General features: G+C 35.8%; 3 protein-coding genes and 1 pseudogene across 3 annotated transcripts in view; 2 read left to right on the top strand and 2 right to left on the bottom strand.

Annotated features, from left to right (window-relative positions):
* The window catches only part of LOC149189272 ((R)-mandelonitrile beta-glucosyltransferase-like), a 4,385-nt gene extending 236 nt beyond the window's left edge, over positions 1-4,149 (bottom strand). The window contains exons 1-2 of the mRNA XM_089411781.1: positions 3,410-4,149; positions 1-913 (exon numbers count right to left, since the gene is read on the bottom strand). The exon at positions 1-913 is cut by the window's left edge and continues 236 nt beyond it. Of these exons, the coding sequence (XP_089267907.1) occupies positions 1-913; positions 3,410-3,971 (1,475 nt within the window). The 5' untranslated portion in view covers positions 3,972-4,149. The remainder of the gene's footprint in view (positions 914-3,409) is intronic.
* A 12,982-nt stretch (positions 4,150-17,131) lies between these two features.
* On the top strand, positions 17,132-19,265 carry LOC149189271 (uncharacterized). The gene is made up of 3 exons (XM_089410172.1): positions 17,132-18,116; positions 18,229-18,367; positions 18,542-19,265. Exons 1-3 carry the CDS (start codon positions 17,132-17,134, stop codon positions 19,263-19,265), a joined length of 1,848 nt encoding a protein of 615 aa, XP_089266298.1.
* Positions 19,266-25,074: 5,809 nt separating this feature from the next.
* Positions 25,075-33,906, top strand: LOC149189270 ((R)-mandelonitrile beta-glucosyltransferase-like; annotated as a pseudogene).
* Positions 33,907-41,638: 7,732 nt separating this feature from the next.
* LOC149189269 ((R)-mandelonitrile beta-glucosyltransferase-like) lies at positions 41,639-45,905 on the bottom strand. Its single transcript, XM_089410171.1, has 4 exons — positions 45,822-45,905; positions 43,576-44,059; positions 42,032-42,244; positions 41,639-41,934 (listed from the first exon to the last, which is right to left on the bottom strand). Exons 1-4 carry the CDS (start codon positions 45,903-45,905, stop codon positions 41,639-41,641), a joined length of 1,077 nt encoding a protein of 358 aa, XP_089266297.1.
* Between the last annotated feature and the right edge of the window lie 26,184 nt (positions 45,906-72,089).

Raw genomic sequence — 72,089 nt, 5'->3', positions numbered from 1 at the left:
ACGAAAGTGTTTAAATTCAGGAAAGAAGACCCTCCCGGGAGGACAGCCTTTGTTGCGCAGTCCTTGAGTCTGAGAACGCTGTCTCTCATCTTTTCTCCTTCCGCTGTTTTCATCATTCTCCTGACAACATCCTCAATCTCGTCTTTCATGACAACCTTTTGGTGATCCATATCTACATCTTCAAAATCCAGGCCGATCTTCCACACACCATTCGCGAATCTGCAGTTGAGAAACTGATCGCCAAAATATGGGAATCCCACCACAGGAACTCCCATGCCCATACTCTCCAACATAGAGTTCCATCCACAGTGTGTAAGGAATAATCCCACCGAAGCATGGGCAAGGACTTTCACCTGCGGAGCCCACCTCACAATCATTGCCCGTTCCTTTGTTCGTTCTTCAAAACCCTCAGGTAAAATCGCAGCCTGGCCTTCAGCGATATCCAACCTGAGAACCCACAAAAAAGGTTGCCCGCTGCCCTCTAGCCCTAGCGCCAGCTGCTCCAGCTGTTGTTCTGATTTTACAGCGATGCTCCCAAATGAAACATATATAACTGATCCCGGCTGTTGCATATCCAGCCATATCAGGCAGCTGTCCTCCTCCTCCTCCCACAAACTGCTGCACGAATCCCTTCCCTCCAAAAAATTGGGAAGGAAAAGAGGTCCCACGGCAAGAGCAGGACACCCATTCAAAGAGAGAGCTGTCACTGCATCCTTCCCTTCGAGCTCCTCGAAAGTATTCACCAATACGTAGTCGCCTTTACTTTGCTTCTGCGATTCATACAGAAGCGCATTGAAAGTAATATCCCGACGATCCTGAGCGCGATAGAAGGATAGCAGGTCGGTTGGCTTCAATGGTGGGATGTTTCCAGGAAGGCAAGTGACGAGCTTTCTCGGATTTTTCGCTTCGGTTACTGAAAAGTTACAAACAAAAGTTTAGTTGGAATACACATTTGCAGAACAAATGAAAACAATGGACTGATATAATTCTGGATATATAGGAAGAATCTAAAAAATATCTATATGAATGCGCTTTTAACTTTCATTTTCAAAGTCTAACAAACTCTAATACTTCGTTGCATCTAGAGTAATAACTCTAATACTTCGTTGCATCTAGAGTAATCGAGAGCTTTTACTGTGTAGGTATTATGAGATATATCCGACTGTAACTTCAAAGAATTCCACCTATGGTAATCAAGAATATTTACCGGTTAAACCTAATATTAATTAATAATATAATAAATAATCTTTGCATTTCTCTTTCATTCCTCTTAAAATTTAATAAACTCAAAGGTAAAATACTATTCATTCTTAATCATAGAAGATACTAATGTTTAATTCGTGTGCCCTAACACAGCAAATTTCGACCTTCTAAGGTTTAATTTGTTCAGTGTGTACGTTCCATAGACATTGTGAGTTTCTAAGGCTTCTTGTTTAGCAGCCTCTCTCAAGCATCAGGTCATGGAGAGTATTGCTTAAAAAAGTTTTCATAGTCTCGTTGCATTAAGAAATAAGGAATAAAGTAACGTAAGTGTAAGTTTTGGTTTTTATTTTTGTTTTTTTGGAAAATGTAAAATTGTATAATTTATATAGAGTTTGAGTAGGTTTAATGATTAAAAGCTTGTATTTTTGCTAAAACAGAACTCTTAAAAATTAGAGTAAATTAGATAATAATTAATAGAATTATATTTTTAAAAATAATTTATATATATTAATTATATTTTTATTTTTATAAAATTTATATATTAATATTTTTAATAATATAACTATGTAAATTAAAATATTATATATTTATATATATGTAAGTCAACATAGTAAACCAATTATTTATTTGTTTAAAGAAAGATAATTTGTATTTTTAACAGAGAAAACCAGAAACATGTAGATTTTATTTTTATTTTTATAAAATTTATATATTAATATTTTTAATAATATAATTATATAAATTAAAATTATATACATATATATATATAGTAAACCAATTATTTATTTCTATAAAGCACGTTAATTTATCCTTTTTACATAGAAAACGAGAAACATGTGGATGCCTTTATTGGAAAGAAAACAAAAACATGAACACATTTTTGGGATTAAGAATGTGGATGTTCTTTCAAAGATATGAAAAGTAAAATGGTTGATCTTTTAATCATCAAGACAAACATAAATCCCAATCCCAATGCCACCTCTTCATTATCAGAAGTAAACAATCAATACGATAACTTATAAAAGTCTTCATTATCAATCTCAATGCCACCTCTTCATTATCAGAAGTAAACAATCAATACGATAACTTATAAAAGTCTTCATTATCAGAAGTAAACAATCAATACGATAGGTTATAAAAGTTTTACACAAAGATAAAACCCAACATCCACCTATTGATTATCACATTTAAACCATCCATATGATAACTTAAAATAAAAATTGAAAAATATTAAAATAAAATATTCATCTAATATGGAAAGAAAACTGGTATTTTTATTTAAAATTTTCCAATTGATATAAAATGATATAATATATACTTAATTTTTTATATTAATATTAAAAATATTATATAAAAGATCAATATTAGTAATATTAAATTTTTTTAGTATAGAGTTAAAAATTTATTAAATTAAAATATTTATGTCATATAAAATGACTATTAATTTTTATTTTAATTTTTTGGAATTTTCAATAAATATATTATTAAAAATGTTTGATATAAAATGTTAATAATGTTATTGATAGAAATTTTAAAGGTAAAATTAAATATAAAGTTTATTTAGAGATTAATTAATGATTATATATTTTGTTAGTGAAGATTTATTCAAAGATATATAAAATTCTAAATTATTTTCATAAATATTTTACATTTTTCAAACAATTTCAAAACATTAAAAAAACTATATCAAAATAAAAATTATATTTATATTAAAAATGTTTAAATATTTATATTAATATCAAAATAATAATATATATAAAATCAGTAATGTAGTGTAGAAATTAAATGAGAGAATCTTTACATGGTCATGTTCTATCTTTTCATCTGGGCGACACTTGTTGGTTCAAAATATTTCTTGTATGATTTCTAACTAAACTTTTTTCTTAATTTATTGTAGATCAAATCAGTCTGAATTTAGAAATTAATAATATTATTAATATACAAATTTTAAAAATTAAAATAAAATATAAAATTTATTTAGAAATTAATTAGTAATTATATATTGTGTTAGTGAAAATTTATTGAAGAACATATAAAATTCTAATTATATCTCTTAATGAATTTCGAAACATTAAAAAATAATATTAAAATAAAAATATTTTTATATCTATTTAATTTGAGGATGAATCTATCTCTGGGGCAAAAGTAAGTTCGCATAGCATTGAGAGAATCTATATGCATACAGATAGCAAATAGAGAAACATACCATTTACTGGAATATGTCCCTCGGAAAGAAGTAAGTTGACGTAGCATTGAGAAACGGAGCAAGCAGCACATATAGGCCAGAAGATAACCCTCGGCACTTTCATATTGCTTGCGACCTGTTCCGTGCAAGACATGAAGGCGTCTGTGACGATGAATGTGATTGGTGGATATGATGGTGATTTCTCTTCAGCGCCTCTAAGGATGTCCTCCAACGCGGGGCCTAACTTTTGCAGTGCAACAAATAATTCGCCCAAGTTGGAAGTGCGGCCATGGTCAGGCGGTAAGCCATCAGGAATAGACAGAAATTGAAGTCTCCGTCCTCGCTGCTCCAATTCAGGGTGGTCTCTGGAAACAAGAGAATTAGCATCTTTTGAAGCTTCCATCATGCGTTTGTGTATCCACTCAGTATTGACGAAAGTAACGAACACTCCCCTAATAACAAGAAGCTGGGCCAAATTCATGGAAACATTTATATGACCTTGTGCAGGAAATGGCACAATTACTGCGTGCAGATCATGCTTCCCCTTTTGGTCGAACGTATCCATGTCAATATTGGCAGACATTATCAGTTTGTCTTCCCTTAATCCACTACCAGAGTTTACGACTGTGGATTTGAACTGTTATTCATGCACCTTCTATAGTGGATTATACAATTAGAGCAATACGCTCACTTCTTGTATGGGCAATGGAGAAAGCATTGTAAAGAAAATTGCAAACCAGGTTTTAAATGATTGATTGGTAAGGTTTCGTTATCGTCATCTACTTCAACTTGTTGTTTGTCATCCACTGAATGGTTGGTGGCGAGGAGATGTGATTCTTGTCGACCTCTGGAGTCATTGTCAATTTATCAAGTAAGCCAAGAAAGTTCTCCTTAATGCTGCCAAGAAAGTTCTCCTTTACTGATAAGGTTGTAGAGAAAATTGCCAAAAATAGGTATGGTTGTAGAGCGCCCTTATCTCGATTGCAGATTCACTTAACATTCTTACGTGGTTATTTGGACCCACTTTTGCGCGTCCGTTTATAGAGACAGATGTTGATCTTCATTATTGGAATTATTTATCTCTGAAAATTTTTGCAACCAGAAGCTTGAGCTACATCTGACATCCGTCGTTGTCTCAACGCCGTTCTGCCGACAGCACGAGGAATGGAATTAAATTCAACGTACACAGCTACAGCACTGGGCAGATGCCAGCATGTGCAATGGATTAAATGCACAGCAAAATGGTTAACGCATTGAAATTACTTTAAAAAAATATATTTATCACACACGATTAAGTTGTTCGCTCATTCACGGTAGTCAGCGGTTGAATCAACTAATTTGTTTTTAATTATTAAAATTTAGATATTGATTTATGGAAAAGTGGTAATTAAAAATAAAATTATAAATATTAGTATCATTTACTAATGGGTGGTTATTAAGATTTAATTGTTATTAATATTATATTTATTTTAGAAATTTTATTTAGATAGTTTTATATTTTTAAAATTTATTAAAAATTATCAATTTAAAAAAATAATATTATTTTTTGCTTTTTTTTCAATTTTCTCTAATTACTGTTGCAAAAAATTTTATATTTAAGAAAATGTGTAATTTTTTTTCTTTTTAAAATAAAAATAAAATATTTTCTAAATAAAAAACAGTAGCAACTATAGTTAAAAACAAAAATAAAGATATTTATTTGGTTTATTGTTGAAGGCTTCTTATTTCAATTTAAGGAGGATGACGATTTGTTGATTTTTTTAATTGAGAGCCTAGATTGATTCTCAAGGGAATATGCTCAGCATAGGCTTAGACTTAATGTTTATAACTGGTTATAGTGTATTAAAAAGTTCCTTAGGTTGCATTCACTTTTAAAAAATTTAAAAGATTATATTCTTGCCACATGTCTCCCCGTCCACCAATTTCCTAGGGATTTGAGATTATTCCAATTCTAATAAGTTATTCCATAATAAGTTTCTCATTATTATTTATAACAATCATTTATATAGCAAATTTTATTTAGCAAAATAGTCCGTTACTTTTAATAAATTTAAAAAATTATATTCGTGCCAAGTGGTTCCCAACCCACCAATTTCCTAGGGATTTGAAATTATTCCAATTCTTATCATTTCCACCATGTAAGTTCCTCATTAATATTTATAACATTCATTTATAATTCCTTTTTTCTTAAGTTAAAGTTGACCCATAACCTTTTCATACATGCTTAATCAAGTAAATGTGTGCATTAGTTTTTTTTGTTATGTTTATGAAGCGTTCTTTTCGTTATATTTATGAAGCATTCTACTATATCAACAATCTCACTCTCATTGTACTTGCTTAGTTTGTGTCAATATTATAACTCAGAAAGTGTGGTAAGAATATTTCACCATAAATAAAATATTTGGATGTTCCTGTGAATAACATAATTTTTTGTCAACTTAAAAAAAAATGATAGAAATAATTAAAAGTGAAAAAAAAAAATAAAACAAAAATGAAAATGAACTATTTTCTAAATAAAAAAATAATGTGAACTATAATTAAAAACAAAAATGAATTAAATTACATTACAGCTTAGAATATTTAAGAGTATTTTAGACTCACACATAACTACAAGTAAAATATTTAGATGTTAATGTGAAATAACAAAATTTTATATCAATGTAAAACATATATATATATATATATATATATAGAGAGAGAGAGAGAGAGAGAGAGAGAGAATGTTTCCAGTTTTAAGTGTAGAAGGTGTATAATTTTTATACTTATTAAAAATGTTTCAATACAAGATTTAGATAAACTATTTAAATATCTATACTATTATATATATGAAAGAAAATAATTATATATATTGAAAGTGAAAAAAAATAATTTCTTAACAAGAATTCCTAATTAAGAAAATAAAAGGGAGGTGTACGATTCTTTCAATTCTTAATATAAAACTAATATGTGGCATTTAAAAAATGTTAATGATAAAACAATAAAATGGATTATGAATAAAATATTTCAATCATTTTGGTTCTACTATAAAATAAATGTGAATATGGGAAAACCTCTTTTAGATTTGAACATTGGAGAAGTGTGCAATTCTTTCGATTCTCACTATAAAATTAATATGTGGCATTTAAAAAATATTAATAATCAATAAATAAATAGTTGGATTATAAATAAAATATTTCAATCAATTTGGCTCTACTATAAAATAAATGTGAATATGGGAAACCCCTTTTAGATTTGAATATTTGACTACCCTAAAAAAACAGATGTCCTTAACCATCAGCTACAGTTTAATTATTTCAGAAAATGTAATATACCTTAGATATGTTATTAAATTTATGATTATAATGTAATAAATAAGTATTATGTAACAAAAGTCATATGATAGTTAATAGGTAATATAATCATTAATATGTAATATTGATTAGTTATAGAACAATTGTTACATGATATTTATTCACTGCATTATGATAATATTTCTTATAATATACCTTAGGTATACTACATAAACCCTCTTCAAATTTAAGAAGATTACTTAAATTTGATGAGAGTTTTTGAAATCACAACGGAAAATTAGTCCTTTTGTATATTTTTCAATTAAAAAGTGTTTATTATAAAAAATATTCCTTCTATCATTAAATTTGAATGGGTTCCTAGATTTTAAAATGTTTATCCACATAAAATCTAAGGAACCTTAAATTTGATTTGACCATTGGCTTGCCATTTATCACTATATGTCTGGAAATTCAAGGCATCACCTAATAGACTAGGTCTTTCTTAAAATATTATGAATTTCTCTATATTGTAGCTAATTAATTATGAATCTAAAATAAGAAAAACAAATTGCAAGAGTCATCCTTCCCATTGGATAATAGATGCTCTTTTGTGAAATTCCTCGGGTGCAACCTAAGCAACATATATGTATCCTCCTAAAATAACAACAATAGCAAAAAGTAGAAACAAAGACATGAAGATTATCCATAACAATAAAGTTATTGATACAATGAAATAATCAACTCCGCATCCAATGTCTAGACAAAAAGGAAATAATATTGTAGTGAACATGTACTAGAAAGTAACATCAAGAGAAAGCACCAATAATAAAAAATGTTAAGGTCCAAAAAGTAGGAGGCCTAGCTAAAAAATGGAATAGGAGAAGAGTTAGTAGGTGATTTTTCCCAAGCAAAAAAGAGAGTCTGAGATGAATTACTAGAAGTGGATTGAGCCCAATGAGGTAGAACATTTGATTTTGGACACAATTTCAACTTCCTTATTGTGCTCATGATAGATTTGAGAGAAGGAAATCTGAATGAATGATTGAGATATAATTTTGATCTGTTGTTGCCAGGAGAGAAGATTCAAATTCTGAAGTTTACATCGGTTGTTGGCCTACTTGATAATAAATTTACAGTCCCCAAACATGGAAATTCTTGTCAATCTAATCCAAGAAGCATAATAGAGAGTGCCCCATATGGCCAAAAGCTCAACCCTATTATTTCAACCATATCCACCAAACTAAAGGAATCTGAAGAGGTGATGAGGTTCCAAATAAATGATCATTCTACAACCACATGACCCAAAGGAACTGGCTCCATCAAAGAAGCCATCTAGAAAGGAAGACCAAATATCAAAGGAGGGGCGAGATGGGTGAGGAGAAGGGAAGGGCTTAGGAGAAAATTCTTTAAAGAGGGCCATGATTGAAGAGTTAGTTATGTAGACAGGGGACTGAGAGGAATCAAAGATCAGTGCATTAGGTGCTCTCCAGACTCCCCATAAGTGAAAAAATGGAAGGGTCCCGAGAGATTTATGCACAACAAACTAATGATAGAGGCAATTAGGGATGTGATCCCAGATTGGGACAACTAGGGATTCCAAGAGATTAAGGAATTAAAATATATAGTTGTAAAACATAAATATGCTACTGACTTAAATCAAATTGTTCTGTGTTCCCTTTAACATACAGAAAATTGTCCAGAGTTGAGAATACATCCCACTAGAGTGTGTTAAAGGGAAAAGGAACCATATATTGTTTTTCCATTTTTTAATAGTTAATCCTATTCCAATTTTATTATAGTTGGTTGTATTTGTATAAAAGGGAAAACCTTATCTCGATTGAGGGTTCTCTTAACTTGCATACATTGATTCTCAGGCCAACCATTTCTATCACTCTTTGAATAGATGAACATTGGAGTTATTAAGAGAATTGTTGATTGTCGGAAAACTTTTACAACATAACTTATTCTATACCCGATAGATTGTGACATTTAATATTTCTCCTTTGTCCTGGCTCCATTTAATGTGGAGTTCAAGACATGGAATTTGGACTATCTGTGGGTCCTATAATAACACATAAATCGAGGATGGAGTAAGTTAGGTTTGAGAAAGTTATTTCTGGATCTCAGTGCATATGATATTTTCCAGTTAGAAAAATTACCATATATATATATATATATATATATATATATATATATATATATAATCTTAACTGTATGAAGGAAAGTCATCTAAATTAAAAAAAAATAATATATATATATATATATACAAACACACACACACACACAAAGTGGATTAAAGAAGTTATAAGTTGGGGAGTATGAAAATATTGACTTCCAATATGTGATTAAGATGTTGTAAAATTCATGACAATGACATTAAATATTTTCATTATAACTATTGTCTTATTTTAAAAAAATTAAAAATCGTATAAAAAATTATATATATTATGTAATTATTTCTCGTTCATAATTAAATTATATGTTTTTAATTTCTTGAAAGTTTAGGATTTAAAAATTAGTTAAATTTGTTATAATTTAATGATAACTATTATTAAAATAATAATCTAGAGATAAATTAAAAGTAATATAAAAATTTTAAAAATAAAAGATTAATTATACAGTGCTCGAATTATTGTATATAAAAATAGAAATAAAAATTTATGGTATTATTATAATAATATTCAGAGGAGTGAAATGATAATTTGGATGTATAGTGATGATGAGTATGATGATTAATGCCCACTAAGGCTTATATAGTCTATGAGACCTTAAGAAGGTAATAGATTAAATAGGGTTCTTTAACATCTTATTTATATGGGCAAAAAGAACTGGGAGAAGGTTTCCAAATCACCATATCTTTTATGACTTAAAATGTTAATAAGGTTGCTAAAGGACAATAGCTCTAGTGGTAGCTAGCAGGTTTAATTCCCCCTCCACATGAGTTCTAGTATTTGAAGACATGTTAGACTGTGTTGAAAATTTTGATCAAGTTGAATGCCTGACTAGTAATTCCTATAAGCTTGAATGGGATTAAACATGAGTATAAGGTGGAAAATCTAAGAGAAAGTGCTTTAATGTGATTATAAGATGGACAATCTAGGAGAAGGTGAATTTTACTATAAGATAGACAATCTAAGAGAAAGTTTTTTAATGTGAGTACAAGATTCAACCCTCCTAGGCTTAGTGGCAAACTCTTTCATGTGAATATAAGATGGACAATCTAAGAGAAAATGTTTTTTTATCTTCAACCCTCCTATTATTGGTGACAAAATCTTTCATCCCAAGGTGTTTTGAGAATTCACCAATGCCTACATAAGTGACAAACCCTTTCATCCCACGGTGTTTTGAGAATTCACCAATGCTTAATTTCTTTATGAAACTCATTGGAATTGGTTCTAATATTGGAAATGTTCATTTTCAGCTTAACACTAGTCAAGACAGAGAGATAATTTTGGTTTTCCAGATTGGGGTGAACACCTCCTTATAATATTGCACTTTCCTTTTTCCCCTCCAACTCTTTATTTTCCAACAATTTCTCTTTAAATTTGGAAGAAATATTATTTTTGATATTACCTTAATTATGTAAGATGATCTCCTCTTTATTCCCCAATGGTCTAGCCAAGACTGGGCATCCTTATGCCATCCTCACTTCAATCGATGGTGGAGGTTTTGGATAAAGGTATAAGCAATTTTTGGAAACCCATTTGCATCCATATTGTATAACTTCTTCTTATATGTAAGATACGTAGTGATTAAATAAAATATTGAAACAAAATTAAAAGAGGAAAATAAATTATTTAGAAGGTGAACCTATACCTTTTTATTGATCTCTTGTGATACATTTTCACTTGGTAATGTTATTTTAATCTTTTCTAATGATAATGATTTATATGTTTTCATGATACATTTGGTAAAGTATAATTGGTAATGTTTTTGTGTTTTAATTTTATTTTCATTTAACTAATAATATTTTTAAATGAGATTTATTTTATTTCTATTTTTATTTAATTAGTAATGTCTTTCTATGATATTTATTAAGATATAATTTAGTGTAATTGTTTTAACAACATTTTAAAGTTAGAGAATTGCATATTTCACAATTCAGAAGAATGAAATATTCTATAACAAGTTCAAAAAAGTAAGACATGCAACAAGTTAATATGTAAGAAGTTAATGTTTTCATATGAAATTTTTGGGAAACACTTTTACATTAATGTTTATTGTGATTTATATTTTTGTATATATATTAATTTTATTGTTGTGGACTAAGTTATGATGGGGATAATTTGGTTAATATTGATAAATATGTACAACCATTCAAAAAATAAAAGTAAATTTAAATTATATGACTTCATGAATATGAGTAACTTTATGTGAATATAAAGGTTTATTGTTACATTTTAGACACAATGAGGTTTATATAGTTAATTAAGGGAGGATAAAGGAAATTGGAACCTTTTTAGTGCTATAGGGGCAATGAAATATAGATACGACCAATAAATAGTTGTAATGTGTGGGAAATAAATTTTGGTAATTATTTTAGTATTATTTGTCTTTTATACGTGTCCTCATAATATAATCTTCTGATACGATTAATGAGAGTAACAATTTGGCATTTATGGCCAATATTAACAACTATATTCTAACAATTATTCCTTATATTAAAATATTATTTATTTAGTCATATCTAACTGTTATATTACAACGACTAAAATTTTTCTCTCCATCTATTTAACTTGATGTGAATATCAGGTTCTTCATCTTGTTCTAGCAATGAACCACACTGGATGGTTCGAAACGCATCAACAAAACTCTAATGATGTGATTTTTACAGAAACTTTTCTAACTTTTCATGATCATGGCAGAGTTTGAAAATGCAATTCCAGTTGATATGAATGATGGGTTTAAATATAAAATGGATTCAAGATGATTATTGAGCATAACTACTAATTAATGGTTATTGGATTTTTTTTTCTTTGAGGATATTGCATTTTGAAGATGGGAAGAATGGAGATAAAAGTCTAACCATGGACATTAAGAAAACAACATCAAAAATGAAGTAACATATAATCACATAATATGTTAAACTGATCGACGTAACATGTGGTAGTAAAGAAGAAACTATTCATTTAGGAAAGATGTGGAGATGACCAGTGAATTATCATGGATATTCCATTGGAACAATCCATCATAATGGATCTAATAAATATTGAATTTTTCACTATGAATATTAATTATTTTAGAACTCAGATTCTTTATTTATTGCTTGTATGCTTAAATATAAATTAGCTGAAATGCAAACAATATAAAGTGAAAATAAATACACACACTAATCAAAGTAAGCACAATTTTTCCCTTGGAAAACCCTTATGGGAGAAACCTAGCTAGAAGGTGAGGTTGCTTTGATCTCTATTCTCTAGTATGGAAAAAGCGTAGATACAAAGAAAGAGGTACTCTCTATAGATTTACCTAAGACCTATGGCTTATAAAGTTGCTACAAAATCTTAAGCCCTTATTTTTCCCTCTAACATCCCACTCCCAATTTCTTTGCTCAAATATGGAAGAGAATGTAATAATATGAAATGTAACCCCTACTCCTCCTAGCATCCTAGTATTTAACATAACAAAATAACTAACTATATGAAAAGTTTGACTCCCTCAACCATCAACTAGAGTTACGATTTTGGACATTCTCGAGTCTTTTTTAAATTACAAACATGGCTAGCCACATATGCATGAGTAGCGGAGATTAATGTGACATCGACTTGTAGCATGGTGGTTAGTATGGTAGATAAACTTGCGAGATGCATAAATTTTGTATACAAAGTTCGAGTACCAGATGATCTCGCACAAAGAAGAATTTTTGTACCCCAGAAAAAAATGTTTAATGCCTTAAAATGGCTTTGGAAGAATTCATAACCAAATTAGGACTCATTCATAAAAAAGACTGTACAAGTTGATTCATTTAATTCTTCCACTATGAAAACATTGAGATAGATGAAGAACACTATAATAATTCAATCTGAAATGAGATAAATTATAAATGATAAATAGTATCACAATTTCGTAAATTACATATGAATGAAGTCAAAATGGAAAAAACTCACCTCTCAAACAATACAAACCTATGAGAAGATAGAAAAATAAGTATAAAGAAATGGGGGTTTTAAGAAATGAATGATGATAACCTATTGCATTGCTCATAACCATGACCAATCTATAATGATGAGATAAACATAAAAGAGTAATATATAGATACATAAAGTTAAATATGTGGAAGTTTCTCAAACAAGTGTAAGAAATCAACTAGAACATGATGGAGGCTTTTTTTAATTAGGGATAGTCATGATGAAATAACTTAGCACTCTATTGTTATACTGTAAATAAGCATGTGGCAAGTGGTTGTGGAATCACATATGTCTGGAAATGATTTCATATGTGGTAAAAGAAGGAAACTACGTAGACTAATAAGAAAACACCTAGCATGAAGTGTATGAATGAATTTTGTGAGAACTTCTATAATGAAAACTTTGAGAAGGATTATGCATAATTGAAAAAACCAGTGAGAATCAACTAAGGGCACTTGTGGAAGAATGATGACCCCAAAAGTGGAAATGAGGCTATCATGAGGAACACATGCCCACAAGAATGTGTGCTTCTTCTTAGGAATTCACATGTATTCTTAGTTGTTTAGGCTCCGTAATGCCCAAGTTACCAACTAGGACCCCATCGAGGCTACCTGCTTAGCATGGCTCAAAAGTGTGTGTGCATTATTAGGAAATATAATTATGCAATTTGAAAACCTTAGTTTTATGCACTATGAAAACCCTTGCTTCATGGAATTTGAAAACCATAGCAATGTGGAATGTGGAAACTCCAACATAGTGAGTTCAAATTTAAGTGCATAATTAGAAAACGTGAGTAAACACACCAGACTATGCATCACAAATTGGTGACGTATGTATATGTATATTGAAGTGAAATTCAAGACCTTAGTTTTTTGAAATTTGAAAACACTGCTTTTGTGGAATTTGAAAACCCTCGTATTGTGGAATTTGAAGGAATTGAATCGTATGGATGCAATTGTTGTTTATACCATTATGAATAATTTATTCCCAACACTCTATTTCTTTATTTCCATTTACACATTTTCTACTCTCTCTCTCTCTCTCCATCTCTCTCTATTTATATGTGATACTTGACTATCTAAGTTTAGTTATAGGATTAGTTAAAGGTAGATCAAATTCTCATTATAATAATTTTGATATCAACATTTAGTAACTAATGTTGGAAAAAAAACTCCAAGGTTTACCTTAAATGTTGGAAGAAAATGCTAATTCTACGATAACCAATAATTTGCTTCACAGTTCTCATTACCAAGGTAACATAGTTGTTTTATTGTTCTTCACTTTAATTTACCTATATTTAAATTAACCAACAAAAAAATAGCTATCATATAGCACTTGTTTATAATATGATATATTTATTTATTTATTTTTAATTATATACAATTTTTTATATCAATTAATTCAAATAACAAAAATAATAAATTAATATTTTTTTAATTTATTTTTATTGCAATTTCATTTTATAAACTTAAATATATTAATTATAAATCTTAAAGTAAATAATTTATCTTTATTGCAATTTCTTTTAATCAACTTAAATATATTAATTATAAGTTTTAAAATAATTTAATGCGTTTGTTTTAAAATAATTTAATGCGATTCGCTTCTTGTTAATTATTTTCTTCCCTTTTCCAATTTCCTTCCCATATTTATGTAAAAAAACGTTTCATTCGATTTGTTATATTAATTAGACTAATTTATTACTTAAATTTTACCTCATTTTCAAGTTATTCGATTCTTGGTCAGACATCATTACATAATTATAATAATAATGAATGCTTTATAAAATATCTATATATTATTATTAATTAGTCAAATAGAATTTATTTAAAAATGGTTTGTAAAAATGTAATGATGAAGGAAATATCTTCATTTAAATTATTTAAAAGTTTAAATTAAATTTATATATAGTATATCAATTTTTATATAGAGAACGGTTTTTTTTTTTTTAAATTATGTCGTATTGCTTCAAAAAATGTCTATAAAATATTAAAAGATAGTATTGTTTATGTTATATGGTCATAATTTAATTCAAGGGAAATCAAATCTCTTGATCATGGAAAAGATTTCACATAATATGAATTAATAGCAATTAGCACTAAGAAATTTATGACAACTAATATAGATTGAACTACAAAAAGTAAAAGACAACTACCAAGTGGTGAATCATAATATGAAGAGTCAAATGAAGTGCTTGTTCTAGCTTGTGTAGGGAGTTTCAATTCACATCGTATATGGATTTCAAGGTGAGCAAACCAAGCATATAACCTAGCAAAGAGATGAGCACTAGTAACATTGCACATGCTTGATTTCGTTCAGAGAAGAGATTGTATCATTACGATATTCATGTTTCTCCTTCATCTACCTAGGTGTGTCTTCATCAACTAATGAAGGGTGATGGAGTTTAGGTATTGGCTCCATCTTCCCCTGGCATTTCTTGGGTTATGAACCTAATTGGTTACCTCTACATGAATTTTTGAGTTAGAGTAGGCTTGCTCGTGACTAGTGATCTGAGCTTCAAGTTGGTAGATTTCCTCTTGAATCTCTAGAAGAGTGGCAGACTAGAAAATGGTTGTGATGCCTTGGGCTTGGTCTTGAGCTCGAGGTCAACATTGAGGACCCTTTCCCCTAGACCCATGGCGACAATGCATTCAATCTCGGTGCATACTGCACTAGATAAATGATGGCCACGATAGAATTTTCTCCCAAAACACCCAGAAACCCGAGGGATTAAAAATGAGAATGCTAAATAAATGTAAAATCCAAGGAGGTTCGTATTGCGAGAGAGGTATGATAGTTTCTAATTGAATACCATTCATGAGGGAGGGTAGATAAAATACTTTTGGAGGGTCCAACAACCACCAGGAGTGAACATCATTCGATCCACAACTCACCCCTGCTTAGCTTAGAGAATTGCAAGCCAATATCCACCAAATAAAAGAAAAAACAATGAAGGAATTGAACATATATAGAATTACACAATGTTTACTGACCCACTAGACCTGCAACTTCATAGTCATGAGAGCTACATTATGGTTGATGCCTCCCACTCCTACAACATTTGTTGGTGTGGTTGCCGTCAGCTACCCGGGAGATGTGTCCAATGCTTTCCCTAGGATTTTCCCCTTACCGTTGCTCAACGTCTAGTGCATGAGCTGAAGAACGCCAATCTCTGAAGCCAGGTCTCCCATATTTCCTATGTGTGCCAATCCATGGCATAGCAAAAGTCCATTGCCTCAACTACAAAATCCACAAAAGGGTGAGTTGTGGATTTTATTTATATATAATGGGTGTTATACAAAATCCACAACTCACCCCTTGCTTAGCTTAGAGAATCATAGGCCAACACCCACCAAATAAAAGAAAAAATAGTGAAGGTATTGAAAAAACCAAAGGAATTAGACATGTAGAGAATTATGCAATGCTAACTGACCCACGAGACTTGCAATTGCATATTCATGAGAGCTATTTGATGGTTGATGCCTCTCGCTCCTACAACACGTATTGTCGTGGTTACTGTGAGTGGTCCACGAGACGCGTCGAATGTTATCCCTAGGATTTCCCCCCCCGCCATTAGTCAACGTTCAGTGCATGAGATGAAGAACCCCAATCTCTGAAGCTAGGTCTCCTATAATTTTTGTGCATGCCAATCCATGGCATGAAAAAAAGCCATTTCCCAAACCAGAAAGGAAGCCCACAATTTATGCCACATGCTTGTATCTTTGCCACCTAATTCAATCCCCTCACTCACTAATGACTAAAGGAATTTCCCCACATGTGGCAGAGGTAAATCCCATGCATAGTAGAAAAGCCAAAAAGCAAAGTCTCTCATCTTAGAGTGCTTGAGTATAGAGTAATTTTCCATAAAGATGAAAGCTAACAATAGTTCAAAGGGGTCTTGCTGAAGGCGACGGGAGCTCTGGAGATTACGGCTAGGGTTCTGCATTGTGCTCAGACGGCACAGACTACTCGGTGCAGACAACCAACAAGGACTTGACTACCTGCGCAGGTTTTTCAAAACAAAGGAGGAAAAGGGCGCAGGACACATGGGCGACCCCCAGGGGGGGGCTTCTGCAACCTCCCCCAACGTACACGAAGTACAGCACCACAATGAGAGATCAATCCGTTTTGGATCAATCCATGAGAACGACATCAATCCAGAAATCTTGCGCTAGAATGAGCGCAAAGGAAAAGAGCATCTGAAAGATAAGGTAAATGGAGAGAATGTGAAGCCAACCCCAACAGAGGGTACTCAGAGGGTCTCTTCAACCACATGCAAACCAATAGCTACAGATCGACCCAGAATCGAACTGCCGGGGGAAATAATAGAAGCACGAATCCAATACATGACGGACCATGCACTCATTGGGAAGTTCATAGGGTTTTGGCCGACGGAGAAAGCCCTCTACAGTTGGATTGCAGCGAAGTGGAAACCTAAGGGAGATGTGACTCTGCAGTTAGGCCCAAAAGGATTCTTCACAGCAATCTTTTTCTGCCTGGAAGACAAATACAGAATCCTGGTTGAGGGTCCTTATTTCTTCAACTCATCGGGCCTATACCTGCGGGATTGGGGTCCCAGATTCAACCCAGATCAGGAGGATCTTACATGGGCACCAGTCTGGATAAGACTTTACAGATTACCAGATGAATACTGGGATGAGAACATTCTGAAAAACATAGGAAATGGCTTAGGGGAATATATAAGGACTGCTGAAGAAACGAAACTCCGAAGATTTACATCCTACACCCGCTTATGCGTCTTCATGCACCTAGACAAAGCCCTGCCGGAATCGGTAAGTCTCTCTCACCGTGATTATGAGTGGATCCAGCCTTTAGACTATGAACATGTTCCGTTTCGCTGCCGTAAATGCCATGCCATAGGGCATCTATTTAGAGATTTCCCCCTGAATGTTCAAGATAAAGCCCCCTCACCCTCTGATTCACAGCCCAATGATGGCTTCTCCAAAGCCCCAACTCGCAAGAGAGCGCATAAAAAACCACCCACAGGGAAGAAACCCAAATCGAATACAGCCCCTGACCATGCAGTCAGGAACAGCTTTGGAATCCTGGCTAATATCTCGGACGAGCATATTACCTCCCCTCCTCCAAGTTCTGACCACCCCTCTTCCTCTTCACAGCCACCTCCCGAGGCCCATCCATCCAAAACCCCTCCCTCTAAAGATCCCCCAGCCCTCAACTTGGAGAGCAAAGAGAAGCAACAGGACAAAGATAACGAAATGGAGGTTGATGGATCCTCAGGCCCCGCCCAGGATCCAGATATTCCCACAGAAGAAGACAATCAGGTGCAACAAATGGAGGAAGAGCCGGAAAGTATAGATCTATATGGTTTAGACATACTCGAACTAGAAGCAGCATGCAAGAAGAAAGCATATGAAAGCATCCCAGAACTACAGCTAGACAAACTGGAAATGGTCATTTCCAGGGCCTATTATCAAAATCAGCTTGGCATCCAGCCAGGAAGTCACTGGGATCTTAGCCAAACCCCAAAAGACTCCAAAAAACGGGAAGAAGAACAGACCTCCAAAGAACAATAGCGCTCGGGAAGATTCTGGTAGACTCCGGTAAGTATGCTAAGCTTACAAAGTACTACAAGCCCTCCCCCAATAGTGAATCATGAAGCTCATTTCATGGAACCTCAGGGGGCTCAACGGCCCAGGAAAACTCAGAATGCTTAAAAATATGATAAAAATGGAAAAGCCACAAATTTGTTTTTTCCAAGAAACAAAATGTAATAGCACAACTTTGGAAAGAATCTTCTCCAAAGCATGGCCAGGATGTCAATCAGTTGTTGTAGATGCATCGGGCGCTTTAGGGGGATTAGCCATTGCATGGAACTCTCAAGCACTCACTCTGTCGGACTTCCATGCTTCACACAATCTCATAAAGGCTACCTTCCACATAGTCGGCACAAATATTCATGGGAATCTCTCGAATGTTGACTTCCCTCAGGAAGCAAAGGAAAAGATTGCTCTCCTCCACACCTTAGAAGTCCTTAACGCTAATCGAAGGCACCCTCTGTGGATTGCGGGAGGGGACTTTAACATGATCACAAAATTAGAGGAGAAGATTGGCGGCAGAAACAAGCTGGAGCAGGAAAACACCTACTTCAAAAACTTTATTCAGAATGCATCCTTAATAGACTTACAGTTTTGCAATGGTACTTTTACGTGGAGTAATCGCAGAGCAGGCCCTCATCAAATAGCCTCCAAGCTAGATCGCTTCCTCATATCAGATAACTCGATCCACTTAGGGGGGGATTTCGCGGCGACCATTCTACCTCACTCTGGCTCTGATCATTGGCCGGTTGCCCTTCAATGGCAACATCCAGGCAATAAAACGCGAAGACCTTTCTGCTTTGAGGAGTTTTGGTTCACTCATCCCTCTCTTAGAGACTTCTTCAACTCCACATGGACCTCCTTCCGCCCACAAGAAGGATCCAAAATGTTTCAGTTTCAATAGAAACTCAAACATCTAAAGCTCTGTCTCAAGAGATGGAACAGAGAGACCTTTGGAAACATATTCAAGGCGCAAGATGATCTTCAAAAAGCCCTGGAGGAACTGCAAAGAGAAATAAGTACATGCGGGCATACCGAGAGAACCCTCGAACAGAAACAGAGCATCCACAATCAGCGTGAAGAAAGAAGAAAGCAGGAGGAGATATACTAGAAACAGAAATCAAGAATCAGATGGCTCAAAGAGGGAGAAAGAAATACCAAATTTTTCCACAGAACAACAGTGCAACGCAGAATGGGCAACAATATCCCTTACATTCAAAAACCAGGAGGAGAAAAGGTGGAGCAACATGAGGAAATTGAGAAGACACTCCTCGAACACTTTAAGCAGGTCCACCAAGAACCTGACATCAACAGACATCCGGCAATTGAAAGAATTACCTGCAATATACCAAAATTAATCACAGAGGAGCATAATGAACTCCTCCTTAGCCCAATTCAAATGCAGGAAGTGGACAATGCAATGACTCAGCTTAAAGATGGAAAAGCTCTCGGCCTGGATGGTTTTACCACTACTTTCTTTCACAAGTTCTGGGATTTGATAAATCTGGAAGTCTGGGAGGTGGTGGAGGAGTCGAGAGTTGCTCATTGGCTGCTTCCCTCGCTCAACACCACCTTCATAGCCCTGATTCCAAAAGAAGAGGATGCGCTCAAACCGGACAAATTCCGGCCAATAGCACTATGCAATGTTATATACAAGGTCATCTCTAAAGTCATCGCAAACAGGCTAAAGCCCATCCTGCCCATGCTCATCTCGCCGGAACAATCAGGTTATGTGGAAGGAAGACAGATTTTAGATGGAATCATCCACACACATGAGATTACCCAAACTCTCAAGCATTCAAAGCAGGCAGGTATGCTCCTTAAACTGGATCTTTCCAAGGCTTTCGACAAAATTAGTTGGAATTATATTCATCAAATGTTATCTGCTTTTGGATTAAGCCCCACTTGGGTTTGCTGGGTTATGAGCCTTATCTCCTCTTCTAGCTTCTCCATCCTAGTAAATGGGATCCCCTCTCGCCCTTTCTCCCCCTCCCAAGGTATCAGGCAAGGTGACCCACTCTCCCCCTTCCTCTTTGTTTTGATGGCTGAGGGCCTGGGACGTCACATTAAGAATGCCCTCCACACGCACCAGCTTAAGGGTATCTCCATTCACCACCTGCCAGCTTCTTCCCATCAGCAATTTGTTGATGACACGATGCTGTTTGGGTACCCATCTGTTCAAGAAGCCTCAATTTTCAAAGCAGTGCTCACTGATTTTTCAGAAGCCTCAGGGACCAGCATCAACTGCTCCAAATCACATATTTTCTTCTTCAACACTCCCCCGGTAGTCAATTCGGCCATAGTCCGCATCCTGGGATTCCCCATGGCCACCCTGCTCTCTAAGTATCTTGGAGCTCCCCTCACTACCTCAGCCATCACTCACTCCTCTTGGCACAATTTAATTGAAAAACTTGAATCTCGTCTCAATCAATGGACTCACAGAACCTTGAACCTTGTCAGCCGGGCGATACTTATTAAAGCCATTCTTCAAGCTATGCTGTTGTACCTTTTCTCCATCTTGGCAGCGCCAAAATGGGTCCTAAAAAGACTAAGGAAAATTCAGAGAGATTTCCTTTGGGGGAGCAATGCAACCAATCGCAAGTGGGCTCTGGTAAAATGGAGCACAGTATGCAAGCCAAAGGGAAAGGGAGGGATTGGACTAAGGGATCCGGAGCACAGCAATGCCATCATGGGAGCCAAGATCTGGTGGCAATGGCTCACCAATGCAGGCAAGCCGTGGGTCACTTTATGGACAGCAAAGTATGCTAACCAACGACCCCAGGAAGAGCTTATTAGATTGGAACCCAGTGACAAAGGTTCGTTAATATGGAATGCTGCCAAGGAACATTATAAGATGATCCAGCAGCACAGTTTCTGGGAGGTAAGAAATGGCAATAATGCTAGATTCTGGACGGACGCATGGAATCAAATGCCCACCCTCAGCAATGCTCTGAACCAGCCTCTACATAATATGGAGGAGGAAACACAGCAAGTCAAAATTAGGCAATTTTGGACCCAGGAAGTGGAGAAAGGATACCGAACCTGGAAACCAGGCAACCAAATCCTCACAAATGATAATCGCCAGACATCCACAGCTTTGGAAACGAAGCTCAACAAAAGAAAAATCAGGTGTGACGAAAGGGAAGATATCCTAAGATGGGGATATCTACCAAAAGGAGCGTTCACCACGTCTGAAGCATATAAAATAATTTGCAATGACTCTGCTCCTCAGGACCCGATCTGGGGCCAAATATGGAACTCAGGCTCTTGGCCCAAGATCTGCCACTTTCTCTGGTTGGTAGGGCATAAGAGAATCCTTACTTGGGACAAGCTCCGAAGAAGAAATTTCCACAGACCCTCCATCTGCTTCAACTGTTGTGCCCATGAGGAAACACTCCAACATTTGCTAGACTCTTGTCCTCTCGCCAACCAGCTATGGGAGAAAGCAAGCTTTCGATGTCAAAAGCGATGCAGACTTGAAGATGAAATTACGAATTCCATATGACAGTGGCAAAAGGACCCGTATAAGAGCAACATCCTCAATCATCTTTGGCGATTGATTCCTGGGCTAATCCTATGGAGTATATGGAAGGAGCGAAACAAACGCATTTTCAAAAGCCAACGCTCTTCGATGGACAATATCTGGCATATGCTTTGCAAAAATATCCAAGAAACTATGATGCTAAGACCCTGGAAGGAGGAGGATTGGCCTTCCCTAGCCAATGAGAAAGCTATTATGGACAATTGGCAGATCAGATGCACCAGCAGAACCCCCTTGCAGCCAGCGATGATAAACAAGTCGAATGGAAGCCTCCGCCAAAGCACACTTTCAAACTCAACTTTGATGGAGCCTCAAAGGGGAATCCTGGGTTAGCAGGCTTTGGGGGAATAATCAGGAATCATGAAGGGACTCCCACGACACTCTACTATGGAAGCATTGGTTGGGACACCAACAACTCAGCTGAATTGGAAGGGTTATGGCAGGGTCTCCAGCTTGCTGGGGAGCTCAACCTCTACCCTCTGGAGGTTGAAGGAGACTCCCAGATCCTCATCAATATGGCCAAAAAAATCCTAAATGGATCGCAAGCCAAAAAAATAGCAACCAGCTGGAGGTTAGAGGCACGTCTGGAGGCAATAGAACATAAGCTTCATAGCAACAAAGCTATCACCTTTACTCATACAAAGAGGGAGGGTAACAAGATAGCGGACTTCATGGCCAATGTTGGAGTGGGAGGTAATCACTCTCTAATCACAGGACAACTGAATGCTATATTACCGCATGAGGAAGCCGAAGAATGCTCTCAACTGGTCCAAAAGGAGGAAACTCCCCCGGATGCGGGTGATTAGGGTGATGGGACGGGAGTTAGAGGCTAGCCACATGCCATCCCTCAGGCATCATGTGGCACCCCCTGCGAGCAGTTGGATAGGAAAAACCAGGTTTAAGACGACGGGACCTGGGACAGTAAATGCCCGAAGAGTGCGCTCGATTCAGAGCAAAGCAGCAGTAATGGTGGATGGGTTCCCGAGCAGGGTTGGTGAGGATGAGGACAATAAAACTGGACTGGAGCAGGGAATGTGGGTCGTGTTGCATTCGGCTGGCCTCTCTGTCGTCGAAGCAGTCCCTTCTCAGACGGACGGGACCATCACGAGGCTGGTTCTTGCAATTGATAGTCTGGTTCACTTGGCAGTTTGCTGGAAGTCTCCTCCCACTATGGTGAGACCCCGACAGTGGATGCTGAGCCGTCGAGGCTCATCCAGAGGAGGGGGTTCGCGCAGACCTGAAAGGGATGATGCTGGGAATTGTTGCCACTGCAATCTAGCAAGCTCCATTGGAGCCACTCCCCTACACTCAGGCCAACACATGGATGCTGGGGCTTCTAGCTCGACCACCTTGCCAGCTTTTGGCTCCACCATCTTCAATTTCACCAGCTCAACGATAAACCCAAGAATCAGTGCGCATGTTTCCATTCTGTTCATTGAGAATCCTCCTGAGGCCGATGACCCCATAGACGCTCGGGAGCAAGGGATGCAGGACTACCCTGGGGAAGCAGAGCAGGCTCCGACAGCTGAGTTGGAGCAGGAAGAAAAGGGTCGGGTTACCGTCGAGGAAAAATCCAAGCATTCCCAGAATGCTCCAAACGCGGTAATTGGGGAAGAGGAAGCGACCTCTCCTACTGAAGCTGAGCCGGATTACTACGGGTGGTGCCCAATTGTGGAAGAGCAACCGGATGAGCCGAATGAATAACCGCGCCAGCGCTCATGCTTCACCAGGTCGCTCCAGGTCCAGTCACCGTTTTCTGGTTTGTTGTCTGTTCAGTCAGTGTTTTTTGGGATGTTATAGCTGTTGAATTTTTTTGTGTTAATGACGAGAGCAGTTACTGTTTCCCCTGCGCGGGAAGATTTGGTTAGCACCTTTTTGTCTAAAGCCCCTGCGAGGGCCACCGTCTATGGGCAGTCTTGGAATTTCAATTTACTACCCCTACGAGGGCTTGCTATGGGGGACTATGTCTTGGTTTCTGTCAGTCTTAGTTTTTGTCTCTGTCTGGTGCCCATTGAGGGCAAAAGCATACTGGTTTCACCTGATGTAATTTTGAACTCTGTACATATTTAATAGATTAGCCTTTTTACCGAGAAAAAAAAAACAATAGTTATTCCATGTGTGTTGCATGGGATAGGTTGATCAATGAAAAACCTTTTCTCTCTTCTAAAAATATCTGAACATTATTGTTATAATAAACAATTTATTTATATTTTATATAACACCCATTATATATAAATAATTCAAATTAATTATTATAATAAAATAAATGTATAAAGAAATGTTAGTTTTTAACCCTGCACAGGCAAAGTGTTCTTATCAAAGAAACGTGCAAAATGCAGAGAAGTGTTCTTAATGAAGAAACGTGCACAATGTGGATAGTCTTTAATATTGCATAGAAGAGAAATTAACCTGTAGCAGACATCATACGCAATTACATCTTCATATATTCTCTTTCCACATTCATCTATGCTCTTCCGAACAAAGTCTACAAAATATATATATATATCCGTAGAGAAACACAACTCTCAGAAAAAATTATCTGTAGAGAAACACAACTCTCAAACTCCATCGATAAATGAAAAGCATAGCATGTTCCTCTACAAGCTTGTCACTAAAACTCTACCAATAAATGAAAGGCATAGCGTGTCATTCTAAAACCCTTGCCATTGGGGAAAAGGTAGTAGACAGCATTGTCTTTCTTCTTTTCTCATCGTAACACCCCCGACAGCCCGAACTCTCGTTAGCTGACACTATTGAGCTCGGTAGTGGGGATGGTTAACTTCAACAAGTGAAGAATTACCGCCTAACTTTAAGTTTGTTGTGTGGAGACGTAATGCTGTTGGACCTCAAGAGTCAATGTCATGAATCTATCCAATAATTAATTAATTATTGGATAGATTCATGACATTGACTCTTGAGGTCCAGCAGCATTACGTCTCCTCGCAGGTAATCATTCAGTTGGAGACAAGTAACAAGTTGTAGTTAATGACGGAAACGTAAACCTACCAAATCAACTAAAAGTTGAAAATTGCTTGCAAATTTTCATCAGCATGCTGTGTGCAATGCCCATGATTTTTTAACCATTATAAGAACCAAACATAATCACCATGATAATTGTATTCAATCCCTTGGAGAAGCTGTATGAGTCGTAGCTCAACTCCTTAGTGGATTAATGGAAGAGAAACGAATAATGTTGAGCAATAATGACATGAATATGTTGGAGCAAAACGGGAAACTTGCTCCCCATGCAGTAATTGTGCCATTTCCTCCACAAGGACATGTAAATGTTCTCATCAATTTGGCCCAGTCGTTGGCTATGAGGGATGTTTTTGTCACTTTCGTTAATACTGAATGGATACACAAACGCATGTGGAAGCTTCAAAAGACCCTAAATCTCTTCTCTCCAGAAACTGTTGGAATGGTAATTTCAACTTGCAGATTTTTCCTCTGCGATGCGATCGCAGATCGCATATCGCAGTTTCCCTTGTCACCCTTCGTTGCATCCTTGTATTGTCTGCGATGCGATATTTGCGATGCAATCGCAGATCGCATGATTTAAAGGTTATAGAGGCGGTGGAACATCTTTTCTCCTCTTGCGATGTGATGGTGTGATAAGCCATGCATTAATTTCCAGCAAGATATTTTGAGGGGTGTAATTAATGATATTTACTAGGGTTGGTAAATGTAGGTAAAAATCTTAAATTTTATTATTTTTTATTTTCACGGAAGTAGGGAAAAGAAACACGTATTGTAAAAGATATTTTTGTGTTGTTCGATATAAAAAAAGAATGCAAGAGCAGAGACGCGTAGAGAGAGAGAGTGTAGTGTATTAGCCAAGAAGTTTTTTTTTTCTTCTTTTCTTCTTGCAACGCACAACAGTGCTGAAGATATAATTTTTGAGAAAGTGAATCAGTTTCTGGAACTGAAGTTCCTATTGTAAATCCCTCTGAGTAGAGGAAGACAATTCTGTAACAGTTTTATTATTATTTTATATGATTAAGATCCTGGGTAAAACCAGAGCATTGTTCTCTGTGATATTTTTGTTGTGTGTTTGAAGTGAACATAAACTTCTAACATGGTATCAGAGCTAGTCTAGGCACTCAGTGAGTCAAAAACAAGAGTTTGTTTTTCACTGTAGGAGCTGTAAGAAGCTTGTTGAGCATATTTTTTTTTCCAGTAGAAAAGTTTTTTTTGCCTGTTTTATTTTTACACCCAGTATCTCTTCTTTATTTTTCACAAGTTAAGATGGCAGATGCTGGAACAGGTTTGACAAATCCTCAACTGCCACAGTTTAATGGGAAAAATTATAGTTATTGGTCAATAACAATGAAAGCACTGTTTGCTTCTCAAGGAATATGGGAGCTGGTTGAAACTGGCTATGCTGAACCGGCAGATGCAACAGCGTTGGCTGCTTTGACAGCAGCAGAAAGAGACCAGTTGAAGAGTGACAAGAAGAAGGATGCCAAAGCCCTCTTTTTCCTCTTCCAATCAGTACATGAAAGTGTTTTTCCGCGGATTGCAGCAGCAACAAAATCCAAAGAGGCATGGGATATTCTCAAAACTGCCTATCAAGGCATGGAGAAGGTGAAGACTGCAAAGTTGCAGATGTTGAGGAAAGACTTTGAAAATCTCAGCATGAAGGAATCTGAAACAATAGATTCATTTTTCACTCAGGTTATTGGCTTAATAACCCAGATAAGATCTCATGGTGAGATTCTTGAAGATAGAAGGATTGTAGAGAAAATCTTGAGATGTTTACCCTCAAGGTTTGAATCTATTGTGGTAGCAATAGAAGAAACAAAAGATCTCTCACAGTTCACGGTAGATGTGCTGAGTGCTTCTCTTTTGTCTCATGAACACAGACTGAGTAGAGGAACAGATTCCTCTTTTGAGCAAGCATTCAAGACTCAGATGTCTTTTGGCCAAAGAAGAGGTCGAGGCAGAGCAAATTACAGAGGTCGTGGAAGAAGCCAAAACAGAGGTAGAAATTATCCTGCTAGCACAAGAGGAAGGAGCTACAATCAGAACCAAAATGAAGGTTCAAGCAAACAGCAAGCTCATGGACAAAGGTATGACAAATCCCAAGTCCAATGTCATTATTGTAAGAAATATGGGCACTATGCCAATGAATGTAGGAAAAAGCAAAGTGACATGAATAATAGGCAGAATGCAAATTTTGCAAATGAAGAAGATAAGAACCCAAAGAATGTGCTGTTAACATGTAACATAGCACAAGATAAACAAGAAGATTTTTGGTTCTTAGACTCAGGTTGTAGTAATCACATGACTGGTAATATTGAAATGTTTGCCAATCTGGATGAAAATGTGAAATCTGAGGTAACAACAGGGACTGATGATACGATATCTGTCAAGGGTAAGGGCAGAGTCAGTATCCGAGCAAAAAATGGAGAACGGATGGCTGTGCCAGATGTATACTATGTACCTGGTCTGAAATGTAATCTTTTGAGCATTGGACAGCTCATAAACAAAGGTTACAACGTGTTCTTCAAAGATGATTTGTGTACTATCAGAGACATACCTCCAAGCAAGAAGATCATTGCACAGGTGCAGATGACCAGTAATAGAATGTTTCCTCTCAAACTCAGGGCAGATTTAAAGGAAGGAAGAACTATTGCAGCTGTAACACAAGAAGTCTTTCAGGAACAATTGAAAGATGTGAATTGGTTGTGGCATTTGAGATTTGGACATCTCAATTTCGGAGGCCTGAATCTGTTGCACAGAAAGGGAATGGTAAAGGGATTACCATTGATCGAGAAACCAGACAGCCTTTGTGAAGGCTGCATCTTGGGCAAGCAACACAAAGAAAGCTTTCCAGCAGGAAAGAGTATAAGGGCAAAAGCACCATTGGAAATTGTTCATTCTGATGTGTGTGGACCGATGCAAACACCATCATTTTCCGAAAATAAATATGTTTTAACTTTCATTGATGATTACACCAGAAAGACATGGGTGTATATGCTGAAACAGAAGAGTGAAGTGTTTGAGAAATTCCGCCACTTCAAAACTCTTGTTGAGAAGAAGTGTGGGCATTATATCAAAGTGCTCAAAACAGATAGAGGAGGAGAGTACATCTCCCAAGACTTTCTGCGCTTTTGCAGAGAGAATGGCATACGAAAGGAGTTCACCGCAAGGTATACACCTCAGCAGAACGGTGTTGCCGAAAGAAAGAATAGGACCATTCTTGACATGGTAAGAAGTATGCTAAAGGCAAACCACTTACCGCATGAGTATTGGGCAGAAGCTATTACTTGTGCAGTTTACATCTTGAATAGATGCCCAACTAAAGCTGTCATGAACAGAATACCAGAAGAAGCATGGAGTGGTCAAAAGCAAACTGTCACTCACATGAGGGTATTCGGTTGTGTGGCATATGCACATGTACCGGATCAGCTAAGGAAGAAGCTTGATAGTAAGGGGGAGAAGTGTGTCTTTATTGGCTATTGTGATGAGTCAAAAGAATACAGACTCTATAATCCATCCACCAAGAAATTGATAGTAAGCAGAGATGTGCAGTTCATTGAAGATGAAGCTTGGGATGGAAGCTTAGAGAAGACAGTGAATGTGAAGACAATTTTGTCTCACGAAGAAGAAGAGGAAGGGACAGAAGCAAACAATCCTTCCTTGGTGGCTCCTCCTCCACCACAGCAACTACAACAAACCACACCACAATCTGGAATTCGAACAGCCTTAAGAAGTCAAGGAAGTGCTTCTCCAAGCACACCACAGGGATCAGAAATACCCTCAAGTTTGGATGGGACTCCAAGTACACCAAGAAGACCAAGATTCAGAAATCTGAATGAGATTTATGAACAAGGAGAGGTAAGTAACAATACCGGTCTGAATTCATTATTCGCTTTGTATTGTCATGTTGATGACCCAGTTTATTTTGAAGATGCTGTGAATAAAGATAAATGGATTGAAGCAATGAATGAAGAAATTGGTGCAATTGAGAAGAGTAAAACATGGGAGTTAGTGGACCTCCCTGTAGGCAAAGATGCCATTGGAGTTAAGTAGGTCTATAAGACCAAAAGCAATTCTGAAGGCAAGATTGACAGGCACAAAGCAAGACTTGTTGTGAAAGGCTACAAGCAGCAACAAGGCAAAGACTATGATGAAACCTTTCCACCTGTAGCAAGGATGGAAACAGTCAGAACAGTGTTGTCTATAGCAGCACAACACAAATGGAAGATTTATCAGATGGATGTTAAATCTGCATTCCTGAATGAAGTGTTAAAATAAGAGGTTTACGTTGATCAACCTCCGGGCTATGAAGTTGAAGGCCAAGAACATAAAGTTTGCAAATTGAAGAAGGCTCTTTATGGGCTGAAGCAAGCTCCAAGAGCATGGTACAACAGAATAGATGCTTGCCTGATTGAGAATGGGTTTGACAAGTGTGATGGTGAACCCACACTCTACATAAAGGAGAATGACGGTAAGATACTTATCGTTGTTCTATATGTAGATGATCTGATTTTTACTAGCAATGATGCTTCTTTCATTGCTGATTTTAAAGCAGTCATGAAAAGTGAATTTGAAATGACTGACTTGGGCTTCTTAAGATATTTTCTTGGAATTGAAGTAGACCAAAGTGAAAATGGTGTTTTCATTTCTCAAGATAAATATGTAGAAGCAGTGTTGAAGAGATTTAACATGCAGAACAGCAAAGCAGCTGTAACTCCAACTGTAGTGGGGTTGAAATTAACCAAAGAAGACAGCAGCAAATATTTTGATCCAAAATTGTTCAAGAGCATAGTTGGCAGCCTTATGTACTTGACTGCAACTAGGCCGGACATTATGCACGCTGTGAGATTAATTTCCAGATTTATGGAAAGACCGAGAGAGACTCATTGGCAGGCAGCCAAGAGGATTCTAAGGTATGTGAATGGAACGAAGGGGTTTGGTATTTTATACTCCTCTTCTGAAAGTTTCATGTTGACAGGTTACACTGACAGTGATTGCGTTGGAAGTGTTGATGATAGGAAAAGCACATCAGGATATGTGTTTCATATGGGATCGGGAGCCATCTCATGGGCTTCCAAGAAGCAACCAGCTGTAGCTTTGTCAACAGCAGAGGCAGAATATGTGGCAGCAACAGCAGCAGCATGCCAAGCAGTGTGGCTGAGAAGAGTTCTCAGAGATTTGTGTCATGAACAAGAAAATGGCACAACCATTTACTATGACAATAGCTCAGCAATAGCATTGTCTAAAAATTCTGTTTTTCATAAAAGGACAAAGCACATAGACACCACATTTCACTTCATACGTGAATTGGTTAACAATGGTGAGATTGTTTTGCAGCACTGCAGAACAGAGGATCAGCTAGCTGACATCTTGACAAAACCATTGGCAAAGAAAAGTTTCGATTATTTCAGGAAATACCTGGGTATGCAGAAAAAAACCCAGCAGTTAAAATTAAAGGGGAGTGTTGGAATGGTAATTTCAACTTGCAAATTTTTCCTCTGCGATGCGATCGCAGATCGCATATCGCAGTTTCCCTTGTCACCCTTCGTTGCATCCTTGTATTGTCTGCGATGCGATATTTGCGATGTGATCGCAGATCGCATGATTTAAAGGTTATAGAGGCGGTGGAACATCTTTTCTCCTCTTGCGATGAGATGGTGTGATAAGCCATGCATTAATTTCCAGCAAGATATTTTGAGGGGTGTAATTAATGATATTTACGAAGGTTGGTAAATGTAGGTAAAAATCTTAAATTTTATTATTTTTTATTTTCACGGAAGTAGGGAAAAGCAACACGTATTGTAAAAGATATTTTTGTGTTATTCGATATAAAAAAAGAATGCAAGAGCAGAGACGCGTAGAGAGAGAGAGTGTAGTGTATTAGCCAAGAAGTTTTTTTTTCTTCTTTTCTTCTTGCAACGCACAGCAGTACTGGAACTGAAGTTCCTATTGTAAAACCCTCTGAGTAGAAGAAGACAATTTTGTAACAGTTTTATTATTATTATATATGATTAAGATCCTGGATAAAACCAGAGCGTTGTTTTCTTTGATATTTTTGTTGTGTGTTTGAAGTGAACAGAAACTTCCAACAGAAACGATCGCGAACTGGACCAGCAAGGACAAAGAATTCGATTTCTGTCTATTCCAGATGGTTTACCACCCGACCATGGTCGCAATTCCAACGTTGGCGAGTTATTTGTTGCCGTGCAAAAGTTAGGGCCCACCTTGGAGGAGCTCCTTCGAAGCACTGAAGAGAAATCAGCAGCATGTCCACCCATCACGTTCATCGTCACAGACGCCTTCATGTCTTGTACGGAGCAAGTCGCAAGCAATATGAAAGTGCCGAGGGTTATCTTCTGGCCTATATGTGCAGCCGCCTCCATTTCTCAATGCTACACCAATTTCCTTCTTTCTGAGGGACATATTCCAATAAATGGTATGTTCTCCATTTCCAGTAATTACAAGAGAGTTCACATTTTCTGATGGTTGATCAAATCGTATTTTATAAATTATCCTTTAATTTCTATTAATTGAAATTTCTGTATTAATAATATTATTAATACCATACTATGATTCGCACTGACATGATTAATAATTTTTTCGCTTCATATTATATGCCAACTTCAATCATCCTTCATGATCCAAATAAATTATTTAATCTGATTGCTTCAATTTATGTACCAATAAAACCAAGAACCAAGATTAAAATTATTTAATTTGATTGCTTCTTCAATTTATGTACGAATAAAACCAAGAACCAAGGTTAACACAAAACTTAGTAAACTTTCAAATTTATTATTTAGATGCCATGTAACCAATAGGTAGACTTTATGTATGACATTATGACAAAACAATTACTTTTTGGTTTTCAGTGTACGCAAAATGTTCTATATGCCCGTTTTAAATGATGGATTGTTTTAAATGATTGCAATCAATTGAGATACATAATTTGTCTGTGAGAGGTAGAAGCAAGATTAAGTTTGTGTATCTGGATTTTTCATAATTTATTTGTTTATGTGAATATTTTTAAGGATTTTTTTTTGTGGTATTTTAGGTTTTATTTTTTTTAAGATAAAAAATTTGTAAATTATAATTTTTTGATATTTTAAATATATAAATAAATTTTGTATATTAGATATTTTTTAACATTTAAATTATATAGGTTTATAATTTTAATAAATTTTACTTAATTTCGGAAAAAAATAGTATGCCAAAAACACTAAACATGAGAATATAGCCAGCTGTTTTCGATAAATTTTACATGAGTTCAGAAACTACGTTTATGTTGGATTTCAAACATAAAGTGTGTTTTGTGAATTGACACGGAGGTTATAATTTTTTTTTTTTTTAAATGGTAAAGTAACATTGATTTAACTACAAAAAGTCTATAGAAAGTATAAAGAGGATTTTAATCAATATAGATTCATTTTAAGCATGGATTTAACATAAGTTTAAGGGATTGAATTTTTTTATGTGCAAATTTTTTTAGAGTGTAAAATATAGTGTGTAATTTTTTATTGTTACCAAACTATAAAATATTAAGATTTAAAGGTTTTAAAAGTAACATTGGTTTAACTAAAAGAAGTCTATAGGAAGTATAAGGAGGTATTTTAACCATTATAGATCCATCTTAAGCATGGATTTAACATAAGGTTAAAGGGATTGAATTTCTTTATGTTCAAACTTGTTTACAGTGCAAAATGCAATGTGTAATCATTTATTGTTACCAAACTGTAAAATTTTAAGTTTCAAAGGTTTTAACCATAAAAATTTATTTTTTCATGATACATATATAATTTTTTTTTAAATATATAATATATACATAGTTGACATTAAAATATTTTACATAACATGTACATCAAGACATTTTACAATACAAATTAAAATGGTTTTTTAATTATTAATATATTTTTAAGTATAGCTAGTATTAATATATTATATTGATAACTCACATTGAATATTTTGTTATATACAATATCAAAATATTTTCATTTAACTATTTTTTATATATATAAATATATATAAATTTGATATCCACATAAATTAATTAACATAAATTTTCAAATAGTTTATTAAAAGCTAATGTTAAAATATTTTTAAAAAATTTAAGATTTAACGCTTTTTTACTTTTAATTACTTTATTCCTAGCATATTTATTTTTTATTATAAAAAATATTATTATTCCATTTAAATTTTATTTTTATTTTTATTTTAAAAACACTCGTCAACTCCATATTAACATACTTACACATACAGCGAGGTTACAAAATTAGCCTCTTCTCTTAACTAATTCTCACGATTACATTTACGAGACCTATCGCTATCGATGCATCTAAATATAAATGGTCTTGGTGAGTCTCGATGCAATCGAATATGAAAGATGAAACATTCATTCATAGTTATAGTTTTTACGTTATGCTTATAAATCCTGGTTTGTTTCATTCAACTATTTTCATTTGCTCTGCAAAGACAACAACTATACTATGTTGGTACCTTCTTCAGTAACGGAGGCGAATAATCCAGAAAATTTCATCACCTGTCTTCCCGGAAACATCCCACCACTGAAGCCGACCGACCTGTTATCCTTCTATCGCTCCCAAGATCCATCCGACATTCTTTTCAAAGCCTTTCTCCATGAATCATAGAAGCAAAGCAAAGGCGACTATGTATTGTTGAACACGTTCAAGGAGCTCGAAGGGAGGGATGCAATAACGGCACTCTCTTTGAATGGCTGTCCTACTTTGGCCATTGGACCACTTTTTCTTCCCAATTTTTTACAAGGAAGGGCATCGGGATGCAGTCTGTGGGAGGAGGAGGGCTGCCTCACCTGGCTGGATATGCAACGGCCGAGATCAGTTATATATATTTCGTTTGGGAGCGTCGCTGTCAAATCAAAACAACAGCTGGAGCAGCTAGCATTAGGGCTAGAAAACAGCGGACAACCTTCTTGTGGGTTCTCAGGTTAGATATCGCAGATGGTCAGGCTGCAATTTTGCCTGAGGGCTTTGAAGAACGAACAAAGAAACGGGCAATCTTTGTGGGATTATTCGGTGGGATTATTCCTTGCCCACGCTTCGGTGGGATTATTCCTCACACACTGTGAGCATGGGAGTTCCGTTAGTGGGATTCCCATATTTTGGCGATCAGTTTCTCAACTGCAGATTCGCTAAGGAGGTTTGGAAGATCGGCCTCGATTTTGAGGACGTGGATGTGGATGAACGCAAGGTGGTCACGAAAGAAGAGGTTGAGGATGTTGTGAGGAGAGTGATGAGAACAGCGGAAGGAAAGAAGATGAGAGACAACGTTCTCAAACTCAAAGAGTCGGCAACAAAGGCCGTCCTTCATGGAGGATCTTCTTTTCTGAACCTAAACACTTTCGTTAATGCCATGACGATGAGTAAAGTGCACCAATCCAAAACATGAAGCCATTTGACTTGAAGTCCAGAAGATGTCAAGAGAGCTTGGCTTTCAAGCCTTTCAGGTTTTACTCATAAGTGGGTTTACCACATATGCAAAACCAGTATCATTCTTAAAAAAGAAAATATTTTAGATGTGGAAAATATTAAATATGGTCATCACGCTTGCTCCATTTCATGGCTTCAATGGCTTCATCCGGTACAGATTATGTGATCATGTACCACCTAGACTGTAATGGTTCATAATTGTCATCCTTTTCCTTCAAATGTTTTAAAGTAATTGAAATCAGATTCTTGGCACCAGTAATGTTCCTTTTCAAGTATCTTCTTTCACTGGATTCTACTCTGTTTCTAGATATTTTGATTGTGGCGGTTAAATGATCCGAGCACTAACAGAAGATCTAGCACCAACCAGAAGTCTGGAAACTAGAGAAAAATTTATGCCCAGCTTACATGGCATCTCATAGTGCTTGAGGCATCTATCGATGACGTTGTGGCACGCCCCTCACACATGTAACCGTACGTAAGAAAGTCAAATTGTCAAAAGCACACAACCTAGATGATCCATACACGTGACTCTATCGTCTACGTGGTTCACACTCCATTTCGCCCAGTTCTTCCGAATCGTAGTTTAATCCACAAAATTCCAAGTAAATTCCAATGTACATAATTACTTTATTAAAATGTTAAAGGGGTATTAGTTAAGCATTACGAAATTAATGAGAATGGCAGATGTTTCATAAGTTAAAATTATAATGGTTTTATAATTTTTTATTATCATTAAAAATATATGTACGTACAGAGATTATTATTGGTTTAGTTTTTTTTATTACAATGTTATTTTATAAATGATATGTGATTTAAGTTCATATGTTTTAAATTTTATAAAATATATAGTAGGTAAACATTATCAAATTTTCCTTTTATTTTTTTAATTATTTAATTATTTGAAAATTAGATTTATTTGTTTTTGTTTTTAAATTATATTTAAAAGAATTGGATTTATTACTGAAAAGAGAGGATTTGAATTTAATGGTGATGAGTTCTTTACTATTAAATCAAGATCAATTTTAAAGAAATATTTTGAGGTAGAGTTAGCGATTTAATTTGATATTGTATTTAGGGAGGTTATATTAATGATCTTGTGATATGTGTATACAAAGAGTATCAAAGTTTAGCCATACTTATTTCGTCAAATTTTTTTCCAAAGAAGTAGGATTTAATGGTGAAGAGTAAGGGGTTATTCGCCATACATAAGTGGATAAAAGTTCACCTCTATATCCTTCTTTTAAAATGAATTCAAAATTCTTCTGTCATAATTACATTTGAAGGTTTCATTCTTTAAGGTGGCTAAGGTTTGAAACTCACCGTATTTGAAACTCACCGTATTTGGGAGGAGACGCCCAAGGAAATCCACCCATGTTAATTGTTCATGTGGCCTAGATTAGGTACAATCCTCAGGTTATTTTTATAAAATAGACATAGTGAGTAGTGATTTTGATGTGAAATTTGTGGTATTTGGTAGGAGACATTGCAAATTTCCCCCATGTTAAAGGTTGGTGTGGCCTAAGATGAATAACTTTTCTGTTGTAAATTTCTCTTTATAATAAAAAACAAACAAAAAAACTTTCATATTTAAATGTATTTTACTCTATTGAGAAATTAATAAAATAATAAGAATAACATTCTTGGGAAATTGAAATGTGATATGCTAACAAATTTTAATGAGTATTTCTCTCTCTCTCTCTCTCTCTCTCTCTCTCTCTCTCTCTCTCTATATATATATATATATATATATATATATATTGGTGTAGCGGATGTCCATCTAAGGACTTTGACAGAGCATGGATTTGACAGACCCAAAAGAAGAGACTACGATAGATTTGGTAGACCAAATAGAATCACCCGACTTCGGTATGGTCTTCAAAGTGACTCTTCTTTCCTCTCTTTCTCGCAACCTTTTTCTGACCTACAGGAGGCGAATCAACCAAATTAATTTATAGATTATTGGTGAGATCTGAAGGAGATTCCCTATCGGTCTCAAAAGAAGTCAATTCATGTGCACGCTTTAAAATACCCAAAGAGGTGTCTTGACTTCCCAATTTCCTATTTTCAAGGGGTACTGAGATCCCTATTGAAGCCACATAAGTTTGATGAGGAGTGACAATCTGATCTTACTTCTCTGGAGTCATACCATTGTCAACACCATTCGCCTCTTGATTTGAAATGGAAGAAGTCTCACCCTCCATAGAGGACGGGTTAACATGTTTCGAACTTTTAGATTTTGAAGATCTAAAGTGTTGTCTCTTGATGTAATTTAATAGAGGGTAGGAATTATATATATGGCTAGTTTGTAGACAAATTCAACACTAAAATACAATATTCTCGTAATCCAGAGGTTGGGTTCAATGAAAACCACTAATTTTTAAATTGTTTTAATCTAACATCCCTTTAATAATGTCAATTTCCACACATATTTTTCAGTAGGTGTATAGGTCACACATCCCTCAAGAGGGATATGTGGTAGGAAAATGACCGAAAAATTTCGTATGCCCTGAAAAACTTAAAGGTGCCAAATATGGGCGGGAAAATTTAGAAGTCGAACCCAAATTGGAAATTTGGTGATACTATTGTAGAAGGATCGAACTCCAAAAACTAGGAAGTTATGAACAAACCAACTTTACCCCATAACCAAGGCCCATAATTTAGGGCCTTCTGGTACTTTTCTATTTCATCAAAAATCACTATAAAAAATCCTTTAGAGTAGAAGATGAGCTTGCACTCTTCAGTCCAAACCATATGAATCCATTTGTATAGATCATCTAAATGTGGCCATAAGCCATCGAAGTGACAGATAAGGCTTGATTCAGTGTAGAGTTGAAGGTAGTCCTCCATATTTTGGTGTGAAATTTCAATAAAGTACTGCACCTCCTCAACTTTATCCACGTAGAATGCCCTATGAGTTGCCTATCATTGCTAAGACCAGGGTCCTATTTTGAGGGCCTCCTTGAAGGATAGATTATTTTAATCTAAAGATTCCCAACCCCCTTGGGAACCTACAAACAAGCATGTCACTATAGTGATTGTGGCATCCCTCTTAATTCCATAGCCTCTGAGGCATTTTTCCATCTTCAGTTTCCTCCCTCCATAGAGGAGCCTCATTTCACCCATAGGAATACCTGTATGTTGTTGAATCTTGACACTCAAAACTCCCACTTCTTTTGATTCTGTGACTAAAATGCAATTGGACATGACATGGTCCAAACAAAGATCATAATTTTTTTATGATCCAACTCACCAACACCTTCCATTGTTGGATCCAACTTTGGATAAAGACTTTCAAAAAACACTTTGCTGACAACCTTATGATTTGGCTTCTCAAAGTCGGAGGGCTAACGCTTGGCCATGGTCACACTCAGGATGCTAACCTTGTAAGTAGCCTCTATGTTCTCTACATTGGAGTCTGTTGATAGGATAAATTTTCGAATACACCTTGTAGTTTCCCTCTCCATTCCTATCAGCTTTACGTCCAAATTTAATTGCATGTTCTTCTTCTTAATTTTACCGACAATGTGAACAATGTTGTTCTCCACATTCACCTTGATATTACCAGCCTCAAGGCCACGTGTTTTGAGAAAAAACATATAACGATGAGAGGTCTCCAAAATATCGGCACTAGATCTACATATCACATGTGTCTCAAACATATTTGTGTGTCGGTTGCATGGAGAGGGATAGAAAATGCCCAATGCACTTGTATTTCCCCACTCCCACATACACCATGAAATATCCAATAATATTCAACATTTTTCCTCATCATAATATTATCAATAAAATACTCTCATCAATAATCTCATTAATAGCATACTCTCTCTCTCTCTCTCTCTCTCTCTCTCTCTCTCTCTCTATATATATATATATATATATATTTTAAATTAAAAAAAATTGAGATTTTATGAAATTTTGAAATCATGTAATTGGAAGATAAAAATATATATTTATTTAGAAACAAATAATTACTTATTTTTTAAATATATATTTATTTTTATTTTATAATTATTTATTTTTATTTTTTATTATAATTTATCTAAATTTGAATTTTTTATTTTATAATTATAAAAAAATTAAATTTAATTAAAATATTAAAAAAATAATCTATATTATGCATAAAAATATATGATCATAATAATGAAAAATAATATCCACTAAGACGTATATGGTCCACCATACCTTAAGAAGGTAAGAGATTAATAAAATTTCTTAACTTCTTATTTCTGTGCTAAAAAGAAGTGAGAGAAGCCTCCTAGATCACCATAGTTTTGATGAGTTAAAAGCTCAAGAAGGTTGGTAGAGTGAAAAATAATTTGAAAATTAGATTGAATGTGAGTATAAGAACAGAAATCTAAGAGAGATTTTTTTTCATTATCAACCCTCCTAGGATCACATATTTGACAAACATTTTCATCCCACGGGATTTTTTTTCATTCTCAACCCTCCTAAGATCACATATTTGACAAGCATTTTCATCCCATGGTGTTTTGTTATTTACCAACACCTAGTTTCACTATGGAGCTTATTAGTTCTAATCTTGGAAATGTTCATTTTATTCTTAGCACTAGTCAAGAAAGAGATCTACTTTTGTGTTCAAGTTTGGGGTTGATCACCTCCTAATAATGTAGTAGTTTCATTTTTCCCTCTAGCTCTTTATTTCCCCCCAATCTATCCTTAAATTTGGAATTTGGATAGATGATCTCCTCATTTATTTCTCAATGGTCTAGCCATGACTAGACATCCTTATCCCACCCTTGCTTGAGTTGAATTTTGGGGTTTTTTTCTATAGATAGAAGTAATTTTAGGAAATCTCTTGGCATCCATGTTGTATAACTTATTCTTATACATAACATACCTATTAATGCCATGCTTTCAATGTGGGAAATAATTTTTCAATAAAGAGGATAGGGTAGGGAGTATTTTCTTTAATTTTGAGATGACAGGTTAAAATTTTCTTTTGGAGTTGTTCAATATTTCTGCACGACTGTTTGGATATACTACAACCTCAAACCTTACATCCATATAAAATAACAAGAGTGACATGACTATAAAAGAGGATGTTCTTTCTAAAGACTATGAGCTTTATTTCAAAAGAAGAACATTGGAAGGGGCCAACATACTCTATCAAATTTGGGAGGCCTTAAGCTACAACTCTTTGTGCTCAAGGTTAGTGTTTGACATGAGAACTAGGGATGGATGCTAAGATGAAATGTTCGTTCGAGGAATTTTAGGTGGAACTTTGAAAATCCCACATATGTTTGAAGTATACAATGGATGAACTCAAATGGGAAACAAACTCAGTTAGAAGTGAGTACACAATTGGTATCCTCATGTTGTGGTTGAGGGAGATTAAAGATGGACTATGCTATGGAAGGTGACAATACATTCCAAATGTATCTCCTTCACGTGGCTTGTTTTTTTGCAATTGAATTTTGACATGAAGCGACTCGAAAGGAGAAAATCCCAAAGTCTAGGTAAGTGCTTATTATGTAAGTAATATGGTGGAACTACCTCTCCTCAATTTATGTGTGGCCCTCCTCAATGAAAATTTAGAGGGAGGTGGAATACCACTTAGGCCTCCTTAATTTGTGGAAAAGGATGATGGTGGACCATAATTTCAAGGACTAGTTTATATCAAGGCACTTGAAGGCATATAGGTCACTTCCATATTTAGTAGTATGGGGGATATAGCTTGGTCAAGATGTTAGCATCTTGAGGATTGTCACTTTTTTTTAAGGTGTTTTCCTTCCCTCAAACTCTTCCCTTCATCCTTTCGGGTTACATCTCATTTTTTTGCTTTATTTTCTTCGTTTAAGTTTATGAGCTTTCCTAAAGGGCCATAAATCATCAATGACTTGTGGATAAACAAGAAATATTCCTAAATCTTTTTTGAAAGTGCATGCCTTGGCACAAGTTAGGTTTGTGTATTGAGGTTTATTTTATATGAGAGAGAAACTCACTTTTTCTATGAAAAGGTGGACATAAAGGTAGGAAAAAATACTCCAATGAAGTCAAATCTGTTTAATGTCTCCTAAAACTCATTTGAACATTGATCTTATGAATCTCCAAATTCTTGGGGACTCATCTCTGGTTATAAGACGGATGAACAAAACATTATATATTTACACCACCAGTCTTCTGAGGTGGAAAACTTAATGAGCATTTCTAAGTAGTTTATTGACGTACCTTTCTCACATTTGTATAGGGAATTTAATGCTCAAACATATTCTCTCTATCAAATTTTTAATTCCCTATGTGTACTAGAATATGATGTAATTATGTAAATATTATTGTTACATATTTTTGATACATGGCTAATTATGAAATGAACTTTAATTTATTGTCTTTTTTCAATCTATATTTAACATTTTCTAAGTGATTTAAGAATGAAATATGATATAGATAATTATTTTTCAAAATTCTAATCCAGATAATTGACTAAAAAGACATGAACTCAATAAGTTAGATACTTTTATTATTGATACTAGTATAAAATATTTTATAAAAATCTTTATTTAAAGTATCAATTAAGATATGTTTTATAAATATATATAAAATCAGTGTATTTTCAAATTTTCAAATATATGTATATAAATATAATTCTAAATTAATTTCTTTAATTTAAACAAAATTCATAAAAATTATAAATTGTAAAATAAAAATAAATAAAAAGAATCCAAACAATAAAATAAAAATAAACGATATGAATAAAAATATCATTAAAATGTTGTTTATATAATATTAGGAAATCACTTTTCTATTTTTCTAACAGTATAGTTTATATATATATATATATGTAATTTAAACTGGTTAATTATTTTTTAATAAAAAATAAAATATATAAATATATTAAAAAAATATATTTTTATATTATTAAATTTTTAAAATAAAATTAATAAAATTTATAACATAAATTTATAAGACTAGTTTAATTGGCAATTGATTTATTGGGAAATATTATGCAAATCGTTTTATCCAAAATTCAAATACCGAAACTAACCCCAAAAAAATTACAAATTTATAAAAATATATATTATAATATAAATATAAAATTATAAATTTTAATTAAAAACTTAAATTGATTCCCTTTATATATAAATTATTTTAATAATATTAATTAAAAAATACAAAATCCTCCTAAAAAGTTATTATCTTTCTCATTAACGTGTTATTGACTGAGTGATATTCCTTAAACATTTTAATAAACTTAATATCTAAATTGGAATTCACTTCGAATTTTATGGATTAGACAGAGATTTTCACATACTAAGAAAGATTGGTGGTCAATCATGCAAACAATGCCCGTTTCTTTGTTCGTTCTTCAAAGCCCTTAGGCAAAATTGTAGCCTGACCATCTGCGATATCTAATCTCAGAACCCACAAGAAAGGTTGTCCGTTGTTCTCTAGCCCTAATGCCAGCTGCTCCAGCTGTTGTTTTGATCTGACAGCGATGCTCCCAAACGAAATATATATAACTGATCCCGGCCGTTGCATATCCAGCCAGGTGACGCAGCCCTCCTCTTCCTCCCACAGACTGCATCCCGATGCCCTTCCTTCTAAATAGTTGGGAAGAAAAAGAGGTCCTATGGCCAGAGAAGGAGAACCATTCAAAGAGTGTTGTTACTCCGTCCTTCCCTTCGAGTTCCTCAAGCGTGTTCACTAGTATGTAATCCCCTTTACTTTGCTTCTGTGATTCAGGGAGAAAGGCTTTGAAAAGAACGTCGGATGGATCTTGGGAGCGATAGAAGGATAAGATAACAGGTCGGTCGACTTTGAAAAGAATGTCGGATGGATCTTGGGAGCGATAGAAGGATAACAGAGCGGTCGGCTTCAATGGTGGGATGTTTCGGGGAAGACAAGTGATGAGTTTTCCTGCATTTTGTTCTTTCCTTACTGAACAAGATACAAACACAAGTATTGTCATTGCATTTTGTTCTTTCCTTACTGAAGAAGATTACAAACACAAGTATTGTCATTACAAACACAAGTATTGTCATTGTCTTTCTATAGTAAATGAAATAATTGAAACATGATCTCTCATATTTAATTACATTCTTGTATTTGCCATGATTTTATATTAAAAAGATGTGTAGTATTATTGAGGTGAAGAAGATTACAAACACAAGTATTGTCATTGTCTTTCCATATTAAATGAAATAATTGAAACATGATCTCTCATATTTAATTACATTCTTGTAGTTGCCATGATTTTATAGATGTGTAGTATTATTGAGGTGAAGAAGATTACAAACACAAGTATTGTCATTGTCATTGTCTTTCTGTACTAAATGAAATAATTCAAACATGCTCTCTCATATTCAATTATATTCTTGTATTTGTCATGATTTTATATTAAAAAGATGTGTAGTATTATTGAGGTGTTGGATGTTTTGTATGAATATTTTACTCATTTTCAGAGACATAAAGTTATTCTAGCATTGTTGGTATTTGGTGAAATGTTCAACCAAAACATCTAACCCCTCAATAATATTACAAAAAAACCTCACATTACCAAAACACGGTTGAATCCCAAAAAATGATATCTAATATAATGCACCGTGGAAACCCCCAATACTTAAATTAAAAGAGTGAAGGGAACTCTACTTGAATGGTTCATGACGCACAATACTTGCTAACTTTTTGCAAATGGGGTAGAAAGCTAAGTGGGCTTGATTGTGGGGAAAACTACACTGTTAAGCGCGCGCTTGGTGACCTCTTGTCCTCGTTAATGGAAATCATCATAGATGAATAACTTACTTTAAGCAGTTGAATTCCAAAAAATGATATCTAATTAACATAACTATCACTGTGAAAACCTAAATGCTAACATCAATAATGCCTCTAGATATGTGAAGAAGATTAAAGGTTCTTCCTATATCAACAAGCTATGGATCACAGAAGCTTGAATTCAAACACCAATAATACTATTAATATAACATATTGTATATAGAAGATGATTTATTAAGCATCAATTATAGCTGTTAAGTTTCTAGGTTTTAAGTACCCCAAATAATTATTAATATTTTTTTAAAATCAAAATTCTACAATATAACATAATGATATAATTAATCTAAGTGAAAATACCAAAAATATATTTAAAATACTCTGGCTTTAAATTCAATCTATCGAAATAGTGAGACGTGCATGTGCCTTAGACAAAGGAAATTCAAAGCTCCCGCAACATGAATCTACATTACATATAGATAGGAAATAGGAAAACATACCATTCACTGGAATATGTCCCTCAGAAAGAAGGAAGTTGGTGTAGCATTGAGAAATGGAGGCAGCGGCACAAAAAGGCCAGAAGATAACTCTGGGCACTTTCATATAGCTTGCGACTTGCACCGTACAAGACATGAAGGGGTCTGTGACGATGAACGTGATGGGTGGAAATGATGGTGATTTCCCTTCGGCGCTTCTAAGGAGGTCGTCCAACGCGGGGCCTAATTTTTGCAGGGCAACAAGTAATTTGCCAAGTTTGGAGGTACGACCATGGTCGGGCGGTAAACCATCAGGAATGGATAGAAATCGAATTCTTTGCCCTTGCTTCTCCAATTCAGGATAGTCTCTGGCAACAAGTGATTTAGCGTCTTTTGAAGCTTCTACCACGCGTTTGTGTGTCCACTCAGTATTGACGAAAGCGCCAAAAAATTGCCTTATAGCCAGAAAAAGGGAAGCATTCTCTCCCTGCAGTAATTGTGCCACTTCCTGCCCAGGGACATGTAAATGTTCTCATCAATTTGACCCAGTTGCCGGCTATCCTTCAATTATATTTTATAAATTATCCTTCAATTTCTATTAATTGAAATTTCTGTATTAATAATATTATTAGTACCATATTATGATTAGCACTGACACGATTAATTTTTTTTCGCTTCATTTAAAATGTTTAGTAATCGGAAAATCTTATATCCGAACATCAATCATCCTTCATGATCCAAATAATTTATTTAATTTGATTGCTTATTCAATTTATGAACGAATAAAACCAAGAGGCAAGGTTAATACAAAACTTAGTAAGCTATCAAATTTATTATTTAGATGCCGTGTATCCAAGAGGTAGACTTTATGTATGACATTACGACAAAACAATTACATTTTGGTTTTAAATGAGGGATTGCTTTCAATGATTGAAATGAATTGAGATACATAATTTGTCTGTGAGAGGTAGAAGCAAGATTAAGTTTTTGTATCTGGTCTTTTTATAATTTATTTGTTTATATGGATATTTTTAAGAAGGTTTTTTTTTTTTTTTTTTTTGGTATTTTATGTTTTATTTGTTTGAATAAGATAAAAAAAGCCTATAATATATATATATATATATATATATATATATATATATATATTTGTTTTCTTTAAATATATAAATAAATTATATTAGATTTTTTTAACATTTGAATTATGTAAGTTTAGTAATTTTAATAAATTTTATTCAATTTCAAAAAAAAAGCCAAATATATTAAACATGAGAGTATAACCAGTTTTTTTGGAAAAATTCTATATATGAGTTCAAAAACTATCTTGTCGTTGGATTTCAAACATCCACGTGTTTTTTGCTAACAGACATATGTTACCATAGTTTTTTGGAAAAAAAAATAAAAATTGCAAAGTAATATTGATTAAACTATAAGAGGTCTATAGAAAGTACAAGCAGGATTTTAACCCGTATAGATCGATCTTAAGCATGGATCTAACATGAGTCTAGAGGGATAGAATTTTTTCATATACAAATTTTTTTGGAGTCCAAAATAAAATGTATAATCTTTTATTGTTTTCAATTGTAAAATATTGAGATTCAAAAGTTTTAAATATAAAAAACTTATTTTTTCATCATACATATAACTTTTTTTAAAACAATATATAATACATATATAGCTAACATTAAAATATTTTACATAACATGTACATCAAGACATTTTATATCACAAATTAAAATGATTTTTAATTTTTAATAATTAATAATTCATATTAAAATATTATATTGATAACTTATATTGAATATTTTATTATATACAACATTAAACTATTTTATTTAAACAATTTGTTTTATATATAAATATATATGAATTTGATATCAACAAAATTGATTATCATAGATTTTCAAATAATTTATTTAAATCTAATCTTAAAATATTTTTTAAGACTTTAAGATTTAAACATTTTATTCACTCTTTTTTCACTTTTAATTACTTTACTCATTAAAATAAGCCTCTGACCTCTGACCTTACAAGATAGATTTCTAATAATAAACCGAATTAATGACTAAAACTCACAATTACATTTACGAAACCTAACTACACAATAAAAACTCTTGATCACTCTCGATGCATCGAAATATAAAGGGTCTTGGTGAGTCTGGATGCAATCGAATATGAAAGATGAAACATTCATTCATAGCTATAATCTTTTACCCTGTGCTCATAAATCCTTGTTTGTTTCATTCAACTATTTTCATTCGCTCTGCAAAGACATTAACTGTAACTGTGTTTGTACCTTCTTCAGTAACGGAGGCGTAGAATCCAGAAAATTTCATCACCTGTCTTCCCGGAAACATCGCACCATTGAAGCCAACCGACCTGTTATCCCTCTATCGCATCAGATATTGCTATCGGGGCCTTACTCTATGAATCGCAGAAGCGAAGGACGCAGTAATAACACTCTTTGAATGGTTGTCCCTCTCTGGCCATCAGACCTCTTTTCATTCCCAATTATTTAGAAGGGCGGGCATCGGGATGCAGTCTGTGGGAGGAGGAGGAAGGCTGCCTCACCTGGCTGCATATGCAACGGCTGGGATCAGTCATATATATTTCATTTGGGAGCATCGCTGTAAAATCAAAGCAACAGCTGGGGCAGCTGGCGCTACAGCTAGATATAGCAGAAGGGCAGGCTACGATTTTAACCGAGAGCTTTGAAGAACGAACAAAGAAACGGGCAATGTTTGTGAGGTGGGCGCCACAGGTGAAAGTACTTGCCCACGCTTCGTTGGGATTATTCGTCACACAGTGTGGATGGAACTCTATGTTGGAAAGCATGAGGATGGGAGTTCCGTAGTGGGATTCCCATATTTTGCCGATCAGTTTCTCAACGGTAGAGTCGCTAAAGAGGTGTGGAAGATCGGCCTCGATTTTGAAGACGTCGATGTGGATGGTCACGAAAGAAGAGGTTGACGATGTTGTGAGGAGAATGATGAGAACGGCGGAATGAAAGAAGACGAGAGACAACGTTCTCAAACTAAAGGAGTCAGCAACAGTCAGTCCATCCTGGAGGATCTTCTTTTCTGATCCTAAACACTTTCGTTAATGACATGACGATGAGTAAAGTGCGCCAATCCAAAACATGAAACCATTTGACTTGGATTCCAGAAGACGTCAAGAGAAAACTTGGCTTTCAAGCCTTTCTGGGTTTACTCATAAGTCGCATTACCACATATGCAAAACCAGTATCATTCTTTAACAATAAAATATTTTAGAGGTTGAAAATATTAGTTATTGTCATCATCCTTACTCCATTTCATGGCTTGAATGGCTTCATCTGACACAGATTATGTGATCATATACTACCTAGACTGTAATGGTTCATTATTGTCATCTTTTTCCTTCAAATGTTTTGAAGTAATTGAAATCAGATTCTTGACCGCAATTTAAAACGATCACCGGTAATGTTCCTTTTTAAGTATCTTCTTTCACTGGACTCTACTCTGTTTCTATATATTTTGATTGCGGTTGTTAAATGATCCAAGCACCATCTAAAAATCTACCACTAACCAGAAAGTCTCCAAACTAGAGAAAATTTATGCGCAGCTTACATGACATCTCATAGTGTTTAAGGCATATATCGATGACGTTGTGGCACGCTCCTCACACGTGTAAGCGCATGTGAGAAAGCCAAATTGTGAATAGCACACACCTAACTATACCTAGATGATCCTTGCACGTGACTCTCTCCTCTACGTGGTTGACACTTCATTTCGCCCGGTTCTTTCGAGTCGTAGTTTAATCCACAAAATTCTAAGTAAATTCCAGTTTACATAATTAGTTTATTAAAATGTTAATGGGATATCAGTTACGCATTACGAAATTAATGAGAATTACAGATCTTTTATAAGTTAAAATTAATGGTTTTATAATTAATTATTATCAAAAAAATATTTTTTATTATGTACGTACCGGGATTATTGATGGTTTTATTTTCTTTTTTATTACAACATTATTTTATAGATAATATATCATTTAAATTAATATGTTTCTAATTTTATGATATATAGAGTAGTAAACATTATCGAATTTTCTTTTTAATTCTATAAAAGTTAAATTTATTTGGTTTTTTAAATTATATTTAAAAGAATTGGATTTAATGTCTATACATGAGTATTCAAGTTTATTCATGTCTATTTTTTCATATTTTTATCAAAGAAATAGGATTTAATGGTGAAAAGTAAGGAGTTATTCACTATACATAAGTGGATAAAAGTTCACCTCTGTGTCTTTTTCTTTTTTAAATGAATTCAAATTTCTTCTATTGTAAATGCAATTATGTTTCAAGCTTTAAAGGTTTAAGGTGGTCAAGGTTTGAAACTCATGGTATTTGGGAGGAGACACCAAAGGAAATGCACCTATGTTAATTGTTCTTATGGCCTAGATTAGGTAGTGAGTAGTGATTTTTGATGTGAAACTTGTGGTAGTATGAGCCATTGCAAATTTCCACCCATGTTAAAGGTTGGTGTGGCCTAAGATCAATAACTTTTATGTTGTAAATTGCTCTTGATTACAAATTCCCGTAAAATATATATATATATATATATATATTGTTAGAAAAATTATTATATTTAAATGTATTTTACATTTTATTAACAAAATAATAAAATAATAAAAAGAACATTCTTGGAAAACTGAAAATGTGATATGCTAACAAATTTTAATGAGTATTCTCTCTCTCTCTCTCTCACACACACACACACACACATACACACACACACACAAAACATAATTACATTGTTGTAGCAGATGCCCATCTAAGGACTTTGACAGAGCATGGATTTGAGAGACCCGAAAGAGGAGACTACCATAGATTTGACAGACCCAACATAATCATTTCACTTGGGAATGGTCTTCAGAGAGACTCTTATTTCCTCTCTTTCTCACAACGTTGTTCCAACCGATAGGAGGTAGATCAACCAAATTAATTTGCATATTAGTGCTGAGATCTGAAGGAGATTCTCTATCAGTGTCCAAAGAAGTCAATTCATGTGCACGCTTCAAAATACTCAAAGGTATGTCTTGACTTGCCAACTTCCTGTTTGTAGTGGATATTGAGATCCCTACTGAAACCCCATAAGTTTGATGAGGAGTGACAATTTGATCTTCCTCCCCTGGAATCATATCATCATCGACCACCATTCTCCTCTTGATCTAAAATGGAAGAAGTATTTCCCTCCATAGGGGGCGGGTTAACATGCTTCCAAATTTTAGATTGTGAAGATCTTAAGTGTTGTCTCCTTTTTGAATTTGTTAGAGGGAAGGAATTCTATAAATGGCTAGTTTGTAGACAAAATCAACAACAAAACATAGTATTCTCGTAATCCAAAGTTTGGGTCCAATGATAATCACCAATTTTTAAATTTATTTGATATGACAACCCTTTGCTAATCTCCATTTCCACATATGTTTTTCTGGAGGTTTACATGCCACACTTCCCTCGAGAGGTATATGTGGTAAGATAATGACCCTAGGAAGTTCCTATGCCCTAAAAAACTAAAAGGTGCCAAAGATGGGTAGAAAAAATTTGGAAGTCAATCCCAATTTGGCAACTCGATGATGATTATTGTAGAAGGATTGAAGTCTGGAAACCAGGATGTTAAGAAAAAACCAACATTACCCTAGAACGAAGGCCCACCAGTTAGGGCCTTCTAGTACTCTTATGGTTCAACAAACAACTCTACCAAAAAACCTTTAGAGTAGAAGATGACCTTGCACTCTTTAGTCTAGTTTGTATGTGTAGTGTCCCTTAATAATAAATAATAAATAATATATAAATAATAATAATAATAATAATAATAATAATAATAATAATAATAATAATAATATAATATAATATAATATTAAAATACAAGAAAAGAAAATAAATAATAAATAGTAATAGTAAATAAATAATAAATAATAATAAAATAATAAATAACAATATTAAATCTCTAAATAAATATAAATAAAAATAAATAGAAAAATAGTAAAAATCATTAAAGCTATCAAAAAGTAAAAACAAAAGAAATTAAACAAGAAAGTAGTAATCCCCGATCGGGGTGAAAAAGGCGGCAGCGTGGGAGATTATTACGAAGGCAGGAAGGAGGCATGACAAGCCACCATGCATAAACATAATAACTCAGGATGACATGATGGATTGCAGGCAGGGTATAATTCCGAGGAGCAGTGGTGACAGAGCAATGAAAGGCAGAAGTGGTGAGAGAGGCGGTGCTCTAACGATGGGACGCAGGTTAGCTGGCGCATGACTAAGAAGGGGAGGAGGGGGCGTACATGGAGAATGCATGCGGAAGAGGGAGGAGGAGTAGAAGAGTAGAGGTGGGCAGCAGGATCAGGAAATCGGGCATGAAAAGAGACGTGTAGGAGAGAAATCCGCGAGTGTTCTCTGTGATAGCACTGACAGGAGTAAGGAAACAGGCGGTGGTTTAAGGCTTGTAGAAGGTAGGCGAAAGGAGAGGGACCAGTCACCCATCCACTGTAAAACCAAGCAAAAGATAGCAAAGGGAAGCATGAGAAAGGTAGCAACTGATTTGAGTAGGGAAGGGTACTGGACTAGGAAGGATAGGAGTATGCCCGACCCCCGAGAAGTTAATGAACAGAAGCAGCCGAGTATGAAAAGGAAGACAGGATGGGAGGAGGAGAAAACTCTAGAACAGGGTTATCACATTCAGACGAGGAAAGGTGGAATGGGGAAGGTTAGACTTCCAGAGGATAAGCAACCAGGAGAGGCAATGAACCCAGGGAAGAAAACTAAGGGGCATGGAGGTGAAGGATTCTCTGGAACTCCCCCCGTTGAAGCAGGTCAGGAAAGCAAGGCAATGGATGAAAATAAAGCTGGTCGTCCAGGTCGGGGAAGGGGACGCAGGGGCAGAGAGAGAGGCCACCAAGCTGGCAGCTAGGAACGGAGGTCCCCATCACCGGTTGGAAAGCGTCGTGGCAGGAAAACGTTGAAGCATAAGGTGCAGGAGGCGGAAAGAGCGTATAGTGAAGATACCAATGCTGACATTCGAAGGATAATACAGGAATTAGAGGCAGCGGCCTTGCAGGAGGAGTCGGACCCCGAAATGGAGGATTGGGAATACTTGCTTCTGGACCCAGGAAACACCAGAGGATGCCTGTCCTTATATAAGCAGGCCCTTCATGTTTATTGGGTGATGAAGAGATTGTTGGCTAAAGCAATGGAGCAGGTGGCTACGGAGATGGCAGAGATGGCCCAGGGCATTCCAAATTTGAAAAAAGAAATGAAGAACCTTCAGATAACTCTACTTATGCAGGATAGCAAGCTCAAGGAGATCTAGCAACAGTTGAAGAAGATAGTTCCTGGGATAAAGGAAGAAGACAATCCGCCTGGAAACATGGTAGATGGATCCCTTTGGCTTTGGTTAAGGTTTTCTTTGCTAGATTACTGAGAGAAAGCTCTCCCTTTTGGTCTTATATCTTTATGTTGATAGGAAACAAGAGTAGCTTCTTTGGCTGTTTAGTGCATCTGGCATGGACAAGTAGACTTATTGTTTTTTGTTTTTGGATGGCTTATAAAAACTTAAGATGGCCAACAGACCTGGTTTCCCTTTGGGGCGGGTTGAGGTCATCAAATGCATGTACATATTTCAACCCGAGTTAATAGAAAATGAAAGGCCCTGCTCTAGCTTACAAAAAAAAACAAGAAAGCAGTAAAAATCAATAAAGCTATCAAAAAGTAAAAAAGAAATAAAACAAGAAAGTAGTAAAGTTGCATGTTGATACATGGAGTGTGTGCATGTGGTTCCCCTTCCAATGTTTTCTCTATTTAATAGATGGTGAGGAAGATGAGAGGCATTCCATCATTCCATGATTCCATCATCCATTCTCTTGGGATAATAGTGTTGTGAGACAAAGGATTCCCTGGTAGTCGTACGTTGATTGAGGGCTTGGGGGTGGCCAGCTGTAGCAAGATTTTGTGCAATTCAGCCTACAGTTGGGTGGAGAGTCTTCCCCAAGACTTTGTTGCAGTTAGCAGAATTCAACTAGCATTCAACTCCGAAATCACAAGTGAGAAACATCATCGCCACAAGTAAGTTGTCTCTACTCATATTTTTGAAATTTGATTTTAATTAGTTGATAAATTGCCTGTTAGTTATAAATCACAATCTAATCAATTACATGTTTTTTATTCTTGGGCTGTTACATATGGTATCAGAGCCTAGGTTCAACTCTTAGGGCCTAAGACATTCTAATGTAGAAAAATTCGATCTAAATGATTTAAAAAAAAAAAAAAAATTACAGTCACATCCTAATGATTCTATCCACTTCAAAGGGAATATTACAGTCACATCCTTCCTTCCACAAAAAGAAAAATTCAATTGTTTTATCGCTGGGCTGGGACAAAGAAAACTTTCGAGTGTGGCTATGACTTGAAGTTCTTGACTCTAGTTGTGACTTATCACTCACATAATGTGGCTCTGCAAGTTGCGGCTAAATTTTTTCTCATTGTCCCTCTTTGGCTTTGGCTTTATCCTCAACTCCGTGGCGGGAATTCCATTGACTTTATTGAAAGAGCATAGTACACTGTTCACACCTCCATCCTTAACACACATCTCAAATGGTGGTTGGAAAGTATCTGTTATGTCTTGTTGAATAACCAAAACATCAAAGTCAAACCGACTGAAGCTCTGCCTAGAGTCAAGATCATAGGCAGTGTAATGTTTGCAACATGCAACAATTTTAAGTTTTCCAGATGTCGCATTTGGGTGATCTCCATAGGCATGTTTTCTCTTTAATTACACTACACAGATGCCTTCAACCAAATCCCATGCACTATGCACAATATAATTGCATGAACTGTTTTGTATTACATATTCTTAGACCTCAACTCGCAATGTTGACACTAGAAATTTCATGTTGTAGGAGCAAAGTGAAACAGTTCTTTGTTGACAATGGGCTTGTTAGACAAACACAATTTTCAACCCAATCTCATGCCACGAATAGATCCTATAATAACCAATGCATGAAAACTGTATCAAATAAAATATCAGTGGCAATCTGTTATAGCGATAAAGATATATAGGCAAGCTCATGCGAAACATTAAACTATCCATCAATTTAAGGCATGTTCCAATATGTGCAAAGCATTGAATGTGACAGAAAGGTCATTGATGTTCCTTGAAAAAATTGGCTTCAAACATGCTTCACGAATTTGTACATGAGATTTTTCCTATAGACTTTTGGATAATATTTCAAAGGGGATCGAAACTTCCTTTGATCTTTAAATGAGGCAAAGTAAAATTTGAGGCTACTTTACACTAAACTCACGAGATTAGCTGCGAATACGAGACTTGTGCAAGATTCCAAATGCCTCTGGTTTTCTTTAATTGAATCTTCAGATTCCTGTTGGTTCGGTTAAATTGATGTATACATAACATTTTTTTTTAAATACATGTTGAGCCGATCCACACAGGTTTTAATTTCGAAATTCGAAACGGTTAGTCTAAAACCGAACTGTCACAGTCATCTCCAAGAGTTCCCCACCATCACAGTCATAAAGAAAAATATAAAAAAATATATAAAAAAAGGGGGTTTGATGAGTTTATCGAATAAATCTACCACGAATTCCTTCGAACGACCTTTTATTCTGCGCAGGTAACTAGCATTTTCTTTTGGGCACATGAGATATCAATGAAATTGCAAATGTTTCCCTTCCAAATTTAAAATGTTATAGTCTTTGTGTCTTTTTCGCATCGGATCGTGATTTTATGCATTAAACAAATTGCAGTATATATATAAACCACATGATGGTATATTTTAGTCTCAGCAGCAAAATCATACAGATTTGGAGTAGTTTGTTTGATTAAATGTCTGATTTGCATTAGAATTAATTTATTGCTATTATTTCATTCTCTGGTTGCATGTATTTTCTTCAACTGAAATCTGTTCTTTAAATAGAGTTTCGTGGTGTCTATGTAACTCATCTCTCATTACTGATGTAGAAACCCAAACACAGTTTTGTAATTAACTAAGTTAAATAGTTCACCCTTATGACCATTTGAGACCTGGTGCCATTTAACTTTGCAAACAATTTATAGAGGAACAAATAGTTTTACGTAGGTGCTAAATAAATGAGCACGAATTTTCTTGAGTTCTCTTTCAATTGTTAATGTGCATGATGAATGGATAGGCATCCTTATGATGATGATGATATGAATAGGCATTATTATGTTATGTCAATGTATATTGACATATTCATTTACTACGTGATGATAGGTATTTAATGTTGAATACTCATGATGGATATGATATGCACAATGTGGCATAGGAATTATGATGCTATAATATGAGGTTTATTGACATGTGGTTCATTTATTATGTGAAGTCATGATATGTCTTTGATGCAAATGTGTTGATGTTATAATTTATGATGGTATTTCATGAGGAGAAGGATGTGATAGTTGCGTACAAATTTATGACATGCATGAGCATGCAATTCATCATTATTCATAATGTTGTTATTAACAATGATGAATGTTTTCATGATGACATGCAAGACTTGGCATGTGGATTATTTTCTATGATACTATGATGGTATAGCTAATGAAATGGTTGTATGTTGAGGTGTGATGATTGATAGGACTCCACAAATGGGTCAAGAGGGCCGGTTTATTTGATGATCTTGTGCGAGCTCATATGCACGAGGGAGACTAAGTAACACCATATGGGCTAGGGACAAACTCAGTCAACATTACATATGCCAGTGGTTCCTTTGCCTTGTATAGCTCTTGATGGATAGCTCTTGAGGGATATGGGACCATCTTGAGGAGGCCAAGTGCCTGATATTGAAGGCTAGATGCCTAGTATTGTATTGGGATGTCGAAGTCTGGTAGGTGTGTAAGGACTTGGGGTTGTGCACCTTAGTGAGTTGTGGAGGGAGTGAGCCAACCTTGCGAGATGCCCGGAGACATTGAGCACTATACCAGATGCCTGCCTTGGGGCAGATGAGGTCTGAGTCAAGCACAAGCCTTGGGGCCAGCCTTGGACAAGGACATAGACCAAGGATGCTTATGCCTAGTTCCAAAAGTGGGAAAAAGGACAGAGATTCCTTAGGATTTCCTGGGTGTTGTGAAACTTTCGATGCCTACTGGTTATACTAGTTCAGCAGAGGGTGTTGGCAAACATGAAGTAGTAAATAACAAAATAAAATGTTAAATAATTCAACTTAACTTCGGGATGAAGTTCCTTAAAGTGGGGGAGTATGTAATGTCCTTTAATAATAAATAATAAATAATATATACATAATAAATAATAAAAATAATAAATGGAGGAGCCTAAAACCCTTGGAATCCATGGCCATGACGATCTCAGAGCAAACCACACGATCTTTGATTCCAAGCTTTCTTTACTCCCCTGCTTCTTCTTCTTTGAGCCATCTCAGAGCAGGCTCGTTTGTATCAGAAACTCTTATAAATAGAAACAGGAATCCTCTGTCAAATCTTAATAGCGCCAGGAGTTCTGCAGAAAATGTAAGTGATAACGCCAATGCTCCCAAGACATTTGTCGTGCCGGCGCCCAGTGAGCCGGGGAAAATTGCCATGTATTCCCCAGCCTTCTATGTGGCCTGCACCATGGGAGGTATACTCAGCTACGGTCTCACCCATACTGGTGTAACCCCTCTGGACCTCGTCAAATGCAATATGCAGGTTGGTACTTGTTCAGATCAACCAGTAGCAAGAAGGCCGATCTGGACAACACGAAGGGTATATAGGTCTGTGCTGAATGCGACATCCCAGTACCTTGCTGAATAGGCAAGGTTTTACGCCATCGAATGAAAGTCGGGTATAGAGGCCCTACCCATAGCGGCCATGAGCCCGAAGACTTGGATCTCCCTGTTGGATACAAATTCCCATGACAGAGCGGGTGGATCATTGACTCCTAGATCTTGACTGGATTTACCCGATCTGGTCAACAATCGAAGGAAACGCCAAAATCCAAGAGATCTGGAACCTCTCTCGGATACGAAGTTGGATGGCTCAGATTTGACAAGAATCGAGCCACCCCAGATTGCCAGGTCCGGGTTTCAAATCTTTGTGAAGACGCCAAAAGGAACCACAATCGTGATCTGGACTTATGATAGCGACAGGGTTTCAGATCTAAAGAACAATATTGCCGATCAGACTAGCTACCCGGTTGAGGAACAACACCTGTTAAATGAGGGAAAATCGTTGCAGGAATGCAGAACCATGCAAGGATACAACATCAAGCTAGGCTCCACAATCATTCTCAATATGAGATTACGAGGAGGAGCTGAAAATGCTGGAACTAGCTCGCAAAGCAATGGGTCCTTTAAGGAAGCAGTGAAGGGTAAAGGGAAAAATACCACAGCTGTCACGGAACCTCCAGGGTAGTACATTGTAGATCAAATGTCGGAGAGCCCAGCTATCTCCATCGAAATACTAGTGGTAAAAAATATATATTCAGATTTACAAAAAAATGCAGTTATTTGTAGATTTAATGGCTTTTGGCCTAGAACTGATGCATTGTATCAATGGATCCACTCGGTTTGGAAAAAAAAGTGCCAAATCTACCTATAACCCAAAGGGTTTTTTATAGTATGATTTGATACAGAGGAAGAAAAGGAAATAGTTCTCAACCAAGGGCCATGGTTTCGGGGCAGTGATGGACTTTCTACTACCCCTTGGTTCCCTGATTTTGATGCTAACACCATGGTGGTATCAAGGATGCCAGTATGGGTGAGGATGCATAATCTTCCTTTACACTTTTGGCATTCAAAGGTTCTAATAGCAATTGGAAATACCCTAGGGAGAATGTTAAAGATAGACGCAGAGAGACACATAAAAGGAATATTTACCTTTGCCAGAATATGTGTCGAGATAGATCTCAGCCGAGGACTACCTGAGAGCATCATCCTGAATTTCAATAATACACAGTAGAAACAACCTTTGGACTATGAGAATACAACTTTCAGATGTCGGGGATGTCAATAAACAGGTCATCTGTACAATGCATGTCCAAGCCTCAACAAGAGCAAGCAACAACAAAGGAAGCCGAAAGGATGGCAGAATATAGATGCTGCATATAAGAAGGCAACTATAGCAAAGAAAGAAGAACAAAATACAGCAAAGGATAAAAATCAAGACAATAAGGACAAGGAGATTAATGAGGAAAAGGAACAAGAGTTCCAACTGGAAATAAGTGGTAACAAATGAAGTCACAGTCCTGAAGGATCGGATTCAGATAAGGAGCAACCAATGAGTACAATGGAAAACTAGCTAGCCATTATTGACTCCCCTCCCAACATGGATGGTTGGCGAAAAGTGGAGAAGAAGAAGGGTAGGAAGACTTAGGCTAGCTGGGTTTCCTTTTTGGCTGCACTCCGGAAAATTGGAGCAGCTCTTTCTCTTACTGCTTTTAGGCAGTGCTGTATATTGCGGGTTGTATGATATACTTTCACACAACCAAATTGAATGCTTAATGCATATGCTTGTAACTTTTTATTTTAATAAAAAGTTCACTCTTTTCTTTGGAAAAAAGAAAATAAAAATAGAAATAATAAATAATATAATATAATATTAAAATACAAGATAATAAATAATAAACAATAAATAAAAAATAGTAATAGTAAATAAATAATAAATAATAATAAAATAATAAATAACAATACTAAAGCTCTAAATAAATATAAATAAAAATAAATAGAAAAATAGTAAAAATCAGTAAAGCTATCAAAAAGTTAAAACAAAAGAAATAAAACAAGAAAGTAGTAAAAATTAGTAAAGCTATCAAAAAGTAAAGAAGAAATAAAACAAGAAAGCAGTAAAGTTTCATGTTGACACATGGAGTGTGTGCATGTGGTTCCCCTTCCAATGTTTGCTCTATTTAATAGATGGTGAGGAAGATGAGAGGAATTCCATCATCCATTCTCTTGGGCGAATAGTGTTGTGAGACAAAGGATTCCATGGTAGTAGTACGTTGATTGAGGGCTCGGGGGTGGCCAGTTGTAGCAAGATTTTGTGCAATTGAGCCTGCGGTTGGGTGGAGAGTCGTCCCCAAGACTTTGTTGCAGATAGTAGAATTCAACTAGCATTCAACCCCGAAATCATAAGTGAGAAACATCATTGCCACAGGTAAGTTGTCTCTACTCATATTTATGAAATTTGATGTTAATTAGTTGATAAATTGCATGTTGATTATAATTCGCATGATTAATCTAATTAATTACATGTTTTTATTTCGAGGCTGTTACAATATGAATCCATTTGTATAGATCATCTAAATGTGGCCATAAGCAATTTAAATGAAAAATAGGGCCTGATTTAGTGTAAAGTTGAAGGTAGTCCTCCAAATTTGGGTGTGAAATCTCAATAGAGGGCATCTCCTTAGATTTATCAACTTCGAATGCCCTACGATCTTCTTAGGGCTGTTGAGAGTAGGGTCTTGTTTTGAGGGACTCCTTGAATGACATAGGCTTTGAACTCAAAGATGCCCCAGCCCCTTGGGCACTTCCAAACAAGCATGCTGCTATAGAGATAGTGACATCCCTCTTAATTTTGTAAGTCTTTGATAACTTTTTCCATCTTCAGTTGCCTCCTTTTGTAGATGGGCCTCATTTTATTCACAAGAATAATTGTTTGTTGTTGAGTCATCATAGCCATTGCTCCCACTCCTTCTAGATCTATGGCCCAAAGGTAGAGGGACATACCAGGCATGGTCTGTAAAAAGATCATAAAGATGCGGAGAAAAAACATATAGTGATTGAGGGCCTCCAAAATATCAACACTAGATCTAAATATGTTGTTTGTGTCTTGAACATATCTATGAATTGATTGCATGCAGAGGAATAGAAAATGGCCAGTGCGCTTGTATTTCCCCACTCCCACATACGCCATGAAATATTCGATAAGCTTTAACATTTTTCCTCACGATAATATCATCAATAAAATTTTCTCATCAATAACATTCTCTCTCTCTCTCTCTCTCTCTCTCTCTCTCTCTCTCTCTCTCTCTCTATATATATATATATATATATATAGTGTTGTTTAAATTTAAGAAAAATAAATTTTGAAATTTTATTAAATTTTCAAATCATATAATTTGAAGAAAAATTATATATTAATTTAGAAACAAATAATCAATTATTTTATAAATTTATATTTATTTTAATTTTACAATTATGTTTTTTCTATTTTTTTATTATATTTTATTTAAATTTGAAATTTTTGTTTTATATTTATAAAAAAAAATTAAATCGTAATCAAAATGTTAAAAAAATTAATTTATATTATGCATAAAAAAATATGATCATGATGATGAAGAATAATGTCCACTAAGATTTATGTGGCCTACCATGCCTTAATAAGGTTAGAGATTAATTAAAATTCCTTAGCATCTCATTTCTATACTAAAAAAAGTGAGAGAGCCCCCCTAGATCACCATAGTTTTGATGAGTTAAAAGGTCCAGAAGGTTGGTATTGTGACAAATATTTTGAAAATTAGATTGAACGTGAGTATAAGAAAGACAATCTAAGAGAGAGTGTTTTTCATCCTCAACCCTCCTAGGATTGCATAGTTGACAAAAATTTTTATCCCATGGTGTTTTATTATTGTTGAAAATAGCAACAAGAAATGCTAAAAATAGAAGTGCTAAAAATAGCATTGCTATAAATAACATTTTGGGATACATTCCAATTTTAGTTAGTCCCTGAACTAAAATTCAAATTTGATCTTAGCAGTTGTTTGTAAAATAATTAATTAATTCATCATGAGTTAATTAGTTGTAGAAAATCAAACATGAAGTCTATGTGAAGACATGCAATAGTATCCCCCTTGATTGAGGAAGTTATCCCTTGATTAAGGAGATCAGGATGAGTTGTAATTAATTAGCTTAGTTAACTGAGTTAAGTCCATTTATATTAGTTCCAACAGTTTGTGGAACTGATTGTGATTTCAGTTGGTTAATGAATGCGTGCATGTAACTACTGCACTTCAAATAACTGAATATTCTCTCATAAATAACTCATGCATGTCAGTTCAGTCAGAGACCCAGTTGAGATCAGATGATGGGATAATGTTCTATTAGTTGTAGGGATATTCCATTGAGGATATCTCTTGCTTGCAGAAGGAATTCATTCCTTGGAGATTGTGCGGTTACTTCTAAGTTTGATGAGTGGGTGATATGGGAATTCACACAGGTGGCAGCATTGGGCCCAGGAGAAACTGCACAAAGAGATAGGAGGCTTGGAGGATTGGAGGAAGGCATATGTTGTGTCTATTCAGTCTATGAGCAGCATTGAGGGATTGTACTGAGAGCTAGATAGCTTGTGAGCTAAAGCTTCGTGTAATCTGGACATATTTCCACTTGTTTGATAATACAGAGATCAGGGTTTTAGCTGAGGCTTTCCAAGAGTATTCTTTAGTGTTCATTTGTGATTGATTTCTCATTCTCTGTTATATGTGTTCTCTTTGATCTTTCTCAAAATTGATTGATCTTCCACAAGTTTGTTTGTAGAAGTAGATCAAGTATTTTGCTTTAGTATTTTGCATTATTAGGTGATCTACAGTGAGAAATTCTACATGGTATCAAAGCAAAGGTGATCAAAGTGAAGAACAATATACAAAGAAGGGAGAAGTTTGAAGGTTGAAGTTCCTGATTATAGAATTCGAATTCTTATCACATCTCAAATTTCACCAATGGCGTTCAACGGTTTAAGACTCGAGTATGTCCTTGATCGCAGCTCGAATTATATAGCCTGGAAGGATCGCATGGAAGCGGTATTAGAGGAAAACGGTTTGAAGGACTTCATTTATCAAGAAGTCCAAAATCTAGCAGCTGCTAATGCCGAAGAATTGGCAGAATAGAAGAAATGTGTAGCTAGAGTGAAGAGAATCCTTCTGGAGGGAGTTCGAGACCACATAGTCTTGAGTCTCCATGGGAAGGAGACATTGTTTTCAATGTGGAAAACATTGAAGGATCTATGTTAGAATAGCAGGGATCAGAGGAAGTTGGCGCTGAAAGACAAGCTTCGAAAAATCAAGTGTGAAAAGGGTGACATGATCTGTACATATTTGAACAAGCTCACCACCTGCAGGGATGAGCTTGGAAGTGTAGGGATCACGACAACCGATGATGACATGGTGAGCCTTGCTCTCCTCAGTCTTCCTAAGAGCTAGCATAGCTACCAAGACTTGGTAAATGGAAGAGAGAAACTGCCAGATTGGGAATGAGTTTGGTCAGATATGATGCAGGAGGAGATAAGAAGAAGCACCAGAGATGGATCTTCATCAAAGCAAGATGATGAAGAAAATCTAGCCTTAGCAAGTAAGGTGAGGAAAGGAAAAGGGAAGGCATCCCATTTCAAATCTAGTTCTTCCCATGGTGGGAAGAATTTTGACAAATCGAAAGTGAGATGCTTTCATTGTCATGAGGTGGGCCATTATGCTACGAATTGTCCACAGAATAAATCCAAGAAGGGATCAGATGGTGAGGCACTGGCCTCACAATTCGAATTGGATTTCTCCATCATCACATGCTTTGTTTCATCGATGGTGGGATGTGTTAGGTCCCTGGACAGTGGAGCTTCATTCCACATGACTGGCAACAAGAATCTTTTCAGTACCTTGGAGGATAAGGATCTCCACATGTAGATTGAGATGAGCGATGATGGAAAGTACTGTGTTTTAGGTGAAGGTACAATTATGTTTCAGAGGGAGAATGGAGCTCCTCTCACCCTGACTGATGTAAAGTATGTACTGGGTCTGAAGAAGAATCTTGTGTCTATCGCTATGCTAGAAGACAAAGGCTATGATGTAGTCTTTAGTAAAGGAAAGGTATTCCCAAGGCATATCGGCATTGGACAGACCAAGAGGATTGGGATTCGAGTAAAGAATCTATACAAGCTAGAGGTAGATGACTATGTTGCATTGAGTTCCAAAGTAGAGTTGGTGTAGAACCAAGATGTTGGCGAGCTATAGCATAGAAGATTGAGCCACATGCACCATTGGGCCTTGAAGATCATGCAACATATTTCTACCAGACTTCCCAAGGGAAAACTGGAGCAAATGGATACAAGCAAAGGTTGTACCTTGGGTAGGTATGTGAAATCTTCCTTTCAGGATTGAGACAATAGAGCTGATCAATCCTAGAGTGAGTTCACACAGATGTGTGTGGACTGTTCTCTACAGCCTCCACTGCTAAACAAAGGTTATATGTTATTTTTATTGATTATTTTTCTCATAAATGTTGGATATACTTTATGCAGAAGAAGGATCATACCTTCTCAAGGTTTTTTGAGTTTAAAGCCTTGGCAGAGAAAGAATATGGAAAGAAAATAAGGGCCTTGCGTAGTGACAATGGTGGAGAGTATGTCTCCCAACAGTTTAAGGACTTATGTCACGCAGCAAAAGAAATTAAACAGGGGTTGACGACACCCCATAACCCACATCCGAATGGGGTGGCAAAAAGGAAGAACAAATCGATTGTGGGAGCAACTCAAGCAATGTTGCATGACCAAAGACTACCACTTCATTTGTGGGCTGAGGCATGCAATACAATAGTACACTCGCAGAACAGAAGCCCACATCGTATACTAGGAACGAAGACACCTATGGAGGCCTTTTTTGGGAAGAGACGAGATGTCAGTCACTTCAGGATTTTTGGATCATCAGTTTATTACCATGTGACCAAAGATGCCCAGAAGAAGCTAGATCCAATAGCTGAGTTGGGTATACCTGTGGGGTACACTGATACACCTCACAATTATTGGGTGTTCTTGCCTACCAGTCAGAGGATAGTGGTACCCAGAGATCTGAAGTTCGACGAGAAGAAAGCCATGCGAGTATCACTTGAGAGGGAGCTTAAATTTCATGTAGAGGAGGAACTTTCAGTTCCTAAGGAGGAGGAGCCTCAGACTGATGCGGAGCAGCCACATGAAAAGGATCCAGGAGTGGAGACATCCACTCATGCTGAGTCTTCCAGAGATGGGCGAAAATGCTCAAGGGAAGCTAATAGGTTGATGATGGATGCGCGAGAAAATGTGGGACAACCATCTTCTCACCGTAGAAAGAGGAGGTCACCCGAGCAGTACACTGGTTCCATGGCTCTGGTTAGGCAGTGTGTAGAGACCGAGACATCTACTTTTGAGGAATTAGTGTAGCAACCAGCTTGGGTTGATGCAGTGGTAGAGGAGTACGACTCCATCATTGAGAATTGTGTTTGGGATGTTGTCCCAAGACCGGAGGACAAGTCAGTGGCGAGTTCCCGATGGCTTTATAAGGTAAAGCAGGCAATTCATGGCAATGTTGAGAAGCATAAGGCAAGGTTTGTTTCCCATGATTTCTCACAGGTCGAGGGGATCGACTATGATGAGACTTTTGCTCCTGTAGAAAGTTACTCATCTATCAGATCGACGTTGGCATTATTAACTCAGATGGGTTGGAAGATCCATCAGATGGATGTGAAGGTTACATTCCTCAATGGGAAGATTGAGGAAGAGGTGTACATTGAGCAACTAGAAGGATTTGAGACCTTCGATCGTGAGTCGCATGAGTGCCGACTCAAGAGAGATTTGTACGGGCTGAGGCAAGCACCTCGTGCTTGGTACACCATGATCGACAGCTATTTCACCAGGTTGGGCTTCACCAAGAGTGAAGCAGATGCAAACCTTTACCACTTCATGGTAGAAGGTAAGCCATTGATCATTGTTCTTTATGTGGATGATCTGATTTTGACAAGTGATGAACAATTGATCAAGTCTTGCAAGGAGTACCTTGCAAGAGATTTCGAGATGAAAGGCATGGGTCTTATGCACTAATTTCTAGGCATGGAAGTGTGGCATAAGGATGGGGAAGTGTTTGTGTCTCAAGGCAAGTATGTTAATGAGATACTCAGGCGATTCCACATGGAGAAGTGCAAACGCATGCAAACTCCTCTAGTTGGTAACTGGACGAAGGAGGATGCTATTTCAGGTGAGGTAGTAGCTGCTATTATTTATCAGTAGCTTGTGGGTTCATTGATGTATTTAGTGAGTCAAGCTATGGTTCAGCCTACCAAGCTATTTTGGAAGGCAATGAAGGATGTGCTGAGATGCCTCAGAGGCACATCTCAGTATGAATTATGGTACAAACGGACAGAGGGAGTGAAGCTTCAGGGCTTCATAGATGCAGATTGGGCAGGGAGTCCATCAGATCAGAAGAGCACCTCAGGAGGAATCTTCAACCTTGGTTCAGCTGCAGTTTCTTGGTACAACAGGAAAGAGAGGTCAGTTGCACTTAGCTCAGCAGAGGCTGAATACATGGCTGCTAGTCAGGCGGCATCTGAGGCCATTTGGATGCAAAATATTCTAGTTGGATTGTTTCATCAGAGGATGGATCCAACTATGATCTACTGTGATAATCAGAGTTGTATCAAACTCTTTGAGAATCCAGTATTTCATGACAGGTCTGAGCACACCGATATCTAGTATCATGATCTTCGAGACTATGTGGTGAAGAGGATCATGTTGTTGTTGTAATTTGTCCTGATTATGCTATCAGTCTGACAGATATTCATCTTAAAGAATGTTGGAAAGCCTTGATAGGAGTACAAGGACTGTTTATGGCAAATGAGAATGAATTCTTGTCTGTAATTGTTCAAACTTCCTTTCAGTTAACAAATACAGTACATCCTAAACTAAAACAGCCGGTGTTGAAAGACTGTGTGACAGTCGGGATAGGAAATGCACAGATTGAAGGTGTGCATTATGATAAGGAAACACTACCCGATCACTGGTACATCCAATATAAGTCTTTGGCTTCAGATAATGCCAGCAGCAAAATTAAAAGATTGGCTCTTGAAGATGGAGGGGTAAAAATTATTCCTAATCAGTCTATTTACCCAAGGATTCCTAAGCCAATAGTCTTGCCAGAGAAACATGTATTACCAGTAGAAAGTCTAGTCCAAAGTGGAAGAAAGTCCTTTTACAAACAGTTAACCATACCAGAAGAACAGCTGTCTACTTCCACAACTACACCCCGGTCTGAAAAACAATTGTATATACCTGAAGAAAAACCAGTTTTAGCTGTAAATAAAATGTTTAGAAGTCATGTACATACTTTTCCACCTATGGAAGAATATAAGTATGCTAACAAAAGGTTTGTTAGAGGGGCAAAATGGCCACCAAAAACAAAATTTTGTGTCTCTTCATCATTGTCAAAACATCCCACTACAAGAGCAGACTGTGCACCTTTGCTAGAACATGACTCTCAAGATCCCAATGACTTAGAGGAGGTATATCAAGTAGGAAATTATTTGACTACTTGGTGTTCCCATGCCGAAGATGTTCTAGATAATTTAGGACAACAAGAAGAATTGATAAATGCAAATCTAAAATTGTTGTATGAAGAGAAACAAGAAGAAAAGAGAGAAAGAGAGGAGAGAAGAAAAAGAAAAATGAAGAAAAAGGCCAAGAAAATCCCTAAATTTCATGTAGATATGACAGCCCCAAATTACTAGGATTTAGAAGAAGAAGCACCAGAAACAAGTGATGGAGAAGGGACTTCCAGAGACACTGGAAAATTAACCAGTGGATCTTCTAGAACGTTCAAGGCAGAAAAACCTTTTGAATCTAAGAAGGAAGTCATGACTTTAGAACAAGCTGCAATAAAGTTTCCATCCTTTATTATGCCATCAATAAAAAACCAAAATAAAGCTCACATCCTGAAAGAAGCTGTTAAATATCCTAGAATCGAAGAAGATCTGTTTGCTACAAATTCTAGTGGTTACATTCTAGATCTAGACAACTCATCAAATCCTGGTGAGTCTATTAGAATCTGGATAGGAGCCTTATATCAAATGCAGGTCACAACAAGATTAGACAATGTGTCTGTTATGATTCTAGTAGAAAAGAGGATGGCAGGAATTGTGTTTGATTGGTGGATGGGAGGAACAGAAGCAGAAAGAATAATGGTCATGGAAGCTAGTTTAGCTACATTAGAAATGTTGTTGAAAACTCAGTTTATGCCAAAACAAAAAGATCAAAAGAAACAACTATTGACTGACCATAGTCGTATGGAACTAAAAGATATAGAATATTTAGATCAATTCAGTAAAGATTTTATGGCTAGAGTATTTAAAGCTAATCTGTTCAATGACATTGCTCAAAAAGTTTCTTATTTATCAAAATTACCAGGAAACTTAGGATATCTTATAATGAAAGATCTTGAGATTCAAATGAAGAGTTTAGAACAAGTTTATTGGGTTGATATTCTGTTTAGAGTGTCAGAAAAAGTCAAATATTTATGTTGGCAGAAGAAGGCACATGACATCACCCCAATCTCGGATGTCTGTACTACCATGGATGCCTTTTAAATCAAAGAAGAAGAAATACAAAAGGTATGGTAGATACAAACCCAAAAGAGTATCGAACCCGAAGAGACCTTTCAAAAAATTCAGATATTTGAAAAAGAGAACTGCTCCAAGGAACAACAATTGTTGTTTCATTTGTAAAAAGGAAGGACATTTTTCCAGAAAGTGTCCTCAGAAATCATCCAGTAAACTCAAAGCTTGTATAGATATTGAAGAATTTCAAGATGATTGGTCTGTAGTAGAATCAGATGAAGAGATTTCTGATGTATATATTTTTACAGAAGTTTCAGATAATGAAGATGAAGAGCCTGTACAGAAAATGAATATTTGTTTGAATTGTTCTGATGATGATTTTTCTAGTGAACAACACTATAGTGAAATTGAAAGTTCTTCAACTATTGCGTCATCAAGTGAGACAGAAGATGATTCAGAGCAAGAATCCAATTCAGAAGAAGAATCAGAAGAAGCAGAAATATCAGAAAGACCAAATAAAGGTAAACAAATTGCATCATCTTTGCCTCAATTAAATTCTTTATGTCCATTCGAAAAGAAAATTGCACCATCAACTAGTATACCCTTGCCAGAGATTACAAGAAATGAACAAAACACATTGCTGAAAAAGATTGTCAAAACAGAAAGCTTGATTTATATCCCAGTGGAAGTACAAGTCAGAAATGAATGGATTTCAGTAGATGCATTTGTAGACACTGGAGGATCAAATAATCTAGCTAGACCATCTTTGTTCAAACCTCTCTGGAAACCATTAAAGAATATACTAGTTTCAGAAACAATTGGAGGATCTGTCAAGCTCACACACTATGTAGACAATATTTCTTTAAAAGTTGGGGGGAGTATTGTAAAAATTTCAGCAATTCAACACTATGACCCTTCAGCAAGTCTGATGTTAGGCATGCCATTTATAAACTATGTGCTCCCAGTAACCATCAGCCAAGATAAACTGATAATAAATTTGAATAAAAAGGCTATATCTGTGCCCAGGCTAAGTATTGCAAATTCTGAAGCTAGGCGAGAAAATAGCCAAAAGAAAGTAGGAACTAGAAGGCCGTCTAAAGATTCAAATGACTGGCAAGAAGTCCTACAGATTTATGAAGCTAGAGCAGAAAAGATAAATAAACAATCAGCATGCATTGAAGAAAATTGGTCTACAGAACAGAGAGATATCTACCAGAGACTTCTAAAAAGTTGTTCGGACAACCCACAGCAGTTTTGGGAAACTAAGAGTCCGATGCAAGAAATAGTCACCTTACATGACAATGGAGTAAAAGGAAAAGTGATTCCTTGCACACCAGCTGATGAACAAGAAATGAGGAATCAAATTCAAGAATTACTAAAGATGCAGCTTATAGAATCTAGTGAATCCCACTATGCATGTTCTGCATTTTTAGTTAGAAATCATTCTGAGATAGTAAGAGGTAAACCACGGATGGTTATAAACTATAAACCTCTTAATGCCATTACTCAGAATTTTAATTACCCATTGTGAAGACCAGAAGTGATTATGCAAAAAATTCAGCATAGTAAGGTGTTCAATAAATTTGATATGAAGTCAGGTTACTATCAGATACAAATTCAACCAGAGGACAGACATAAAACAACTTTCATATGTCCAGCAGGATTATATCAGTGGAAAGTTGTTCCATTCGGTTTGAAGAACGCCCCTGCCTTCTTCCAAAGAAGAATGGATTATATTTTTGCTAAATATGATTTCATAGTCACATATATATATGATATTTTGATTCATAGTCCAGATGTACATACTCATTTGAAACATCTAGAGATTTTTCTTGAAGAAGTAAAAAATCATGGCATTGTTTTGTCAAGAACTAAGATGTCCTTATTTCAAGATAGCATTGATTTTCTGGGGATAAATGTTGCAAATGCTTCTATTCAAAAGCAACCCCATGTGCTAACAAAATTGACACAGTTTCCTGATGAACTGAAGGACAAAAAGGCAATTCAAAGATTTATTGGAGTTCTGAGTTACTTACACAAATACATCCCAAATCTCTCAGAAAAGACAGCTCCTATAAGAAGATATAGCAATGGAGGATGGTCAGATGAAGCTACTGAAGCAGTGAAGAAACTCAAAGAAGAATGTCAGCATCTACCAAAGCTTCAACCACCAGGTGATGGTTTATTAATTTTACAAACTGATGCGTCACTTGATTTTTGGTCAGCTGTACTTTTAGAACAAAGAAGAAATAGTAAAGGAGAGATTGAAGAAAATTTGTGTGGATATGCTTCTGGGGAGTTTACAACAAGTCAGAAAAACTACTTCATAGCTGAAAAGGAAACGTTAGCTATCTTCAACGGAATTCAGCGGTTTGAGGTATATCTAACCCCGGTTAAATTTTTAATCAGAACAGACTCCAAAAATTTTAAATATTTTTTGTCAGCAAAGATTTCAAGACAACTTGCAAAAGGCAGAATTTTGGCTTGGCAAATCTGGTTTCAGCAATTTGAGTTTGAAGTTGAGTGGATACCAGGCAACTCAAATTTCTTGACAGACGTTCTAACCAGAGACATGAGTAAAATGTTCATAACCTGTAAATATTCAGTTTTTGAGATTCCAGGTAAAAGCCCTACAGATGATAGTTTTGCCACTTTTGTAGATAGATTTAGAATCTTAGAAAATTATGCAAGTTCTGTGACAGATGAAATCAAGAAAGTGGTCGGTTTCAGACTAAGGAGAAATTGGTGGATCAGAAGATGCCAAGCATGGCAGTCAAAGAATTTGGGCATATCTTTAGGCCTTGATGAAAACTTGGTAAAAGTCTTTTCTTTACCAAATATGAAGGTTAAGCTTTTCTTCAGAAGCTTATCTGATTTATGGTCTAGTGTCTACACACAAGAAATGATCTGGACACTCAGAATTTTGAATTATTATCAGATCATAGGAAGTGTTGATTTTGCCCTCAGTCTTTTCACAGGTGCCAAGATTTTGGATCTAGAAGAAATTCCCATAAAAGAGGAAATGAAAAAATATCTGCTTTCTTTAAGAATTCCAGATATATTTGAAGAATTAGAATCCTCCTTCCTTCAAAGGATTGATGAGAATTATGCAAATACTGATACTTTCCCTCAGTATGAAATATTTGAGAATTTTGCAGATTGGAGAATCCAAGAAGGAAAATGCAGAAAAATCCAAGTTACCAGAGTATCCCAGTGCATACAAAGATCCTTACAGTATTTGAAGACATATGCTTATCAGTGGGATTTTCATAGTTTAAGAATTAGAGACAACATAGAACCAAATCCTTTTTCTCAAGTATTCAGTCATGAAAGGATTGGTAATTCTGAAACTGGTAACAATCAAGAGTTAATCAAACAGCATGCTGAATGGTTCCACAAGTTTGGAAATTTGAGACTGGTAGAGAAAATTCAAATTCTTAACAAAATGGATAGTCTACAAGGACAGCCAAAAGTTTTAAAATTTGCAATTAATCAAAAAGCATTAATCACCATCTCAATTTTATCTCCAAATTGGAACAATAATGTAATCCACATTATTAGCTTGATGATATCCAAAAGGATATGCACGTCAATGATTTTTGAGTTAGGATGGCAGCATAGAGATTGTTTGAGTGAAAACTGCAGGTTATGGATTCAACATGCTATCGAGAGCTCAACCAATATGTTTCAGATATTCAAATGGGAATCATTAGATGGTGTAGAATTGGCAGTACAAAGATCACCTGCAACACGCAATGCTTTTAAAGATTCTTTCATGGATATTGAAATAAGTGCTCTTCCTTTTTTAAACAAGTGGGAAACACAACAACCAGGACTTCACAAGATCAAAACAAATATCATAAAGGGAGAATCGTCATCTGCAGCATCTCGCCGTATGACAAGATCGCCAAAAGAAAAAGGAGAAATGACAGATGCACAAGATCCAAATGAAGGAATCGAAGAACAGAATGACCGACTTATGAATAGATACCATCAACAGCTCATCGATGAATACGAACCATCTGCCGGATCGTCCAAAGAAGATTTATGGTAAACTAGGAGTCTGATGGGACCCTGGTAAAAGCAACCTTGGTAAAAGAATCTCTTGTCAGCAATGTGACAGTGTTGGTCACATGTTGTGACAAGAATCTATTGTACAAAAGAAAGATTGAGTAGACACCGTCGGGAAAATTGTGTGAAATAGCTAGTTGTCTCGTCATTGAGTGCTTTGGAAAGGAAAAGCTCTTCTTTTAATTTGTTTAATTGAGAAAGATTTGTGTTTACAAAGTATTTTCATTCTCAAACTCTTTCTTAGTTTAGAAGTTCATCGAAGAGAAAAAGATTGTTTAAATCATCTTAGGTGCATTTTTAGTGATTTTGAGTCGAGTCTTCATACCACGAGTTTCATCTCCGCACCTTTTGACTTAAACAAAAACCAATAAAAAATAACGCTTAAAGTAAAATTCATCTAGTAACATTTTTATTTCTAGGGCTCTGATACACCAACTTAGCTTAGGCTAGTGTCTTGGAGTAGGAGAGTAATTAACTCTCCAAGACAGTAAAAACAAACAAGTAGCTGTATCTTGTGGTAGGAAGAAATCCAATTGTTGCATTTATGCTCTGGGAAAGCTCCTCTTAAAGGAGAAGCACGAGATCATGTCTGAACCAGTGTGGGAATCAATCCTTCCTCATTGGGAACGACGCTAGATATTCACGTATTAAAAATGGTAAACCTTGAATTAACCATTGTCGAGGAGCCTGGGGTCACTTGTTGGTAAACCTTGGATTATGTCAAGGAGCCTTCAAGTGGATTGAGCTTGCTACTCTGCCCTCGCATGCATATCGGATCGTAGACTATTACCCCAGTTGTATTTGTCTCAGTTTGTAACCTTAGTGGCCATATTCTTTAGGATTCTTCCAAAGGTGACAATGGTGGGAAGATCCCACTGTACCTGGAGCAGACGTCGACTAGACTCACTTGGATTTTCTGGGGGGTTCACTTCACTTGAGACGGTTAAGTGGAGGAACTTGGTCCAGTCTATTCATTAAGCAGGTTGTCGGGGTAACTGTTCCAACCGCCATTTCTGTACTAAATTCTGCGACATTGGATTTCGTCACCAACTAGTGTTTTCGGTCTGGAAAGTTACTGTTTGTGTGTGTTTGATCTCTAGATTATTTAGGCGTGTGATTCAAATTTGTTTGGTTCTTTAGAGGCTTTAGGTGTTTTTCATTGAGATTTTACTTTGTTTGCGTGTGAAGTAGTTAAAATTTTTTAACTGTGGCTGAATTACCAAGACAGTCCCGTAGACTTCGGGGCCAGTCTCCTGAGTTTGTAACCATGGCTGATTTATTGAGGAAGTCCCGTAGAATTTGGGGCCAACCTCCTGAAGAAGTCCCGAGCCATCTTGAAGGCTTGAAAGTCCTCGTAACTCCTAGTGGCAGTAAAGTTGGGTCACCTGAGGAAGGAGAGTCTTCGTTGGTTGTACATCCTGATTACCAAACTCTAGTAACAGGTTATAATCCTGAATCTATTTCAGTTTCCGAACTTGCTGGTAGCTTTTCATCTACTAGTGATATAGGTGAAGAACCTGAGATATCTGAACCTGTTACTCCAACATCGGGGTTTGTCTCTCCAACTTCTAGTGGTCCTAATTCACCTAGGGTAGAAAGAGTAATCACCGAAGATCTTCCTTCTGGTTTGATAGCTATTGAAGAACTTGCTCTGGAAGAAGAAGTAGGCATCCCTATCCCTGAAAATCAACCTGTTATTGATCTAAGGGAGCATGAATCAATTTTTTACAGTCCACCTAGAAGTACTACTTGGTATCTTTCTTTGACTAATTATTTGGAAAACCCAGTGTTAAGTTTTTCACCACCTCGCGCTCCTTATCACCCTAGAGGTTTTTATACTCCCGTAAATATGTCAGGTCAGTCGTCCATGTTTACTCAATCGCCTGAACCTTTTTTGTACGGAGGTCCTTCTGTTCCCTCTGGGTATCAGTCACTTTCTGTTACCTTTTCGGGAGCATCTTCTCAAACTATTGAACAAGGGTTATTCACTGGAAGCAATGGTGCAAAGCTGTTGAGCGTAGAAGACATTCTTATGATGTCAGGTTCTATTCCCATTTCTCAACCTCAAGGTGGCCAGTTACCGCCTGGGGCAGCCTCAATTAACGGCTGGGGGCAA

Source organism: Pinus tabuliformis, chromosome 3_1 (genome assembly GCF_031772625.1).
Source record: "Pinus tabuliformis cultivar Carrire ecotype Pingquan chromosome 3_1, CPIR1, whole genome shotgun sequence".
NCBI classification, from domain to species: domain Eukaryota; kingdom Viridiplantae; phylum Streptophyta; class Pinopsida; order Pinales; family Pinaceae; genus Pinus; species Pinus tabuliformis.
Note: the sequence above shows the minus strand (reverse complement) of the source record. Positions and strands in the feature narration are given on the sequence as shown.

Excerpts from the sequence above, each read along its gene's own strand:
- LOC149189271 (XM_089410172.1), top strand. The coding sequence starts at position 17,132 with ATGACGGACCATGCACTCATTGGGAAGTTCATAGGGTTTTGGCCGACG. Across the intron at positions 18,117-18,228 it reads AATGGAGGAAGAGCCGGAAA|GGCCTATTATCAAAATCAGC; the intron begins GTATAGATCTAT and ends GGTCATTTCCAG. Across the intron at positions 18,368-18,541 it reads GAAGATTCTGGTAGACTCCG|CACAACTTTGGAAAGAATCT; the intron begins GTAAGTATGCTA and ends AAAATGTAATAG.
- LOC149189269 (XM_089410171.1), bottom strand. The coding sequence starts at position 45,905 with ATGTTTCCGGGAAGACAGGTGATGAAATTTTCTGGATTCTACGCCTCC. Across the intron at positions 42,245-43,575 it reads GGGACATATTCCAGTGAATG|TAAGGAAAGAACAAAATGCA; the intron begins GTATGTTTTCCT and ends TATCTTGTTCAG. Across the intron at positions 41,935-42,031 it reads CCCTGAATCACAGAAGCAAA|GACCTCTTTTTCTTCCCAAC; the intron begins GTAAAGGGGATT and ends CTCTGGCCATAG.